Source organism: Oreochromis aureus, linkage group 3 (assembly GCF_013358895.1).
Source record: "Oreochromis aureus strain Israel breed Guangdong linkage group 3, ZZ_aureus, whole genome shotgun sequence".
NCBI lineage: Eukaryota > Metazoa > Chordata > Actinopteri > Cichliformes > Cichlidae > Oreochromis > Oreochromis aureus.
The window spans coordinates 63,684,289-63,754,745 of NC_052944.1; the positions used below are offsets into that span (position 1 = coordinate 63,684,289).

Consider the following 70,457-nt stretch of genomic DNA (forward strand, 5'->3'; position numbering starts at 1 on the left):
AATAATGATGGAGCAGTGATGTGAGTGCTGAGCTGTGACATGGAGAAGAGTCATGGACAGTTAGAGATGGTCATCTCACCTCTGAGCTTTGGTCTGCCTCTCATGTTCCCCACACAGAGTGGTTTTAGAGGGAGGGACTCCCTCCTCTCTGTCCTCACACTGATCCATGCTGCTGAATTCACATCCACATCAGCTCACACACACTTTCTACCTTCACCTGCAGAGGAAGCACAAATCATTCATGTGCACATCAACTGAAATCCTCCTTTCAATTATGTGTGCTGTCCAAATATCAGCTTCTCATTTTCTGCTTCATCTCAGTGTCAGCTGAATGCAGTCAGACAGCAGTGTGAGGCAGAGGAAGCTGCCATCAGCTGCTCTACTTCTACTATCAGTCCACTAGATGGAGCCATGGAGCACACACAATGCATTCACTGACACACTGATTCACTGTGACTGGAAGCTTCAGTCCATTAATATTTAGTCAGTTCAAGACGTGTAAACAACATTTTCAAACAATTCAGCTGATCCATGATTCAAAGAGGATCAGCAGAGTTAAAAGCTTCAGACTAATTATTCCTGCTAAGTTTGCAGAGAACTGCACACACACCAATTTACTGGTAATGAAAAGATTATTCTTATGAACAGCCAAGCAGAGCTGCTACTAAACTTTAAGATCCTTAGGTTAATCTAGAAGGCTACTGATACTTTTTTTTTTTATCAAATATCTTTTGGAAGCTCCAGAATGAAGGGTGTCAGAAGTGCGGGCGAATGCCCGGTATGCCTGATGGTGATTTTTCATTTTTATGTTTGTTTCTGTAATGGTATAAACAATAAAAAGTGGTGGATTGGCCAATTGGTGATGATTAACTCTGGGTTGGACCAATTACAATACATCCGTAATGAAGTGAAAAGGAAGCGATTTGTCCCGTACTTCAGCTACAATGAAAAAAAGACACAAAGCTGGAGTTATTCTGTCTTTACGCTGCACAGCTGCCTCTTCATCTCTCATTCTCTCTCCCTCCCTCTCCTTTTGCTACTTCAATCATGAAACTGATCAATGATCAGCTGATCAGCTGTTCTGTCTTGCTTGTTTATCGCCCACTTTGTGCCAGAAAGAGGAAACCAGCTGATGTTGCGCTAAACAACAGCAGCACGTTTAAGCTTGATCAGCTGTTGTTAGAATTTATTTAATATTGATTTCTAGTATCAGCTGATGTTTGCTGGTCATGATATCGGTTTGGATATGTGGTGAGAGGGAAACGAAGATGAAACCAGGAGATGTCCTTAAGTGGTCATGTGATATAAACTGTATAGAAATATGCCAAAGAGACAGTGTACATCACTGTCACAACAACGTTTGTTTTCATTCAAAGGCTTTATGGTTTTTCCTATAATACTTGGTGGGCCGGTCTCTAGTCAAAATACCCGGGCCATTTTTTGTCCCAGTCCAGCCCTGACTATAATCATGTAGATTTCTCTTCAAACACAAGTGATCACAAACAAAGTTTGTCCTAAAATAAGAGCTGAACATCTGGTTCAAACATTACTGAACTGAACAAACAGTAAAGTTCCTAAAGACAAACTATTAAAGAAGGAAGCAAAGCAAACTTACAGTTTCTTCACAGAGAGACGCCAACAAGAAGCTCCAAACCCCGATACAGAACAGCCTCGTCACAGGGATCGGTTTCCTGGAATTAGTCAGGGTTTCCAGAGAGACACGAAAGAGAGGGGAGGAGACAGGTTTTCACAATAAGAGTTTTGTCATATCTTTGTTTTTGATTTTCTCTAATTTGACAGACTTAAAGTAACTTGGTCTCAGAAATACAGAAAGATAGAATAACATTTGTAACAGCTGCAATTTTATATGTGCTTAGACACAAGCCAGTATCTATTATTTGGAAAGCACAACTATATAAACATAAAATATAAAATCATTATACAAATTATTATTATGTTTAAGATTGTAATATTAATAATATTTGAAATACTTTACTCATTAAAAGGAAAAAACACCCAGAAATAATAATAAAAGTAAATTTCTAACATGTGACTTCTATTGATCTCTATTTAAATTAAACGTGTGACTGGTATATTACGGTACCTAAATTGTTTGACCGCTTCAAACAGCTGTAAATGTAACAACTCCATTTGGTTCTACTGGGGAAGGACACCTGAAATACTATGTCATAGGTACCGTATGTACCATATATGTATATACCGTACCATATGTCAAAGGTAACCGCGTCCCCGTAACACATTCACATCAGTGAGAGAAGAACAGCTATCCCAACGATATAATCTCTCTCACATATCAGCAAACTACTTGAGTGTGAAATTCAACATTATAAAGAATGTGAGGGAATGTATAACTTGAGGGACAAATATTTTTACATTTAGAAAACTGACGATAACAAAACTTGAGGACACAGGAGTGAAAAAGTTGCTGTATTTTATTTTTCTACCGTGGCTGGCAGGACCTCCGGGCACCCTTACACAGTAACTGATACGCGATACATTGTGTAACATGACACCTCTTTCTGGGTGTAGTCCACATGACTTCCTGTTGGAGCAGAGCCAACAGTTTGTGACGCAGTATTTTTAACCAAAGGTCTACATGTTGAATCTGTGTCTAAGAGATATATATAATGAATAATCACGTTATAAAGTTTAATATAACCTGTGTACGCTCTCTGCCCGCAGTGTTATTAACAACTGGAGCTCAGAGTCTCTCTAGCAGCCGCATTCAGTGCATCAGTAACCAGCAGAGCAGCTGCTCCTCTCCGCCCCCTCCCAACACTGATGGAAGCAGGAAAAGCTGCCTTCATTCATTAAGAAGCGTCTCCACAGTAAAGAGGACCTGTGTTCAGCTGCTGACCATCAACTCGAGGATGACACTGAGCGGATGGGAGCAGATCGGACTTTGGTAAGTATTTGGTAAGAAACTAAAAACGGGGCATTTGTCAGCTCGTGCAGCTGTTTTAAAGCATCAGCTGCTCAAAAATGGTAACACAAATGGAAACGTGCTGTGAGACGATTGTGCGCTCACAGCCTAGTGTCTTCTTCAGCTAAAGACATTTTCAGTCAGTTTAACTTAGATTCCATGTTTTTGCACTTTTATAGGCGCGGTTATATTTCTCCATTACTGTAATCTACTGTGCGTATATGGTATACATACACATAATCATTATTATTTATTTGAATAGTTGTCTTTTCAAAGCTAGTTTCCACATGGTCTGCTGCGGACACTTCTCACCACATCTACACTTCAGAGAGCTGCAAGTTCAGAGAGTACCGGTGATAAAGTGGACAATGTGCTGCATTCAAGTGCACCTCTTAAATTCTCAAATCTCTTCTTAAATAGCTTAAAGATTTTCAAAAAATATGTTGGCTTTGTTTCACTCACGTTTATTAGTTACACAAAACACAAATTGCAGACCACATTTACTGTACTGAGATTAAAATTAAAATTGTACTGTTTGTACCATATCTACACGTTAAAAATATTATTTGGTATAAACTGTTCCATTTCCCCTTTGTAAGACAGAAATACGAAGGAACTTTTGCAACATCTGCATTTTGACTCAAATTTTGTCTGTGGTGTATGGATACAAGATAATTACTGTGAGCAGACTATTTCTGTATGGCACTATTGTACAATAACTTTACTATTGTAAAAGTAATTATATTTTTTAAGTATTTTAATACTCATGAGGAGGGGTAAATAAAATGATATTTATTGTTTTAACTGTTTCATCGTGTGACTTTTCTTTAAATCAAAAGTGTGACTGTATTTAACTGCTCTGCGCTCCAGAGTTGAAGTTGTGTAAAATATCTCCTCTGTTCGGGTAAACTCAAAATGGCTTCCTGTTGGAGCAGAGCCAACAGTTTGTGACGCAGTATTTTTAATCGTAAGTCTAGATGTTTAATCTGTATCCGAGCCATATATCCAGTAAATAATGACTATATAGATTCCGCTGTGTCTCCCTCTACACTCTCTGCCCTCAAAGTTAATAACACTCGGAACTCGGACGCTCTCCAGCGGCTCTCTGCTCGACCTCAGGCCGCATTTAGTGTGTCAGTGAGCGGGAGAGCAACGGCTCCTCTCCGCCTCCTCCACAGACTGATTGAGACAAGAAAAGCTGCCTGCAGTCAGTATAAAGTGGATCCATCGTAACAACGAGTCTGAGTTCAGCTGCTGACCAACAACTAACTCTGCTCCTTTCGTTGCCATATTCTACGTACATGTATGCGTGCACATATATACACCCAAAAGTGTACTCGCCCTTGGTTGTCCCTTTGTCACACTTTGAGCTGTGAGTTCGTGACCGCGAACTATGGAGCACATTTATGCTGGAACAAATCTACAAACAAATGATGTTAACGAGAGAGAAAGGAACCATTACAGACAGCTTCTGTTACCTTAACACGGAGCTTCCCACGAAGACAAACAGCAACCACAAAGTTCAGGAAACGAAAGTAAACGCTGAGCAGGAAGCCCTACCCACACTAGTTTGTCGTTAAAAAAAAGCCGCATTCATGCACCTGGCACAGTAACTTGATGAAAACAGGTACGGCCGATTCATGATCAAAAGTCATGATTCGTGTGTTTTCCTACATTCAGATATTCAGAAGCTATTACACATAGATCTCAGGTTACATATAATAAAGCAGCATAGTCTCAAAACGGCCACAAAGTTACATCAGCCTCAAACAGATGTTATGTTAAGTGGCGAACCGAACCGAAGTCCGGTACATAAACACGGAGTTTCGTTCTTTGTATCAGAAAACTTGTTTATTTTGCTCAGATATAATTGATAAAGAGACAGCAAACAAACAATCAAACAAAAACAATCGTTATTCAGGAACTCTTTCTCACAACACGAAGTTTAACGAGCACTTACAACAGTCACCGTCCTCAGCTGTCATTTTCAACCCTTTTTAAATCTCATGTGAACTTAGTGTGTGTGTGTGTGTGTGTGTGTGTGTGTGTGTGTGTTTGTTTCCTACGGCTAAACGTCGGGGGGGGGGAAACCCAACACTCGACTGTAAACATGTTTACTAATGATTTTTAATCATTTATTTGTTGGTTCGTGTAAAACGAGCTCTTTCTTACTCACCTGCCTTCCCAGGAATTACGCTCAAAACAACACCAAGAGACTCCATCTGTAACCAAAGTGAGAGAACAACCGGTTTCACATGAGATGTGCGGGGGAGGGGGAGGAAGAATCGCACGACAGTCATAAGATTTTCCCTTCCTGCATATAAAATGTATCATCATAAACGGGGATTTCACAATTTCTATCCGTCTGTTTATAATGTTCTTTTTAAAAAAAACATTTTAGTCTTTAACCGAATTGAAAGAAAACTGGCAAAACAGAGCGAGGGTTTGTGAAACAGTGAAATGTTTGAAGCATGTGTGTCTGAATTATAACAACCTGACATCCGTCTAAGCAGTGCCTGGCACATATTGATAATAGGGGTGGCTGTGGCTCAGGTGGTTGAGCAGATCAGCTACTGATCGGAAGGTTGGTGGTTCTATCCTAGGCTTCCCCAGTCTGCATGTCAAGTGTCCTTGGGCAAGATACTAACCCCAAATTGCCCTCCGATGCATTCATCGGAGTGTGAATGTGTGTGAATGTAGTTATAGTTTGCACTTGAGTTTAGAAGTGCTTGCATGAGTGGGTGTGAATGGGTGAATAAGGCATGTTGTATGCAGCGCTTTGAGTACTCCGGGAGAGTAGAAAAGCGCTATATAAGAATCAGTCCATTTACCATAATACAGATGACATCGATGACGCAGATGAGCCTTGCACAATCCTAACAGGGTTATTACCTATTAGTTTTAGAAAAGTCCCTTGTTGTTCAGCCCGTGTAGCTCTAGATGTCATATTCTAATGTTTGACTTATAGTCTCTAACATGAACCCACATGCCTTTGTCCTGTTTAGAAGACGGCCACTGCCACTGCACGCAGGCTAAGAAAACGAAAGGCGGGGGGGATGTGTTTTCCGTGTTTTATTTTAACTCCATAAATACCCCTTCAGTTTGTGTGTAACTGCTTAGAAGGAGGATGAAGTCAATTAATGGAACCTGTTCATCAGAAGCTATAGAAACTCCATGTTTATCAAATCATCCAGTCTTGAATGTAAAGCACCATCTAAGGCAATAATACATGGATCGACCACCTTTGTAAGAGCCATGTAAAGATGTATATTGCATATTTTGTGTTGTGAGAACTGGCTGCCTAAACCAAAGCGAATTATTATCATTATTGTTATTATTATTATTATTATTATTATTATTATTGACATTTCAGTTAGCTGGCTTTTTAACATTAACAAAAGAAACATTTCTCTGAAAATGATCAGGTACAAGGCCTGGATCAAACATGAGAGAAGAAGCAAATTGATATACCTTCAGAAAACCTTGAGATTTGGAAAGTGTTAGACTTTGTTCTTTCACTTTTGTATAAATATGCCATTCAGAATATATTGCTTCAAATTCTGTTGAAATACACTTATATTTTCATCATGTTTTATTAAATGCACAAGGAGAAAACAACCAGTACAAATACAACCAGTAAGTCTTGTTTTTGTAACATGTTACATATTGATTGATTGATTGATCGTACTTTATTCATCCCGAAGGAAATTGGGTTAAGGCTGCCAGCCGTGCCAGCGCCGTAATTTGAAAATAACTTCACCCTCATCTTTACCCATCTCTTCTCTTTTAAAGCCTTCTTTAAATTTTCCTCTGTGACTGGACACTTGAACTCTCTCATCTCTCTCCTGTTTCACTTGCATTAAATTTGCATTTTATTTCCCTGTTTAGATGTGTCTGACAATTTTCTGAATGTTCAAGTCTACTACAGACCTCATTTTGTGATGCATATGTCATCCAGATTAACATCAATACTAAACTTCATTTGACTTAAAGACACATGAAGCATTATTTTCCTGCTCACACAAAAACAATAAAGTATGAATAAAGAATGTGATTACCAGAAGTAATTTTTACTTACTTACAAGCTGATGTAAAAAATACCAAATTCGTAATCAACTACAATAAATACTTTTGTTAAAAGATTTACACAAACAAAAAAATGTTCCTTTAATCAGAACAAAACGAAACAGTCCAACATTTTGATCGACCCTGATCACTGTACAGGCTTTTTTGAATGTGTAGAAACAGATCTTTGTGCGTTTTATTTAATCTTTATCTGACTGAAACTTCTTATGTCTCATTACTTTGTATGTTTACCTTCAAACTGGTTGGACTGGTTCATATTTAATTCTGGTCACACTGTTTGCTTTAAAACATGCACAATGCAAACATTCATATCCAATGAGCTACTCTGTTTACAGTGTCCTAGATCCACTCCTACTTTCCACCTTCGTCTGTACAGTAAAGCCTGAAAACAGAGCTGAAGTGGGGTGGAGCAGCTGCCAGCGGTCATATAACAGCATCTGTCCTATTTCACAGTAACATGATGGCACTGAGAGGGTATGTATGGTAGATGGAGAGTGATGCTGACAGTAGAGCAGTGCAAACTCTGTGTTAAAGTAATAAAGAACCATGCACATGTGTGTGTGTGTGTGTGTGTGTGTGTGAGAGAGAGAAAGAGAGAGTGATATAACAGAATTAATGTGGCTGTAAAAACAGTGATGTCATTTCCAGTATCCAGTTCACCTAATCAAACATTAACATTTCTAAAATGAAACCAACAAGCAGCTCATTTAAAAACACATTTTTGTTTTTCTCTTTTAAATATTTATTATAAATGTGTATTACTCATTAATAAGACAACAGTATTTGTTTTTTGATCTGTCCATTGAATAACTGATAGAATATTTGATTGCTAAAATAATTGATAACTGCAGCACAAGTTATTATTATTAAATAACTGGTTAGGTAATAGTATTAATAATTAGGTAGTAGTTTAGGCAAGCTTAAACTACTGCTGGATTTAAAGTCCACTCAGGTGGTTCACTTTGTGATAAACGATTGATTATTAATAAAAGGTTTAGCAGACTGACCTCGTGTTGGAGCAAACACAGACCTCCTCCTCCTCAAACACAGCAAAGTGATGACTGATAGTGGTGGGCGGATCGATCCAAATATCGATAGTATCGATCCCAAGTCGGGATCGGTATCGGATCGATACTAGCCTGGCCAGATCGATTCTTTACTTTGAGTTCTGCTTGTTTGCTACGCTGTGTTTTCGGCAAAAACAAAACTGCCAGGTCCCTGGACTCACCGCTCCTGTGACAGCGGAGAGCAGGCACACTTTGCTTTCCCCCTCCCGCCCGCCCCCTTGCGCTGACACATCACGTGACTTAGACACTTCGGGGGTTGTTAAGTTGTTTACATATTAATAATATATATTGTTTTTGTTGTTGAGAATTTTAACTGTCATTTTTGTATTATAGTTTATCAACAGTATTTGTTTTAATTTGCATACTGGTTTGCCTGCACTTAAGATTTAAAAAAAAAAAAAAAAAAAAAAAGATCGCCACCACGGCAGACCCGATGGCATTTTCATGCTTCGCGCATCATTTATTCTTACAATAATCCCACGGTTGCTGTAATAGTACATTCAACGGCTGCAGCTCTCCCGCTGGCAGCCGTACACGTCACCACCACCAAACCTGCAGCGGCATCGCAGAACACGCCCTGCCACATATCCCCTTGCCCGCTTCACCCCACCCCGCGAGCAGGCGAGGGAATCGGCCCGGACCATCGGCGCCCCATGCCCCGGCCCAGCGACGGGGAAGTGTCCACTCTGGCGGTCGCCCGCGCCTCCAGTGGAAGCCTGATGGCCACTCATATGGCAAGCAGAGGCGGCGGAGCAGGAGTGGAAGTGAGCCGGGGCTCAGAGGCAGCTGGGCAGACGGCCGAAGTGGACAGCATGCCGCCCTCAGACAGGACCCCCGCGCACCTCGACCTCCATCTCCAGCTTGGCAGGTCCCGCTGGCGCGCCAGCCTCCGGCTCACCCCGAGCCGCGCGCTGTCCACCCTTACAGTGATCACTGATTGCTGTAACAGTAGCCTACATTAAACGGCTGCAGCCCTCCTGCTGCCAGCTGTACACATCAACACCAAAAACAACAACAGCACAAGCAGGGCACAGGTTTTAAGCCGGTGAGGCATCATTGTAGATGCAGTGAAGGTGAGTCCATCTCACCAGCAGCAGCATCGCAGACCACGGCCGCCACAATAATAAAGCATTTTTTATTTATTTATGAATTAATTATTTCTCCTAATTATGTCCCGGATTTTAAGTAATTAATAATACAAAAGGAAAAATCACAAAAAACACTTAAGGTCATGAAAATTAATTGCAATTTAGCAATTTAATGAGGCATCCACCTTATTTATTGAAAAGTATCGGTATCGGTATTGGTATCGGCGATACTGGCCCGTATTTACTTGGTATCGGATCGATACCAAAATATGCAGTATCGCACACCACTAATGACTGAACACGAAGACTGCTTGTACCGATCTGTGAAGCTCTCACCTTTGTCACGCAAACCACACACACTCCCACTCTTTTTCGTGGTGCCTTCACGGCCCCGCTGAAAACAGGTAAAAAGGCAAATTCATCTGCTTATGGCTCAGATCGCCCATCCTTTTCTATCCTGCCCTTTCCTCTCCTCTGGTGAATTTAATTGGCATAAATATAAACGACATTAGCAGACCAGAGGCACATATTTGAGCCACGAGGAAAGTTGAGGAATGAGCTTTCTTTTACACACGAGGGGTCCATGAAGGCACCACGAGGGGACGTTAGGTTTCGTTTCTGCATCTCAGCTGAGGGCGTCTCCAAAGATCACTGATCAGCCATCGATCTGTAAATGATAGATCTCAGTTCAGCGTTTCCACAGATCGACCACTCAGTGATCGATAAGTCAGCGCGTGATCGCTTCTTCATCTTCATCGGTGTGTACACTGAGGAAGAGGAGGACTGTTTCCTGTAACATGATGTTCGTTCGCATTAGCTTCAGAGCTGCTTTCCGACTTCCTAAAAACCACCGCAAATACTACAAATATTGGTACTACTACTAGGCGAGGTGGTAGAAGTAGTCTAAGTGTTATACAAAGCGTCAGTATTACTGGAGTCAAGATCATGGGTCGAGAACATGAGATCTCCTTGTTTGTTGATGATATTTTGATTTATTTGACAAACCCAAATATGACTTTCCCCAGGCTGTTATCACTTCTGGAGACGTTTAGTTCACTATCAGGTTATAAACTAAATATATCGAAGACTCAGATATTAACTTTTAATTATAAGCCAAATCAGGAAATTAAGTCTAAAGTTAACTTGAATTGGGAGTTGGAGCAAATTAGGTATCTTGGAGTAAATATCACTAAAGATCTCTCTAAAATATATCATGCAAATTTAAAACCCTTGTGTTTTAAAATAAATGAAGATATTAAAAGATGGAACTTAATACCAATCAATCTAAATTTCGAGTCACGTATTGATACAGTCAAAATGAATGTCTTGCCTAGGATGCTTTATCTGTTCCTAACACTCCCAGATGAAATAACTGATAGACAATTTCAGGAGTGGGGCAAAATAATTTCCAGGTTCATATGGCAGGGGAAAAGACCACGAATTAAGTACCAAACGATCCAGTTGGCTAAAGATAAAGGGGGGTTGGGGTTCCCATGTTTAAAAGATTACTATTTTAGTTTCATTCCCTTCACTGAGTTTTGTAGAAAAGAGACTGAACATTCAAAGATGTTAAATAAATAAACCTTCATGACACTGCTGCATCACACCTAACTATGTGTGTAATGCTGGTTCTGTTGGTTGTGATGATGGTGTTAATATCAAGTGAATGTGTCATCAACATGATGACACACAATAGGCTAGTGTAATGCAAGGTTATTTAAGGGCTAGTTTTATTGCAATGGGTGAGTTTACTGACTGACGCACAGAAGAAATAGTTCTTTATGGAGCCTAGATGGTGTGAATGACGAGACCAGAGACTGCAATATCTTGTTCAGGAAAAAACAAAAAATATATATTGAATAAATGTGGGGAAGGGGAGATGGAACAAAATAATTTATACAACACAACATAAATAAATGCCCACAATTAATTAATAAATTAATGCTGTGATTTTCTGTGCAAGAGTCTTTTTGTTAAGAGTCCTTTTGGTCCTTTGTTTACAAGTTTCTTTTTTAAAGTTCACTTTTAAGGAATTCATCCTTAGGGTCCAGCTTCGTGCAATGGGGAAATATGTCCGTAATACAAAGACTGCAAAGTGGGGAAAAGAGGGGGAAAAAAGAATGGTCCTACCGGCTCACCACTTCAGTATGAAGAAGATCAAGTCAAGGGGGAAAAAGAAACCTGACCGCTGAGGTGAAACGAGTTTATAGATGAATTGAGAGGAGAAAATGCTTTGTTTTCCAACGCCATTCTAAACGCCATAAGCTTACAGCCACACAGCAGGAGTCGAACCTGGAAGTATCCCTCCACAGCCTGTTTTCATACTCGTGGAAGGAGCAAATCGGGAGAGGGACCTCAAATCAGCTGACGTGGGTCATGTGACAGTGCGTAGTTGATATGGGTTACACTGGGACAAACACCACGTAACTGTAAAGCATGGCAGGGTAAAAATAATGAAGCAGGACCCAGCAGGAGGCCATGTTGATCAATGATATTCATGGATCGTATCTTCTTCTGCTGCACCCTCTACAAAGAACCAGCAGACACCCTTTCTTTTAAAGAGTGACACAAATAACATGAAAAATTCAGATTATTCAGATTAGTAACATTTGAGAGTGTGATGGCATCAGCCACACAGGGGTAAATCAGTCCATTTTTTTACTTTATTAGTTTGCTTTGCAGGTTTCTTCATTAACCTAACTCTTTAATCATTTGTTTAAACCTAACACTGGTATTATGAGGCGCGCGCATAGTAACATTGTGTGGTTTTTCTAAAATGTTTTGTTATATTAATTATGTTTCTCTCTCTTTGAGTTACCTGGGTTTGGGCGGTGGCTGTTTCCTGTCTGGGCAAAAGGCGTGGCTGAGGATTCTGAGAACAAAATGCCTGCTCAGCAGGACCAACCATAGGCTTACCAGGAGCAGGGGTGTTTTAGGTTTAGTTAGGTTATTCTGTGCTCAGTAAATATTAGTGTGTGTTTTTGTTTCCCCCCTATTGTGTGTAAATGGTTTGGCCAAATCATTATAAAAGCTACCCTCATGTGTCTTTGTAATTAGGTCAGTTTGTGAGTTAAGTTGTGTCTCACTTTGTTTTGTTTGAGTTTCTGGAAAATACTTTTTGTAGAGTTATATTTAGTTGACCTCTTTTATGGGCCTGCTACGTATGTTTTTGAATTTTGAAGTTCTTTGAGGTTTTTTCACCCCCAGAAAAAAGGAAAATGTATTGGGGAGGAAAGGTGGAAAAGAAGAAAGGAGTAACTGTTCAGAAGGAAGCTGATGCTGAGGAGGAAATTGGAGTTTCTGAAATGGTGGAGAGCACTGAGGTTGAAGAAAGGGAGCCATCTCTGTCGGATCTGATGTCAATATTTCAAGCTCATATGGGTCAACAGGAGGCTCGGGAAGCAAGGCAGGAAGAAGTAACTGCACGACAAGAACAAAAATTCAAAGCATTGCAACATCAGTTCCAGCTTTTACAGTTAGAGGTGCAGTCCTGGACATCACCAGTACCTGAGTTACTATTACCTACCACAGAGTCATCAGAGTCAAAGGAGCTACCTAACATTTCTAGTTCTCCTCAAGCTCAAGCTGAATCCAGTCAGTCATTATCAGGTCAGTTTTCATTGCATGAACCCAAACTGGAAAAGTTGACTGATAGTGATGATATTGAGCATTTTTTGACCACATTTGAACGCATTGCCTTAGCATATCGTTGGGAAAAAACAGACTGGGTTTTTCGTTTAATACCACTGCTAACGGGCAAGGCGAGAGGGGCATACGTTCATATGGATATTGATGCCTCTCTCAGCTATGACAAAATTAAAGCTGCAATTTTGTCCAAGTATGATGTTAACCCTGAGACCTACAGGCAGCGATTCCGTTCACTGGAAATCAGGCTTGATGAGAACCCTAAGGAGTTGTATGCTCGACTTAAAGATCTGTACGGGAAATGGATTCAGCCAAAAGGTAAAACGAACCAAGAAATTGGTGAAATAATCATCCTTGAACAATATTTGAGAATGTTGTCCCCTGAGCTACAGGTTTGGATTCGAGAGCACAATCCGTCTTCTGCAGCGAAGGCAGCTGAGCTGGCAGAAGTGTTTGTAGCTGCCAGGAGGAAAGGACAACCTTGGACCTGTAATGCAAATAAAATGCCAAAGGAAGGCCCCAAATCAGCCCAGATGTACCATCAGAGGCCAGTGTCAGCTGATAAAACTCCTGTGGGTGAGAACCAGTCTGCCTGCAGACCATTAAAAATTCAAAAAAGATCTTTTGTTACCTCTGTGGGTTAGAGGGCCACACAAAGCCAATGTGCCCAAAAACTTCAGCTAAGATGGTTCAAATGTGTTTCATGCCACGTCCACATGCTGAACGTGGGCTCCAGTGTGACCAGACTGTTAAAATGATACAAATTGAAGCTAATGGAACAACTTTAAGAGCTTTACTTGATTCTGGCAGTTCTCATACACTGATACACAGAGATTTTGTGCCCCCCAATATTGTCCGTGTTAGTGATACCATCCCCATTTGTTGTGTGCATGGAGATGAGAAGATGTACTCAACAGCTGACATGTACATTAAGGTGAATGGACAGACTTACCTTTTAAATGTTGGGGTGGTTGATAACCTGCCTTATTCAGCTATTCTGGGACGAGATTTTCCAGTGCTTTTTGATTTATTGGAGTCAGACCAGAATCATCAATGCAATGTGGCTGTTACTAGAGCCCAAGCTCAAAAATCTAGTGAAACCTCAGAAGTTTTCAGTGTCTTGCCATTTTTTTTAATGAGGAATGGGAAGCTGCACCTGGGAAGCCTCGGAAAAGTCGCAGACAGAGGAGACAGGAGAAGTTCCAGCATACTATAGTATGTATAGTTTAGCTTCCTGTTTTCAGCGAGCGGTAGACAAGGACCAAGTAGAGGAGGTAGGCATTAACAAAAGTGACTATGTCTTGCAAAATGGCATATTTTACCATCAGGTGGGCTCACTTCTGAAGATAGTGGTCCCCCAAGAAGTTAGAGAAACAGTGCTTAATTTGGGACACTCTATTCCCTGGGCTGGCCACCTGGGTAAGCACAAAACCACAGCTCGCATTAAACAACATTTTTTCTGGCCTGGCCTCCATAGAGATGTAGCCTACTTCTGTAAAAGCTGTCCTCAGTGCCAAATGACATCCTCCAAAGTTCCTTCCAAAGCTCCACTCCAACCACTGCCTATTATTGGTACCCCATTTGAGTGCCTCGGAATGGATATTGTTGGACCCGTTGAGAAGAGTAAGTCAGGGAATCGCTATATGCTTGTAATCACTGATTATGCAACTAAATATCCAGAGGTCTTCCCACTGAAATCCATCAAGGCAAAATCAGTAGCTTTCTGCCTTGTACAGCTCTTCGCAAGAGTAGGGTTCCCACAGGAAATATTGACTGATCAGGGGAGTAACTTTATGTCCAACTTACTAAAACAGGTGTACAAGCTGCTGGGCATTAGAAGCCTGAGGACCACTCCATACCATCCTCAGACTGATGGGCTAACAGAACGGTTCAAACAGACTCTGAAGCAGATGCTCCGGAAGGTAGTAGATAAGAATGGTGTTGATTGGGATCAGTGGCTTCCTTATCTTCTCTTTGCCTACAGGGAAGTACCACAAGCCTCCACTGGTTTCTCTCCGTTCGAACTTTTGTATGGGTATGAGGTACAAGGACCTCTAGCCCTGTTAAGAAACATCTGGGAGGGAGGCAAGGAAAAGATGGACTCTGTTAACATTGCTTCCTATGTTGTACAGATGAGGGAGCGACTGCAGAAAATGAGTGAGCTTGCTCAGTCAAATATGACCAAAATCCAGCAGAAGCAGAAGTTTTGGTATGACCGAGCAGCTCGTCAGAGGTTTTTTAGTCCTGGACAAAAGGTGTTGGTGCTCCTCCCCACTGACAACAACAAGCTATTGGCTAAGTGGCAAGGGCCCTTTGAGGTTCAGAAGAAATTGGGGTCCACTACTTACCAGGTGTTCATCCCTGGAAAGCCACGCTCCAGCAGGGTTCTGCACATAAATCTTTTGAAGGAATGGGCACACCGCCCTGAAAAGACAGCAGAAGTGATGCTCATAAGGGGTGTGCCAGAGGAAGAAGAGGTTGGTGAGCAATACTTACCTTCTGCTGATGTGGTAAATTTTACCTCAGTCATCTGCCAGATGATAAACAGCTTCAGGTGAGAGCTGCATGCAACTCTGAAGTGTTTAAAGTGACTCCTGGCTGAACAGATATTGTTGAGCATGACATTGTCATTAAAGAGGGTGTCTCAGTAAAGCGTTTGAGCTACAGGATTCCAGAACATCTGCTGACATCCCTGAAGAAGGAAATTGACCTCATGTTGTCCTTGGGGATCATCGAGCCATCAAAGAGTGAGTGGTGTAATCCGGTGGTCCTGGTGCCAAAGAAGGATGAAAGCATGCGGTTCTGTATAGACTTCAGGTACCTAAACTCAATATCACTGTTTGATTCATACCCCACACCATGCATTGATGATTTGCTGGGGAAGGCAAAGTACTTGACCACACTTGACCTGTGCAAGGGATATTGGCAGGTGCCACTCACGGAGCGATCAAAGAAGTTGACTGCCTTTCGAACACCTTGGGGTCTCTTCCAATTTACAGTGATGCCATTCGGGCTGCATGGGGCTCCAGCAACCTTTCAGAGATTAATGGACCAAGTACTATGTGGTTTCTCAGATTTTGCATCTGCATATCTTGATGATATTGTCATCTACAGCACCGCATGGGAGGAACACTTGGAACATCTGCATGCTATCTTCGACCGTCTTGGTGCTGCTGGGTTGACGGTGAACCCCTCTAAGTGTGTTTTTGCCTCTGCTGAGATTGCGTACCTGGGCCATGTGATCGGGAATGGGGTGATCAAGCCTCAGGTCAGTAAGATCCAAGCCATTGAGTCTTGTCCTCTCCCACAGACAAGGAAGCAACTAAGATCCTTTTTGGGGCGTGGCAGGCTTTTATCGGCGGTTCATACCACAATTCTCCACCAGGGCAGCTCCACTAACAGACTTGACAGGCACCAAGTGTCCTAATCAGATTAACTAGACAGAGGAGGCTATAGCAGCTTTCAAGGACATCAGTCATTCACTGAGTAGTGAACCAGTTTTGTACAGTCCAGACTTTAATGAGCCCTTTTTCCTTCAAACCGATGCATCTCATAGGGGTCTGGGAGCAGTGCTACTTCAAGGTTTGGAAGGAGAATGTCATCCTGTTGCTTATATCAGCCGAAAGCTGTTCCCAAGAGAGGTTCGGTATTCAACAGTGGAAAAGGAGGCTCTTGCCATCAAGTGGGCCCTTGATTCCTTCAGGTACTACCTTCTTGGAAGAGAATTCACCCTGGAGACGGATCACAGTGCACTTCAGTGGATGGAAAAGATGAAAGATAAGAACGGAAGGATGGTACCTTGCGCTGCAACCTTTTCGGTTTGTCATCAAGCACATTCCTGGGAAGAACAACGTTACCGCCGACTTCCTCTCTCGCTGTACCAGCGAGAGCTTTGAAGAGGGGTGGGGGGTGTGTGATGGCATCAGCCACACAGGGGTAAATCAGTCCATTTTTTTACTTTATTAGTTTGCTTTGCAGGTTTCTTCATTAACCTAATTCATTAATCATTTGGTTAAACCTAACACTGGTATTATGAGGCGCGCGCATAGTAACATTGTGTGGTTTTTCTAAAATGTTTTGTTATATTAATTATGTTTCTCTCTCTTTGAGTTACCTGGGTTTGGGCGGTGGCTGTTTCCTGTCTGGGCAAAAGGCGTGGCTGAGGATTCTGAGAACAAAATGCCGGCTCAGCAGGACCAACCATAGGCTAACCAGGAGCAGGGGTGTTTTAGGTTTAGTTAGGTTATACTGTGCTCAGTTAATATTAGTGTGTGTTTTTGTTTCCCTCCCTATTGTGTGTAAATGGTTTGGCCAAATCATTATAAAAGCTACCCTCATGTGTCTTTGTAATTAGGTCAGTTTGTGAGTTAAGTTGTGTCTCACTTTGTTTTGTTTGAGTTTCTGGAAAATACTTTTTGTAGAGTTATATTTAGTTGACCTCTTTTATGGGCCTGCTACGTATGTTTTTGAATTTTGGACTTTTTGAGGGTTAAAATAAAGAGAACCCGTTTTGAAGATACTTTTTTTTTTTTTTTGCCTGTGTCCTCTATGCTTTGGCTGCTTGGTCCCTCACAGAGAGACAACAAATAATTTTTCGATTATTTGAATTCCAGCTAAACACTCCCACAGTAACAGCTCGGCCAGCTTCTTTTAAAGCTGATTTTGTATATCTGCTCTGACAAATGAAGCTCATACATTTACATACATACATGTTCTTGTTTATTCTGTTTTGTCTTTTGTTTAGGTTTGCTATCTGTTAGTGTTTTTGTATCATGCCTGCCTGTGTTCCCTCTCTCTGTCCTTGGTGTCACTGTGTCTGCTCGTGAGTCTGCCTATCAAGTTCATCGTCCTGTCTGGTTCTCTGTGTCTGTTAGTTTCCTGTTTTATTCTGAAAGTTCATGTCTCATGTTAGTGTGTTCAGTTTTAACCTGTGGACATACAAACTCTGCCAATCCAATTGGAGCTGTATCTTAGAATACAAATAATAATTTATGCACCTATTCAGTCACTTTAATATAAAACTGTGTAATTTTAAAACTGTGTATATACGGCATATTCTGTGTATATTTATTATCTCACTCTTATTGCCAGTGTATGCCCTGTCCTTATCTTCAACGCTCTGTTGTATCTTAATTGCCTCTTGGGGATAAATAAAGTCTTTCTTCTGATTCTGAAATAATAATAATTAGAATACAACACATGCTGCATTCATCTCAGACTGAAAGCTCTAGTACTAAAAGTGAGGGTTTAAGCACTTCAGTTAGTAAGACTGGAGAAGAGCAACTATATCTTATTCAATAATCAATAATAATGCCTTCATCAAGCTCTGCAAAATTGCACAATTGGTCCATGATGAAAAATAGGCGTTCAATGACCAAGTAAAAAGCAGTTTTAACTGCTCATAAGGATGCGTTTAAAAGGCCACTCGAAGGCCACATAAAATATGGCGCTCTTGTTGGATTTTTGTCACATTTTCATGGCGCCTTGCTTTATTTAATAGTGATTTTAGTTTAGTTTAATAACTACCAATAACAATCATTATTTGGCCTTCCTCTGCGCCGTCACAGCTCATAAGTTCTATAAAACTTGTGCTGTTTAGCACTCAGTTTAGTTTCTGTTTCTCCAGCAATAAAGCTGTGTATTCTGAGTTCACGTCTGCCTCTGAGTCTCACATTTGGATCCTCCTCTCTATCCGCCTGCACACAGATCCCTGACAGAGATAAAGTTAAAGGAGAGATTAGATCTAAACAGGGGGCTCAAACTGAAAGTCGATCTGTGAAAATATGTTTTGTTTTGAAACATCATGAACTCTCAAGGATTTCTAAGAAATGGTTGAACTACATTCCAGACATGATGAGACAGGTTGATATATAGTCTGTATGTGTGTAGCAGTGCTGATGAATGCTGAGAGACGCTCCTCCTCTGATTCACCACTCTGTTTTTATTAAATATGATTGAAGAGCGTTTCTCACATAAATAGTAGAAGTCCATAAATAAACATCTCGCCTCTTCAAAAGAGAGCTAGAGATAACTGACAATCACCAATCCCCTGAATCTGAAACAGCTTCAGTTAAACTTCTTTGGTTTATTTGCTCTGACTGTGTTTCAGTTTCAGTTTTATTTGTCATATGCAAGTTAGCACAGGGTCAACATCGCAATGAAATGTGTTTGACGAGCAGCGGTCTCTCAGCAGCATGATACAGTAGGAAAAAAATATAATAAAATATAATATAATAAAATAAAATAAAAATAGAAAAATAGTAAAGAGCAAAATATTAGAGAGACATGGTAAAAGAGAAAAGATGACTAAATATATATGTATCTATAAATATAAATATATGTACACTAGTGATTAAATAAGAAAATCTTGAAAAGAAATATGACGGGAGGGCAGATGGGATATTGCACAGGAATGAGCAGCAGAAATTTACAGTATTGCACTTTTTAAATATAAATTACAATAACAATAAAGTGAAGTGACCAGTGCAGATTAATCAGAGTACTTGTGAAGCTGCAGGGTAGCTTCTGAGTCCTGTGTTGTGTGTGTTTAAGTGTTGTGGTTGAGGTGTCGTATGGCTTGGTGGTAAAAACTGTTTTTAAGTCTTGTAGTCCGAGCAGACAGACTCCTGTAACGTCTGCCAGATGGTAACAAGGAGAACAGCTGATGTGCTGGGTGGCTGTGGTCCTTGATGATGCTGTGTGCTTTACGGAGGCATCGCTGGTGATAAATGTTCTGAATGGCAGGAAGCCTCGTGCCAGTGATGTGCTCTGCTGCCTTCACCACCCTCTGTAGTGATTTACGGCTGCTGGCAGAGCAGCTTCCGTACCAAACTGTGATGCAGCTCGTCAGCAAGCTCTCAATTGCACACCTGTAGAAATTTGAGATGATGCTGGCGTTCATGCCAAACTTCCTCAGCCTCCTCAGGAAGTAAAGCCGCTGGCGAGCTTTCCTGATAGCAGTGTCTGTGTGAAGGGTCCAGGAGAAGTCCTCAGTGATGTTGACTCCAAGGAACTTGAAGCTGCTGACCCTTTCGACCTTGACACCGTTGATGTGGATGGGCTGGTGTTCTCTGACTGGTCGTTTCCGGTAGTCCACTATCATTTCTCTAGTTTTGCTGATGTTGAGAGTCAGGTTATTTTCCAGGCACCACTGCGTACAGTGCCATCACCTCCTCTCTATAGGCCGCCTCATCATTACCTGTGATGAGGCCTATGATGGTTGTGTCATCAGCAAACTTGATGATGATGTTGGACTCATGTTTAGCAACACAGTCGTGTGTGAACAGGGAATATAGGAGGGGGCTAAGCACACAACCCTGGGGCGTACCTGTGTTAAGGATGAGTGATGAGGAAGTGTGCTTACCAACTCTCACCACCTGGGGCCTGTTTGTGAGGAAGTTTAGAATCCATCTGCAGATCGGTGTTCCCAGCCCAAGGTCGACGAGCTTCGTGGCAAGTTTTGAGGGGATGATGGTGTTAAATGCCGAGCTGTAGTCGATGAAGAGCATTCTTGCATATGTATTCCCTTTCTCCAGGTGAGTGAGGGTGGTGTGTGTTGCCAGGGCGATGGCATCCTCTGTGGCTCTGTTTGTCCGATAGGCAAACTGAAGAGGGTCCAGTGTGTCAGGGAGGGAGGAGCAGATGTGACCTTTGACCAGCCGTCTACCAGGACGGTAGTCATTCAGACAGGAGACCACTGATTTTTTGGGAACGGGAATGATGGTGGATGCTTTGAGGGACGTGGGGACCACTGACTGCCTCAGGGAGAGGTTGAAGATGTTGGTGAACACCTCTGCCAGCTCGTCTGCACACACTCTGAGTAGCCGGCCTGGGATGCCGTCCGGTCCTGGAGCTTTGTGAGGATTGACCTTTTTAAAGGTCCATCTCACAGCTTCTGTTTTCAGAGTTAAAGTTGCAGCCTCACTGTCCTCCTGAGGGTAGAGGATCTGGGCCCTGTTTCAGAAAGCCGGTTTAGAAAACTCAGAGTTAAAAATGATACTCAGGGTTGAGTAACCCCGAACTGTCCAACTCGGAATATTCGGTTTCAGAAAGGCTGATAACAATTAGTTCAATCAACCCCGAGTTGCTTTAACCCCAAGTTAAGCGCGCGCATAAAGCCCTGATTAGTGGAGCACAGATTAAGCGAGTCACCATGGAGACGGAGGGAAAGAAGGCGCGGTCAATGTATTTTACAGCGCTTGAGGCCGAAATTCTGATGGCAGCATATGCCGACAACATGCAAATTTTGCGGAAAAAAAGTAACACAGCCTCAGCTGCAAAAGAAAGGGAGCATGCATGGCAAAACATAGCCGACAGAGTCAGAGTCAATGCATGAGTGTTAATTTAAACATTTATCTAGGGATTTCCACCCATTTAACACGTTATTTTATTACATTTCATTTTATTTTTTATTTTATACATTTTATTTTGTGATGTGATGTGAGCGCAGGTGCAACCCACCAGGCCCCAAACGTTCCTGGCAGCAAGTAAAAATGAAATATAAAAATATAGTCCAAACAGGTAAGGTGTAATTGTATTATGAGCCATAGTGCTTGGTCTGTTTGTCCTATGTAAATCAATTGCAGTTAGAGGCTACATTAATTTTCTTTCTGTAAGCACTTATTGAAATTATCTGAGCACATTACAAGTACATATTTGCTTACTCTGTATGCTCAAATGTGGCCCGTTATAGCCAACAGAAAAAAAGCGGAGGCCCGAAAAACAGGTGGGGGTCCTCCACCACCACCACTCACAGAGGCTGAGCAGTTGGCCCTTAGCCAAAACAGTGGGCGCCCTGTGGCTGAAGGCATCTCTGCGGGGACATCCTCTGAGTCAATAACCCCGCAAGACACAAGTGCCTACATAAGAGGTAAATTCAAAATAATACATGATGTGCATACATCCTTTCTTCACAGTCACCTTTGCAGTGCTACTCATTCATTCGATAAACTCTTTACCATAATGAATTATTTTGTAGTGAAGTTATTTTCCTACTGATTTTGCCTTCCCTCAGTCTTGGTTGTCTTTGAGAGCATAATGACAATGAAGTGTAAGGTGATTGGTATATGTTTGTTAATTGCCATTTGGTCCCTTGCAAGTTATAAGTGACCTGTATAAACCTCATATTCTATCAGTTGATGGTGATGGTGTACTGCATCTGGTGCAGCCTCCTGTTGAGCCAGACCAACATGCAGTTGTGAGTACTCTTAATACTCCACAGATTATATGAGTTTACAGTAGAACAGCAATGTTGTTAATTTCTCTACTACAGGAAAATAATGAAGAAACATTGACAGCTGTTACAGAGGAGGAAGCAACAGAGACACTTTATGAGGTTTACATCTTACAATGGAAAATATAACAATTGAATAAATTGTGGTACTATAATAAAACCATGGACTTTCTATGTCTCTAACAGAGTGATGATGGAAATGCAGAGGAAGAGGGTCCAGCCACTTCTCCAACAAACCTTTCCTCAGTAAGATGTTCAGCACTGATTTACAACCAACCTAAGTAGGCATGTACTATGAATGTCAATGCTATTTTCTGTGTTTCAATAGCTCCCTGTAAAGCAGCTGTATAAGAAATATTTGATCAAGAAAATAGAAAAATGCGACTTGGAAATGGAACACTTCAAGCAGCAGATCCAAAAGACCAAGATTGAGATTTTACTGCTGGAACATCAGTTAAGGGTGGGTGAAGTGGTCAGAGATGGACGAATTATTTCAGTGTTTGAACAACATAATAATATACTTATTAATACTTTGTGTACAGGAAATACAGGCGACCAATAAAGCCAGTTGAACAAAAAATCTGTTTATTCGTCTTTCAACATGTTGAGGTGATGGGTCAAAGGAAATGATTGTGACATATGGTGTCTCTGACTGCTCTTCCATCTTGTATGTCCGTGGGAGGGTCAGGATGTTCATGGTTTGGATCACTGCTGATGTTTGGTTCAGAAGGACAGTGTTCTCCTCTAATTGTGGCAATGTTGTGAAGAATCACACATGCCACAATAATGTCACATGCCCTTTCTGGGGTGACCCTGAGTCTTTGAAGGCACTGGAACCGGGCCTTAAGCATTCCGATAGTCATTTCAACTCTGGCTCTTGTCCTGCAATGAGCCAGATTATATCGCTGCTGTGGGCCCGGTTCAGGGTCAGGGTAAGGGGTAAGCAAATAGGGTAAACATGGATACCCCCTATCACCAAGCAAGTAGCCAGTGAACTCTCCTAAGACAGAAGGATACACTTCAGTTCAAATGTCCCTGTAGCAATTGGTCTTTATATATTTTAAAGTATTTTCAACTCACCATGTCCAAATTTTGTGCTCAGTGTACATTCACGAAAAATTCGTGAGTCATGAACAGAGCCTGGCCACTTGGCTTCCACATTTGTGATAATGTTGGCAGCATCACATATGATCTTCACAGTGCAGAGAACATAAATTAGCATCCATTACCATAATGAAATAATGTGTTAGTTTGAAATGCTACAGGGAACTATGTACCTGTACATTAATGCTGTGGAAAGACTTCCTGTTCACATAGTCTCCTTCATTTACTGAAGGAGCAATGATTGGAATGTGAGTGCCATCTATACAGCCAATCACGCCTGGGAACCCTGAAAATAAATGTAGAATTTAAGTAGTAGTTCAAGTATCACCACATCATGAATTAGGTTTTGTTCATCCTGATACCTGCAATTTTGTGGAATCCCTCTTTGATAAATCTTGTGGGTCTATGACCGGGGAACACCACAAACGAGTACAGAAGACGTTTCAGTGCAACTGTCACAATCCTGACTGCCCGACAGACGGTAGCCTTGGAAACGTGCTCAGCGTCACCAATATTATACAGAAAGCTCCCGTTTGCAAAAAAACGAAGTGCAATACAAATAATATGTACAGAACTGAGAGAATGTCCGCGATGTGTCACATGAGCAATATAAGGCCTGAGGATGTTATTCAAATAAATTATAGATTGTGCTGAAAAACGGTAACGTTCACACAGAAAATCATCAGGAAATGATAAAATGTCCAAACGCGCTCTAATCACTCTCTCCCGGTGGAGAGCTCTGCGGAGAATTTGGGCTTCAACATCTACTGGCTCTTCAAGGAAGGGGCACGCCATGTCTGACACTTCCTACAGTCAGGTTTCCGACAAAGAGGCAGAGAAGGTCAGGGTTAGTTGAAGTAAACCTGCTAGGGGGCAGGTTAGCTTCACGGAGTGTGTCGTCATAGTAACTCACTCAGAATTAATCTAAACTTGCTTTGTGAAACCGAAAACCCAGAGTTTTCGTTAACTCAGGGTATACTTACTCAGAGTTTGCACTAAACCGGCTTTCTGAAACAGGGCCCAGCTCTCTGTTGTCTGCATCAAAACGAGCATAGAAGTTGTTAAGCTCGTCTGCGAGAGATGCAGTGGGCTGAACACTGACTGTGTTGACCTTCTTGTGCAGAGGCATCACACAAAAGAGAGAGTACACAGATATAAGATGAGAGATAACAGCAGAGGAGAAACTTTGTTTGCACATTTGAAATTCATATCAGGCCACAGTACAGGGCCTGTTTTAATCAGACATCTGTGGTGCTGATCCACTGCCTGCTGAGCCTGCTGAATGGCGGGAACAAACAGTTTTAAGTTTGAATAACAAAAAATGCAATTAAATGCTGAATGATGAGACAGTAGCATTACAGGAGCTCCACCTAGTTGTGAAACACTAGCATTTCAACTGCTGTTATGGAGAGGGGGGGGGGTTAAAAATATTTAATTTTTCTTTACATGACTGGATTAATGTGTGATATTTACAGAGAAGATTTGTCAGACGACTCAAAGGAAATTCAAACTATGAAAAAGAATGAAACAAAAGAACAAAAGAAAATCAACCAGGCATGACCGACTTAAAGACAGCATTTCAAGCCCTGTGAGTTCAGACACTGATGACCTGACACAAAAGGAGCTGCAGGTCATGTCTTTATACTGAGTCACCTTTCCTGCACCAGGAAATAACAATCAATCATGAATTAAATACGAAATGACTCACAGCAGGAATTCAGTTCAATTTAGTTTTTTCATACAGCACCAAATCACAAGTGTGCTATATAAGTTCCTTTATATTGTAAGGTAAAGACTCCATAATAACACAGAGAAAACCCCAACAATCATATGACTCCCTATAAGCAAGCACTTGGCGACGGTGGGAAGGAAAAACTCCTTTTTAACAGGAAAAACCTTCCGCAGAACCAGCCTCAGGGAGGGCCGGTCATCTGCCATGACCGGCTGGACGTGAGGTGATGAAAGAAAATCTGTGCATGAGGTGATCAGTGTGTCATATAAAGACAACAGAAATAAGGTAACAAAGAAAATAATATTTAAGAGAACCTGGTCTGTAAGTAAAATCAAGACATACTTAAAAAAAATCAGACAAAGTTCCCCTCTTTCCTACACTTGGCACCTTCCTCCAGAAAACTGACCATAAATAAATATATATAGTTACTTAAAAAATAGTTACATATAGTTAGCTTTGTTGAGATGGCTTGTTTGTGGGTTAGTGTTACATTAACTTCAGTTATTATGTACAAATTAAATAATTAACTTAGAAAATATAAAGCTTTGTTCACTGTGTAAAAGTACTTCATAGATAAAAGTAAGGGCACAGATTTAAAGCAGAAAACAAATCACACCTTTAGGACTCAACAACACTGTGGTGCATATTAAACAGTCAGCCCAGTCTCATAGGAAATATGAAACAGTCACAAAACCAGTGTTTGTGTTCAGTGACACAGCTTTTTGTAAAACTCTTTGGCGAGAATAAAGACTTAAAACTCAACTGGCATCTTCTTCCAACACTGAACCAGCAGCTTGGCTAAAAGTACACCTTTTTATTTAATATTAAAAACTGAAACTATTGATGAAATGATTTGTTCCACCACCAGCCCTTCCAACCTAAGGATATGGACTCTTTAAAATATTAATTAGTGTTCTGGGAAATGAATCATGATTAGATGTTGTGACAGTTTCAATATGTGCTGTGAGACTGCATCGGATTGTTTGAGGTAACGTGTACATGTATAAGAGTTCAGATCCTTTCACCAGTCATGTCAAACAGCTTATAACCCTGAGTTGAGGAAAGAGAAATCCCACACCTCGCACATTTTAATCCATGGATCTGATTTAAATTTTTTGAACAGCATGGGAACAAACAGGAAACAGTTCCTGGTTTTTGTTCTTTGTCTGGTTCATCGCCTGTTTATCAATGTTTTACGGTAACGATACGAAGTAACATTTATTTCTGTACATCATCAGATAATGTCTTGACCCATGCCGAGTGAAAAACATCAAGCCTGGAATAGCAGTGTTGCAAACTTGCTGCAGTTCAACAGGAGGCTGGTATGAATGATGACTATGTTGTTGTTGTTGTTGTTTTCTGTAGATCAAAACAACAACAACAACAAGAAGCACAGTAGAAAGTGGCAGACCAACGATGAATCCAACAGATCCATCCTCCTTCTTTTCACCCTCCTTCCCTCCATCCTCTGTGTGTCCTCCTGTCTGACCTGCAGGTGAGAAACAGGTGTGAGGTGTCAGCTGTCAGGTAGGTGATGAGTGAAGAACAGAACAGAATCCATTTCCTCTTCAAACTGCTGTCAGACATTATCTACTGCACTCTGATGTTTCTCTCTGGAAGTAGTCCAGCTGTTTCCTGAGGAAGAGGATGAAGTAGTTCATTCTCAAGTGTCAGAGTGACATCAGGGATCCTTGTGGATTGTTCGAGGCAGTTGTTTGCTTTCAGCTCAGTTCTGTTATTGTATTCAGCAGCAGGAGATTCAGAGTTTAGAAATCTCTTAGACATTTCGATCTGTGGTTCAGCGGGAGGAGGATGTGAGTCCTGAGTCTGTGGTTTATCTTTTCTGAAGATCCAACAACCAACAAAGGCACCACCAACAACAACAAGAAGAAGGAAAACAGCAACTGGAAGACCAGCTTTCAGTCCAACAGATCCATCCTCCTTCACTCCATCCTTCTTCTCTCCAGCCTCCTTCCCTCCATCCTCTGTGTCCCCTCCTGTGTGACCTGCAGGTGAGAAACAGGTGTGAGGTGTCAGCTGTCAGGTAGGTGATGAGTGAAGAACAGAACAGAATCCATTTCCTCTTCAAACTGCTGTCAGACATTATCTACTGCACTCTGATCACATCACTCAGACCAGCTGCTTTCTACAAAGTCTGGAATATTATTGGATGTATTTTAATTTCTATTATTTTTAAAACATAGTTTAAGTTGAGGCTGATGTCCAGCACAAAGAAAGATTCCCAGCTTTTTGCTCACAGTGAGGCTCATTAAAGCCTTATACAGTACTCTATATTAGCAGATATACCTGCAGTAAAAATATCAGTAAGTGGAAAAAGATGGACGGTTGGACCCTTAGGTCTGACTTAACCCACCAATTCTGCTTTAACCAGAGACAAACAGGTAAAGAGGACATGCTTGAGGTTTCAGACTCACCTGTGGGAACAACCTTCAGGCTGGTTTCACTGATGATCTCAGGGGTCACTCTCTTGTCGCGTCCTGAGCCACTCTGATATGAGATGTGGCACTCATATATCCCAGTGTCGTTAACGGTGGTGTTGTGCAGAATGATGGACATATTTCCACCTTTCATTTGTGGATCTCCCAGCTCCACTCGACCTTGGAACGAGGGATGCTGGTAGGCTTTGTAAGGACGATCTTCCCGGTAGAAAAATACATAATCTTCCGTTTGCATGCCCCTCTTGTTCCACGCTAACACGGTGATAATCCCTTCAGTGAGACCCTGGCAGTCAAGAGTAGCATCAGCTCCAGCCTCCACTTGAACTTCATCTTGGCCTGAAGGAAGGAGGAAAACACAACACAGAGGAAGCATGAAGAATGTTACTACTGTGCGAGGCTCTTCTTTAAAAAAAATACTTGTATACAACTAAAAATCCACTTTCTTGGACATTAATGATTTTGCGTGATCAAGTATTAACCTGTGGACATACAAACTCTGCCACTCCAATTGGAGCTGTATCTTAGAATAAAAATAATAATTTATGCACCTATTCAGTCACTTTAATATAAAACTGTAATTTTAAAACTGTGTATATACGGCATATTCTGTGTGTATTTATTAACTCACTCTTATTGCCAGTGTATGCCCTGTCCTTATCTTCAACGTCATACTGCTCTGTTGTATCTTAATTGCCTCTTGGGGATAAATAAAGTCAACTTCTGATTCTGAAATAATAATAATTAGAATACAACACCGGCTGCATACATCTCAGACTGAAGGCTCTAGCACTAAAAGTGAGGGTTTAAGCACTTTGGTCAGTAAGACTGGAGAAGAGCAACTATATCTTATTCAATAATCAATAATAATGCCTTCATCAAGCTCTGCAAAATTGCACAATTGGTCCATGACGAAAAATAGGCGTTCAATGACCAAGTAAAAAGCAGTTTTAACCGCTCATAAGGATGCGTTTAAAAGGCCACTCGAACACATAAAATATGGCGCTCTTGTTGGATTTTTGTCACATTTTCATGGCGCCTTCCTTTATTTAATAGTAAATGGTAAATGGCCTGCATTTGTATAGCGCTTTTCTAGTCCATAGGACCCCAAAGCGCTTTACACTACATTCAGTCATTCACCCATTCACACACTGGCGATAGCAAGCTACATTGTAGCCACAGCTGCCCTGGGGCGCACTGACAGAGGCGAGGCTGCCGGACACAGGCGCCACCAGGCCCTCTGACCACCACCAGTAGGCAAACAGGGGTTAGTATCTTGCCCAAGGATATTTGGCATGCAGCCAGGATGCAGCCTGGGATCGAACCACCGACCTTCTGATTAGTGGCTGACCTGCTCTGCCACCTGAGCTACAGCCATAGTGATTTTAGTTTAGTTTAATAACTACCAATAACAATCATTATTTGGCCTTCCTCTGCGCCGTCACAGCTCATAAGTTCTATAAAACTTGTGCTGTTTAGCAGGTACTGAACCAGCTCAGGGCCACTCCACCACCCCAGGCTCACCAAGAGGAAAGAAACTACCTCTGTTTACATTTCATGTCTAGTCAAATGATCTCATTACGATTTACTATAATAAGATAAAATCATAACAGAATGGATTTATTTTAGACAAATGCGTGTAAGTCCAAAAATTCAATTTTCAAGCAGTTTTCAGTTGTTCACACTTTGTTGTCAAAGGAGTTTGCAAAGAAAAGCGTCTGGACTTCTTTAATTTGCTTGAAGATGCTTCACCTCTCATCCGAGAAGCTTCTTTAGTTCTAAGGTCAAATGGCCGAGAGTCCCAGATTTAAACCCAGTGGGAGTTTCCCCCCAAGGAGGGACAAAGGACCCCCTAATAATCCTCTAATCACATGAGTCAAGGTGTGCTATTAAATAAAGCAAGGCGCCAAGAAGACAGCTCCTTGGAAGACAGGACCAACTTCACACCCGATCAGATCTGCACACTGTTAGACCTCTGCCTCACCACAACATACTTCAATTACAACGAGGGTTTCTACAGACAAAAACATGGCTGCGCCATGGGCCATGGGCTCCCCCGTGTCACCTATTGTTTGGCTACAATAGGTGACACGGGGGAGCCCATGGCACACCTTTACATGGAGGAAGTGGAAAGGAAGGCTCTTGGCTCTTTCAAAGGAAGAGTACCCAGCCACTGGTACAGATATGTGGACGACACCTGGGTCAAAATCAAAACACAAGAAGTGGAATCCTTCACTGCGTACATTAACGCCGTGGATAAAAACATCAAGTTCACCAGGGAAGACACAAAGGATAACTGTTTGCCTTTCCTGGACTGCGCTGTGCACATTGAAGAGAACAGCAATCTCAACATTGAAGTTTACTGGAAGCCCACACACACGGACCAGTACCTCCTCTTTGACTCACATCACCCTCTGGAACATAAACTTGGAGTAATTAGGACCCTACACCACCGAGCAGAACATGTTCCCTCTAAGCCTGAAGGGAAAAAGAAGGAACACACACATGTAAAGAAAGCTCTTAAAACATGCGGTTATCCTAATTGGGCGTTCTTAAAGTCAACAAAGAGGCACAGAAAAGAAGATCAGACACCAGCGAGGGAGGATAAGAAGGACAGACGCAACAACATTGTCATCCCTTATGTAGCCGGTGTATCAGAGAAACTCAGGAGAGTTTTCTCCAAGCACGACATCCCAGTGTACTTCAGACCCAGCAACACACTCAGACAGAAACTGGTTCACCCGAAAGACAAAACTCCTAAACACAAACTGAACAATGTGGTGTATGCTGTACAGTGCAGCGAGGAATGCCCAGACCTCTACATCGGAGAAACCAAACAGCCACTTCACAAGCGCGTGGCACAACATAGAAGAGCCACCTCCACGGGACAAGACTCAGCAGTCCATCTGCATCTAAAGGACAAAGGTCACTCTTTCGAGGATGCCAACGTTCACATTTTGGACAGAGAGGACAGATGGTTTGAAAGAGGAGTGAAAGAAGCCATTTACGTCCACTGTGAGCGACCATCATTGAACAGAGGCGGTGGCTTACGACACCAACTGTCTGCCATCTATAATCCAGTTTTGAGTTCCCTCCCCAGACGCCTTAACGCCCACTCACATCCTGGGCCATCTGACCTCAGGAAATCACATGACAAGGTGGGGCCAGGTTTCACAATGAGCTCACCCTAAACCCTGGCTGATTGGGACCCACACCCAGTTTCACACCTTGGCTCATGTGATTAGAGGATCACCAGGGGGTCCTTTGTCCCTCTTTGGGGGGAAACTCCCACTAGGTTTAAATCTGGGACTCTCGGCCATTTGACCTTAGAACTGAAGAAGCTTCTCGGATGAGAGGTGAAACGTCTTCAAGCAACTTAAAGAAGTCCAGACGCTTTTCTTTGCAAGCTCCTTTGACTACGATGACCTGGATGACTGAGAACCTTCACCAGTGTTGGGAAGGTTACTTTTAAAATGTATTCCACTACAGAATACTGAATACATGCCCCAAAATGTATTCTGTAACGTATTCCGTTACGTTACTCAATGAGAGTAACGTATTCTGAATACTTTGGAATACTTAATATATTATCATGCTGTTTACAACTACATGAATGTACTATTGCTGTGATTTATTACTGTTACTGAAGGTCCGAAACGTAGTAAAGGGACCTCGGGCTAATACGTCGGGTTCCGTGTCGGGCTGGTAGCCGAAAACTAGCTTTACTTTGTTGTCTGGGTCAACTTTGCTTGTGGGAGACAGAGAGAGGCGTTGAAAGGCTGCTCCAACGGAACTTATTGTTTCCGGAGGAAAACACGAACACAGTGTACAGTTGAGTCTTAATAGCTTACTTACAAATGGGCTCCTCAGGCACTCTTCTTGGCTGCAGTGGTTATTATTATATTTACATGCTTCCAGCTCCCGTTTTTGCTCCGTGACAGCTCGGACTTCCTTTCTCTCCCTCCCTCGCTCACAGACACATCACGGGTATGGCAGTCCATTCTCCCTGCAGCACGGACTACACTGCCCATCAGGCTACATGCTTTAGAGCTATGCCTGTAGCATTCTGTCTATTAGCTTAGCACAACAACAACAACAAAAAAGCGCTCTCTCACCCAGGAAACATGCAGAGAGAGAGCGCGTCACCCTGTAACCATGGCAACCGTAACGCTGCCGCCTGGAACAACAGAACATAGCTGTCAAACAAACCCAAACAGTCCTGACCTGCGACAATATGAAACAGGGAAGTACCGCCGTGTATTCCATTTATTTCACCAAAGTAACTGTATTCTGAATACCACCTTTTTAAACGGTAACTGTAACGGAATACAGTTACTCATATTTTGTATTCTGAATACGTAACGGCGGTACATGTATTCCGTTACTCCCCAACACTGACCTTCACAGACATATTCACACTTTGTTGTTTCACTATATTTTATTTGCTGCACATTACTGTTCCACTTTATTTACAACCAAAATACCTGAGCAGCTGGAGTTTTTACAGTAAATACATTTTATGATGCTTGCTTCTCTGTGTGGCCATTAGGGGCAGTTGCTCACTTTGCCAGTTCTCTCTCTATATATAAATAAATATATATAAATTAAAAGATTTTTGTGCAAGCTTGTAAATCTGTTGTCCGTGTTCATGACCTTTATCACTTTGGATTATAATCTAACAAGAGTAAAGATTAGAAATGTAGGGCCCACTGATTTGTTTATAAACACTGGTTGCTGGGGCAACATACATTTAAAACCGGTTAAGTAAAGTGGCGAACCGAAGTCCGGTACATAAACATGGAGTTTCGTTCTTTGTATCAGAAAACTTGTTTATTTTGCTCAGATATAATTGATAAAGAGACAGCAAAACAAACAAACAAACAAAAACAATCGTTATTCAGGAACTCTTTCTCACAACACGAAGTTTAACGAGCACTTACAACAGTCACCGTCCTCAGCTGTCATTTTCAACCCTTTTTAAATCTCATGTGAACAGTGTGTGTGTGTGTGTGTGTGTGTGTTTGTGTTTGTTTCCCACGGCTAAACGTCGGAAAAAAACCAACACTCGACTGTAAACATGTTTACTAATGATTTTTAATCATTTATTTGTTGGTTCGTGTAAAACGAGCTCTTTCTTACTCACCTGCCTTCCCAGGAATTACGCTCAAAAGCATAACAACACCAAGAGACTCCATCTGTAACGAAAGTGAGAGAACAACCGGTTTCACGTGAGATGTGTAGGGGAGGGGGAGGAAGAATCACATGACAGTCATAAGATTTTCCCTTCCTGCATATAAAATGTATCACCATAAACGGGGATTTCAAATTCAAATTCAAATTCAAATTCAAATTTTTATTTGTCACATACACAGTCATACACAGTACGATATGCAGTGAAATGCTTACACAACTGCTCGTGACCTAAAGAAAAAAAAGAAAAGGCTATGAATAAGATAGGAAATAAATATGAAAATTAAAAAGGATAAATTTAACTCGGAAGGAATAAAATAAAATATATATATGAATTTGTTGAAAATAAAATAACTGTACAACACAAATTAGAATGAAGGGTAAATTTAGCTGGGAAAGAATAAGATAAATATATATGAATTAAAGTTGAAAATAAAGTAGCTGTACAACAAAATACACAATACACAGTATACAAATATATAAGAATGTATGAAGAAATATAAATATATATACAATAACAGCAGCATTTTACAAGTATTAAATGGAAATGGAGAAATATAATGTCCAGTGTTGTGCAAACCACATTGTAGGTGTCTTGTGCAGTGCAAATATGCTTAAAGTGATTAAGTGTAAACAAAGTCCAGACTGTCCAGTGTGTGTGTGTAAGAACCATATGTGTGGGTCCATTCTATGTGGTAGTGTGATGATTGAGAGACCGTATCGCCTGCGGAAGAAGCTCCTCCTCAGTCTCTCTGTGTTGGTCTTCAGGAGCGGAATCGCTTTCCTGACCTCAACAGAGAGAACAGTCCGTTGTTGGGATGGCTGAGGTCCTTCACGATCTTCCTGGCCTTGGTCCAGCACCGCCTGCTGTAGATTGAGTGCAGGTCAGGGAGCTCGGAGCGGATGGTGCGCTCAGCTGATCGCACAACCCTCTGTAGAGCTCGTCTGTCCTGCATGGTGCTGTTCCCGAACCAGGTTAAGATGTTTCCGTCAGGATGCTCTCTATGGTGCGTGTAAAAGTTCCTGAGCACCTTGGAGGGCAGTCGGAAGTCTCTCAAGCGTCTGAGGTGGTAGAGACGCTGTCGGGCCTTTTTCACTATGGTGTTGATGTGACAGGACCATGACAGGTCCTGCGTGATGTGAACTCCGAGGTATTTGAAGCTGTCCACTCTCTCCACTGGGCACTCGTTGATGACGGGGGTCTGGTAGTTCCTCTCCTGCTTAGTACTGAAGTCCACTATCAACTCCTTTGTTTTACTGACGTTTAGAAGGAGGTTGTTTCTCTGGCACCAGGTCTCCAGATTCCTAACCTCCTTCAAGTAGGCCGTCTCGTTGTTGTCAGAGATCAGGCCCACCACGACGGTGTCGTCAGCAAACTTGATGATGGTGGTGGAGCTGGTAGTGGCCACACAGTCATATGTGTACAAAGAGTACAGCAGAGGGCTCAGAACACACCCCTGGGGGGCTCCAGTGCTGAGAGTGGTGGAGGCTGAGACATGTCCGCCCATCCTTACTGCCTGTGGTCTGCCAGTTAGGAAGTTGGAGATCCACTGACACATAGATGAGCTGAGTCCCAGGTGCTCCAGTTTGGTGGTGAGTGTGGAGGGAATTATGGTATTAAATGCAGAGCTGTAGTCGATGAAGAGCATTTTAACATAATTCCCCCTTCTAGAGTCCAGGTGAGTGAGTGATGTGTGGAGATGGCATCGTCTGTGGAACGATTTGGACGGTAAGCGAACTGTAGTGGGTCCAGCGTGTCTGGTAGTGAAGAAATGATGAAGTCTCTGACCAGGCGTTCAAAGCACTTCATCACTACTGAGGTGAGGGCTACAGGGCGATAGTCATTGAGAGAAGCAGGGTGGGGTTTCTTCGGGACAGGAACAATGATGGACTCTTTGAAGCATGTGGGGATCACCGACTGAGATAAAGAGATGTTGAATATCTCAGTGAACACAGGTGCTAGCTGGTATGCGCAGTCCCTGAGGATACGACCTGGGATGCCGTCTGGTCCTGCTGCTTTCCTGGTGTTCACTCTCTTGAAGGCTCTCCTCACGTCATGCTCAGAGATGACGAGCACGTTTCCGGTGTTGGCAGTATCTTCCTGTCTGCAGTCGTTAGCGCCGCTAGCGCTAGCATCGTTGTAGTCCTTAGCTGCAGCCTCGGCGAGCATAGAAAGTGTTCAGCTCGCCTGCCAGAGTCCCGTCCGCGTTCACAAACCGGTTGTTGGTGCTTTATAGTCCGTTATTGTCCTTAATCCCGCCACAGGCTCCTAGAGTCACTCTGTTGGAGTTGTGACTCTAGTTTCCTCCCGTAGCGCTGCTTCGCCTCTTTCACCACCTTCCGCACGTCATAAGATGCGGCTTTGTACGGGTCCATGTCCCCGTCGCGAGTCCCGTGTTGTAGGCAGCGGTGCGGGATCTCAGAGCGTCGCGGATGGTTTTATCCACCCACGGCTTCTGGTTGGGAAACGTTGTGATAGTCTTTGTCTCCACGGTATCATCCGCTAGTTTCCCGATGAATCCCACCACCGCTTCCGTAAACACGTTGGCGTCATCATCGGAGCTGTTTCTGAACATGTCCCAGTCTGCGTCGTCGAGTGCGTCCTGTAACGCTGACCACCGATTGGTCCGTCCCAGCGCGACGACCTTCCTCTGAACCGAACTTCCTGTTTCAGCCTTTGTTTGTATTTTGGCATGAGGAAGATGGCGGCATGATCGGATTTGCCAAACGGAGGCGGATTGTGCCTTGTAGCCGTCCTTGACCGTGGTGTAGCAGTGGTCCAGTGTCCTTTCACCTCTGGTGGGGCAGGTGATATGTTGGTGAAAGTTCGGCGCTGCGCGTTGAGGTTGGCACTATTGAAGTCCCCGTCACAATAAGCGCGGCGTCCCGGTGTTGTGTCTGATGCCGGTGAGAGCCTCATGCAGCTCGCATAAGGCAGTGTCCGTGTCCGCTTGTGGTGGTATATAAACGGCACTTATAATGACCGATGTAAACTCGAGGTAGATAAAAGGGGCGACACATGATGGACAGTAGTTCCAGATTTGGTGTGCAGGAGCGTGTGAGAGGAACAACGTCAGCACTGTTGCACCAATTGTTGTTCACCATTAAACACACGCCGCCTCCCTTGACTTCCCGAGTCCCGTGTCCTGTCCATGCGGTGAACCGAGAAGAACTCGGCCGGCTGGATGGCGTGGTCCGGCACCGCTGGGTTCAGCCATGTCTCGGTGAAGCAGAGGAGATTGCAGTCCCGAATGTCTCTCTGGAACTTTATCCTGGCCCTGAGGTCATCAAGCTTGTTCTCCAGTGACTGGACGTTGGCGAGCAGGATGCTAGGAAGAGGTGTGCGGTGTGCACGAGCTCTCAGCCTGTTCCTGACGCCGGCTCGTTTCCCTCGAGGCCGCCGCTTCGCGTCGCGTCCTTTGTTCTCCCTCAAGATCTCACTCGGCCAGCTCGGATCCGGAGTTAAAAACTTCGAATTGTGAGTACATTGTATACCAATAGAAACAAGAGTGTCACTGTTATACCTAATGTACCCAATGGTGATGAATTTGACGATGTAAGAACGCTGAAAACTAACTTAAAAAACAAAAACGAAGAAAAGGTGGTCGGAGCAGTCGTGACGGCAGCCGACCTCACCGGCGCCACAATTTCTATCCATCTGTTTATAATGTTCTTTTTAAAAAAACCATTATAGTCTTTAACCGAATTGAAAGAAAACTGGCAAAACAGAGCGAGGGTTTGTGAAACAGTGAAATGTTTGAAGCATGTGTGTCTGAATTATAACAACCTGACATCCGTCTAAGCAGTGCCTGGCACATATTGATAATGCAGATGACATCGATGACGCAGATGAGCCTTGCACAATCCTAACAGGGTTATTAGCTATTAGTTTTAGAAAAGTCCCTTGTTGTTCAGCCCGTGTAGCTCTAGATGTCATATTCTAATGTTTGACTTATAGTCTCTAACATGAACCCACATGCCTTTGTCCTGTTTAGAAGACTGCCTCTTTGCGTGCAGTGTCAGTGGCAAAGAAAACGAAAGGGGGGGGAGGGGGGAACTCGACTTGTTTGTGTGTAACTGGTTAGAAGGAGGATGAAGTCAATTAATGGAACCTGTTTATCAGAAGCTGTAGAAACTCCATGTTTATCAAATCATCCAGTCTTGAATGTAAAGCACCATCTAAGGCAACAATACATGGAATGACCACCTTTGTAAGAGCCATGTAAAGATGTATATTGCATATTTTGTGTTGTGAGAACTGGCTGCCTAAACCAAAGCGAATTATTATTATTATTATTATTATTATTATCATTATTGACATTTCAGTTAGCTGGCTTTTTAACATTAACAAAAGAAACATTTCTCTGAAAATGATCAGGTACAAGGCCTGGATCAAAAATGAGAGAAGAAGCAAATTGATATACCTTCAGAAAACCTTGAGATTTGGAAAGTGTTAGACTTTGTTCTTTCACTTTTGTATAAATATGCCATTCAGAATATATTGCTTCAAATTCTGTTGAAATACACTTATATTTTCATCATGTTTTATTAAATGCACAAGGAGAAAACAACCAGTACAAATACAACCAGTAAGTCTTGTTTTTGTAACATGTTACATATTGATTGATTGATTGATTGTACTTTATTCATCCCGAAGGAAATTGGGTTAAGGCTGCCAGCCGTGCCAGCGCCGTAATTTGAAAATAACTTCACCCTCATCTTTACACATCTCTTCTCTTTTAAAGCCTTCTTTGATTTTCCTCTGTGACTGGACACTTGAACTCTCTCATCTCTTTCCTGTTTCACTTGCATTAAATTTGCATTTTATTTCCCTGTTTAGATGTGTCTGACAATTTTTTGAATGTTCAAGTCTACTACAGACCTCATTTTGTGATGCATATGTCATCCAGATTAACATCAATACTAAACTTCGTTTGACTTAAAGACACATGAAGAATTATTTTCCTGCTCACACAAAAACAATAAAGTATGAATAAAGAATGTGATTACCAGAAGTAATTTTTACTTACTTACAAGCTGATGTAAAAAATACCAAATTCGTAATCAACTACAATAAATACTTTTGTTAAAAGATTTACACAAACAAAAAAAATGTTCCTTTAATCAGAACAAAACGAAACAGTCCAACATTTTGATCGACCCTGATCACTGTACAGGCTTTTTTGAATGTGTAGAAACAGATCTTTGTGAGTTTTATTTAATCTTTATCTGACTGAAACTTCTTATGTCTCATTACTTTGTATGTTTACCTTCAAACTGGTTGGACTGGTTCATATTTAATTCTGGTCACACTGTTTGCTTTAAAACATGCACAATGCAAACATTCATATCCAATGAGCTACTCTGTTTACAGTGTCCTAGATCCACTCCCACTTTCCACCTTCGTCTGTAAAGTAAGGACTGAAAACAGAGCTGAAGTGGGGTGGAGCAGCTGCCAGCGGTCATATAACAGCATCTGTCCTATTTCACAGTAACATGATGGCACTGAGAGGGTATGTATGGTAGATGGAGAGTGATGCTGACAGTAGAGCAGTGCAAACTCTGTGTTAAAAGTAATAAAGAACCATGCACATGTGTGTGTGTGTTTGTGTGTGTGTGTGTGTGGGGGGGGAGAGCATATAACAGACCATATAATTAATGTGGCTGTAAAAACAGTGATGTCATTTCCCGGATCCAGTTTACCTAATCAAACATTAACATTTCTAAAATGAAACCAACGAGCAGCTCATTTAAAAACACATTTTTGTTTTTCTCTTTTAAATATTTATTATAAATGTGTATTACTCATTAAGAATACAAAAGTATTTGTTTTTTTATTTATCCATTGAATAACTGATAGAATATTTGATCGCTAAAATAATTGATAACTGCAGCACAGGTTATAATTATTACATAACTGGTTAGGTAATAGTATTAATAGTTAGGTAGTAGTTTAAGCAAGCTAAACTACTACTGGATTTAAAGTCCACTCAGGTGGTTCACTTTGTGATAAACGATCGATTATTAATAAAAGGTTTAGCAGACTAACCTCGTGTTGGAGCAAACACAGACCTCCTCCTCCTCAAACACAGTAAACTGATGACTGAACACGAAGACTGCGTGTACCGATCTGTGAAGCTCTCGCCTTTCTCGCGCTAACCACACACACTCCCACTCTTTTTCGTGGTGCCTTCACGGCCCCGCTTAAAAACAGGTAAAAGGCGAATTCATCTGCTTATGGCTCAGATCGCCCATCCTTTTCTATCCTGCCCTTTCCTCTCCTCTGGTGAATTTAATTGGCATAAATATAAACGACATTAGTAGACCGGAGGCACATATTTAAGCCCTGAGGAAAGTTGAGGAACGAGCTTTCTTTTTCACACGAGGGGTCCATGAAGGCACCACGAGGGGACGTTAGGTTTCGTTTCTGCATCTCAGCTGAGGGCGTCTCCAAAGATCACTGATCAACCATCGATCTGTAAATGATAGATCTGAGTTCAGCGTTTCTCACTGATCGACCACTCAGTGATCGATAATTCGGCGCGTGATCGCTTCTTCATCTTCATCGGTGTGTACACTGAGGAAGAGGAGGACTGTTTCCTGTAACATGATGTTAGTTCGCATTAGCTTCAGAGCTGCTTTCCGACTTCCTAAAAACCACCGCAAATACTACAAATATTGGTACTACTACTAGGCGAGGTGGTAGAAGTAGTCTAAGTGTTATACAAAGCGTCAGTATTACTGGAGTAAAGATCATGGGTCGAGAACATGAGATCTCCTTGTTTGTTGATGATATTTTGATTTACTTGACAAACCCAAATATTACTTTCCCCAAGCTGTTATCACTTCTGGAGACGTTTAGTTCACTATCAGGTTATAAACTAAATATATCGAAGACTCAGATATTAACTTTTAATTATAAGCCAAATCAGGAAATTAAGTCTAAAGTTAACTTGAATTGGGAGTTGGAGCAAATTAAGTATCTTGGAGTAAATATCACTAAAGATCTCTCTAAAATATATCATGCAAATTTAAAACCCTTGTGTTTTAAAATAAATGAAGATATTAAAAGATGGAACTTAATACCAATCAATCTAAATTTCGAGTCACGTATTGATACAGTCAAAATGAATGTCTTGCCTAGGATGCTTTATCTGTTCCTAACACTCCCAGTTGAAATAACTGATAGACAATTTCAGGAGTGGGGCAAAATAATTTCCAGGTTCATATGGCAGGGGAAAAGACCACGAATTAAGTACCAAACGATCCAGTTGGCTAAAGATAAAGGGGGGTTGGGGTTCCCATGTTTGAAAGATTACTATGTTGCAGCTCAACTGAGGTTTTAGCGTGTTGGTGCAATGTAGACTACCAAGCAAGATGGAAAGAAATAGAAACAGCTGCCACAAGAGATTTTCCAATTCAGACAAGCTTGGGGGATATTATGATCAACAGTATCGAACGCTGCACTGAGGTCTAGCAGGACAAGCACAGAGATGAGTCCACTGTCAGAGGCCATAAGAAGATCATTTGTAACCTTCACTAAAGCTGTTTCTGTGCTGTGATGAGCTCTGAAACCTGACTGAAACTCTTCAAATAAGCCATTCCTCTGCGGATGATCTGTTAGCTGTTTGACAACTACTCTTTCAAGGATTTTTGATATGAAAGGAAGGTTGGAGATTGGCCTATAATTAGCTAAGACAGCTGGGTCTAGAGATGCTTTTTGAGTAAAGGTTTAACTACAGCCAGCTTGAAGGCCTGTGGTACATAGCCGATTATTAGAGATAGATTGATCATATTTAAGATTGAAGAATTAATTAATGGCAGGACTTCTTTGAGCAGTTTTGTAGGAATGGGGTCTAAAAGACACGTTGATGGTTTGGAGGAAGTAATTATTGAAGTTAACTCAGAAAGATCAATTGGAGAAAAAGAGTCTAACTTAACATCAATGGTACTAAAAGTAGCTGTAGATAATATTACATCTGTGGGATGATTATTGGTAATTTTTCTCTAATGTTAAAAATTTTATTTGTGAAGAAGTTCATGAAGTCATTACTAGTTAACGTTAAAGGGGTTGTTGGCTCAAAAGAGCTCTGACTTTTTGTCAACGTGGCTACAGTGCTGAAGAGAAGCTCAAACTCTGTGCTTCAGGAAGAGATAGAGAGAGAAAATCATATTCCACATTTAGTTTCATTCCCTTCACTGAGTTTTGTAGAAAAGAGACTGAACATTCAAAGATGTTAAATAAATAAACCTTCATGACACTGCTGCATCACACCTAACTATGTGTGTAATGCTGGTTCTGTTGGTTGTGATGATGGTGTTAATATCAAGTGAATGTGTCATCAACATGATGACACACAATAGGCTGATGTAACGCAAGGTTATTTAAGGGCTAGTTTTATTGCAATGGGTGAGTTTACTGACTGACGCACAGAAGAAATAGTTCTTTATGGAGCCTAGATGGTGTGAATGACGAGACCAGAGACTGCAATATCTTGTTCAGGAAAAACCAAAAATATATATTGAATAAATGGGGGGAAGGGGAGATGGAACAAAATAATTTATACAACACAACATAAATAAATGCCCACAATTAATTAAGAAATTAATGCTGTGATTTTCTGTGCAAGAGTCCTTTTGGTCCTTTGTTTACAAGTTTCTTTTTTAAAGTTCACTTTTAAGGAATTCCTCCTTAGGGTCCAGCTACATGTAAGGGGGAAATATGTCTGTAATCCAAAGACTGCAAAGTGGGGAAAAGAGGGGGAAAAGTGAATGGTCCTACCGGCTTACCAGTTCAATATGAAGAAGATCAAGTCAAGGGGGGAATAGAAACCTGACCGCTGAGGTGAAACGAGTTTATAGATGAATTGAGAGGAGAAAACGCTTTGTTTTCCAACGCCATAAGCTTACAGCCACAGCAGGAGTCGAACCTGGAAGTATCCCTCCACAGCCTGTTTTCATACTCGTGGAAGGAGCAAATCGGGAGAGGGACCTCAAATCAGCTGACGTGGGTCATGTGACAGTGCGTAGTTGATATGGGTTACACTGGGACAAACACCACGTAACTGTAAAGCATGCCAGGGTAAAAATAATGAAACAGGACCCAGCAGGAGGCCATGTTGATCAATGATATTCATGAATCTTATCTTCTTCTGCTGCACCCTCTACAAAGAACCAGCAGACACCCTTTCTTTTAAAGAGTGACACAAATAACATGAAAAATTCAGATTATTCAGATTAGTAACATTTGAGAGACAACAAATAATTTTTCGATTATTTGAATTCCAGCTAAACACTCCCACAGTAACAGCTCGGCCAGCTTCAGCTGTTCTGCAAATTAAACCAGGAGCATGTTTAAAGCTGATTTTGTATATCTGCTCTGACAAATAAAGCTCATACATTGACATACATGCATACAGAGGAGAGATTAAGTTAAAGGAGAGATTAGATCTAAACAGAGGACTCAAACTGAAAGTCGATCTGTGCCAATATGTTTTGTTTTGAAACATCATGAACTCTCAGAGGCTTCTAAGAAGGGACTGAAATGCATTCCAGTCATGATGAGAAAGGATGACACGGTGTGTGTGTGTGTGCGTAGTAGTGCTGATGAATGCTGAGAGACGCTCTTCCTCTGATTCACCACTCTGTTTTTATTAAATATGATTGAAGAGCGTTTCTCACATAAATAGTAGAAGTCCATAAATAAACATCTCTCCTATTCAAAAGAGAGCTACAATCACCAATCCCCTGAATCTGAAACAGCTTCAGTTAAACTTCTTTGGTTTATTTGCTCTGACTGTGCAGAGCCATCACACAAAAGAGAGAGTACACAGATAAGATGAGAGGTAACAGCAGAGGAGAAACTTTGTTTGCACATTTGAAATTCAAATCAGGCCACAGTACAGGGTCTGTTTTAGTCAGACATCTGTGGTGCTGATCCACTGCCTGCTGAGTCCACTCTCCTCTTACACTTAGTCGCCGAGTCGTTTTTTTTAATGGCAACAGAAGATCTCTCTTCTATTGCTTACTTCCCTGCCCTGCTGAATGGCAGGAACAGTTTTAAGTTTGAGTAACAAAAATGCAATTAATATGCAATTAATATGCTGAATGATGAGACAGTAGCATTACAAGAGCTCCAACTAGTTGTGAAACACTAGCATTTCAACTGCACAAGACACTTAAATATGTGGATTGCACAACCCTGGACATTATATTTCTTCATTTCCATTTAGTACTTGTACAGCTGCTGTTATTGTTCTATATTTCTTCATATATTTTTATATATTTTCTATATTGTGTATTGTGTATTTTGTTGTACAGTTATTTTATTTTTAACTTTGATTTTTATATTTTATTTTATTCCTTCCTAGTTAAATTTACCCTTCATTTTAATTTACATATTTATTTCCTATGCTATTCAAAGTCTTTTTTTAAGGTCACGAGCAGTTATCTAAGCATTTCACTGCATATCGTACTGTGTATGACTGTGTATGTGACAAATAAAATTTGAATTTGAATTTATTTGAAATCTACTGAAGATCTTTAAACGGCCTACAAGGCCTGGATCAAAAATGAGAGAAGAAGGAAATTGATATACCTTCAGAAAACCTTGAGATTTGGAAAGTGTTAGACTTTTTTCTTTCACTTTCTGACCACAGGACTAAAGTGGAGAAAAGCTGATTGGCAAGCAGCAACAACACTAGGTCAGCTCACTTCCTCTCAGCTTCTCAGCAAAACCACCGTCAGCTACAGAAAGAAGCTTCTTTTTCCTCCCAGTGTTTTAAATAACTCTCAATCATTTGTCTTTTTTTTTCACTGTTGACATATTCTCTAATCAAAATAGTTGCTTTAAGTTTTGCCTCAGATCTCAAACTCTTTCTTCAGAGTTTGTCTATGATTAGTGACCATGTAGGATCAACTGATTTTGTTCCAATTATTATTTTAGTTTGAGCATTTTAAAACGTTATTTCTCTGCTTTGTTGCCATCAAACAGAACACCCCTCTTTTTTTTTCAAGGCAACGTGTCATCCTGTCACAGAGGAAGAGGAGGAGGGTTTGACTTCAAATGACTGTACACTGTGGTGGCCTGATTTTACCAAGAGGCGTGATGGAGAAAACACCTCTGCTAACGCTGCTATGTAAGTACATTACAATGATTATCTAGCGGTAAAAAAGCCTAAAGATCCTCTCTGATATGTCTCCATCAAAAACATACAGCATTCAAATCTGAATATTTCATAAGAGTGGTGAAAAATAGACATTTGTAAGCTCTTTGGTAAAAATTATAGAGTGAAAATATACTTACAGTAGTTAAAATGCAGTATTCATCATGTAGAACCACATCAATTATGTTAATGAGTCACACTTAATGATTCATTAATGTGTATATTACTTTAATGTTGCAGCTGTAGATGATTCGAATTATTTAAATATTGTTTTATCAATATTACAGTTATGTAAAAAAACTAAGTACACCCCACCATTCATTAGCTACTGAAGGTGGCTCTCAAACCCCTCTTTACTTCAGAGCTAATCATTTTCTGCATGACCTCATCAGTCTCTAACGCCATTATGGAGGAATATCGGCCCACTCTTCTTTACAGTGTCTTTTCACTTCTTTGACTTCTTCGCGTTTTGTAGGCATTCATTCATTTCACTCAGTGACTGCAAGGTGTCCTGTGGGTGCAAAACAAATCTAATTCATCTGCCCTCCACTATTGTGTTGACAGAGGTATGAGGTGCAGACAGCAAATCCAGGGTTAATGCTAAAGTTACTTGGATAAAACAAAATTCTGCTTCATACTACAGGCCTTTGGTCTTCAGCGTCTTTGTGAAGAGCAGTTCGTAAACTTCTACCACCTGAGGAACAAATGCCTCATCATCCTCGCCTCAAAGCAAATAGCAGAGATGAGCAAGAACAAAATTAAACTATCAAACTAAAAGTTCTACAAATGTAATCATAATTAAAAGAATAAAGAATATAAATAAAACTGTGAAATCATCAGTCTGAACTTCTTGATGCATTCTCAATCATCCAGGAAAGTAAATCTCCAAAAGTTGATTCTGTTCATCTGGACGTAGTGTTTTCAGGGGGACAAACTTTTTGTAACTCATCCAAGTGACTTCTTCAGTCTCAGCTGACTGCAGGTTTCCCCAATCTTATAAACAGTACATTTGCATAATGACTGAAACCAGCCCACTGCGGGAAAAATGGGCTGGGAGGTCAGTTCCTTAATCATAATTATGCAAATTCTTATGATCATTGATCAACAACCACTGATCAAAGCACTGATTGAAATAACCTATCATCTCTACTTTGGCCCTGTTTGTCCACATGATGTTATTCCAGAGGTTTTGTGTTTGTTCAGGTGCAGCTTTGTAAACCCAAGCTGTACTACCATGTTGTTTTTAGAGAAGAGACTTTGTTTTGGCAACTCTTCCAAACAAACCACACTCATTCTGCCTTTTTTTTAAATTGTGCTGTCATGATCTTTAGTATCTAACATGCTAACTGAGGCCTGTAGAGTCTGACATGTAGCTCCTGCAGTTTCTCTGAGCGCTGCAGGGTCTGACCTTGGTGTAAATTTGCTGAGACGTTCACTCCTGGAAAGATTGTGGCACAGTGTTAAAACACACTTAAATGCTCCGGACCAACAAACTGCCAAAACATCAGTTTGTCTTTCAAATGCATTTGATTAGCAGCACCTGGCTGTTACCTTAGCTGTGTCCACACTGGAAATGATTCACAGTAACGTGGTGATCATAGCCTGCAGAAAGTTCAAAGTTTCAAATCAATGGTACAGAGTATAAAGGGAACATTTGCATCCAAAAAAAATAAAATAAATAATGGAGCAGAAGTACAAAGCATTAATTAAACCCACCTGACAATGTTGTGGACAGCAAAGTTTTCTTTGTTGTCTTACATAAATTTAAACTACCCTGAAGATTTCTCATTTCTCTTTAGTTCTGATGCCACTGCTGAATCACACAACAAACCAAGGTCAGTAATTTGGGAGTAAGAGCTTCACTTAAATAAAACTTTGTCAAAGACTATTAGATTTTCATTCATTTTAAAAATGCTGCTTTCTTTAATTGGTTGCAGCTAAACTACTAACAAAAGACACACAAGTAATTACTCATCACCCAAATTTTGCTTCTTTTCACTGTCCTCCAGTGGATTTCAGAATTCATTTTAATTATATACAAATATGAATATGATCAGACCTGGTAAAGTGTCTGACCTACAGAGACAATATTCCAGCAGTTGGTCTCAATCATGTGATCAGAGCCTTTTAATTGCATCAAAACCTTAGTTTAAATCCAGAGCATTTTAATCCAGAGCATTGTCACTTTTTATGACACTTTGAAACAAAGTTATTACTAAAATAATTAAATTTACACAATATTTTCTCCTCACAGCTCGTCTGACTGTGAGTCCCAGCAGCTCTCAGTTCTTTAAGGGAGACTTTGTGTCTCTGAGCTGTGAGGAGGACGACAGCTCTGCTGGATGGACTCTGAGGAGAAACACAAGCAAAGAAATTAGTGCTGAATGTGGAATGGACTGGGGAAAATCTGCTGGTTCTTCCTGTATCATCAACCACATCATTCTACTGGACAGTGGAGTTTACTGGTGTGAGTCCAGAGAGGGTCCCATCAGTAACATGGTTAACCTGACAGTCACTGGTAAGCTGAGTGTGTGGAGTTAGTGTTGATGAAGCTGTGTGTAAATGGATGAAATGCTGTAGTTTGTCTCTGTGTTGAGGTGGATCAGTGATCCTGCAGAGTCCTGTCCTCCCTGTGATGGAGGGAGATGACGTCACTCTGCTCTGTAAAACAAAGACCACTCCCTCCAACCTCCCAGCTGCTTTCTATAAAGATGGCTCCCTCATCAGGAAGCAGCCTATGGGTCACATGACCATCCAGCATGTTTCCAGGTCTGATGAAGGCCTCTACAAGTGTGACATCAGCGGTCATGGAGAGTCTCCATCCAGCTGGATCACTGTCACAGGTGAGGAGCTTCACTCTGATTAAACCTCTTATTTCATCCACATATTAACCTGAACATGTGAGATTCTCTCTGCAGGTAAACCTACAACCACAACTTCACCCACCATCTCTATAACTCCACCCCCTACCACTGCGCTGCCCCCTGACTCCACCTCCTCCCATTCTGTGATGAGACCGGTCTGTCACCTGGTGGTGTTCACGCCATACTTCATCTCCACTTTCCTCATGGTGTCTTTATATCGACGCAGAGCCAAAGGTAATGCCACCAAAATGGATTGTTTATCATTTTTTTTTTTTGCTTTTGCCTTGTTAAAATCTGTCTGATCACCACATTTGACAGGAAATGACCTTCTCATCTCCAAGGTAACAACACCATCAGCCAGTGAAGAGCAGAGATTGGCTGAGGACTCTGATGACATTGTGGTGGTGACTGCTGAGCACCAGTTCTGAGCTGCACAGAGTTCCTGCTCCGTGGTTATCTCATCACATTGTGTGAAGTCATAAACTCTGCTTTGTTACTCTGAACCTGTGAAGTTTGCTTTGTTCTGTCGGTTCACAGTGTGTCACCAGTTACCGTAACATGCATGTTTTTAGACCATGAGAGGAAACCCACAAAGGCACAACTCTGCTGCCCTCTGTGCACATTTTTCTACAGACATCAAACTCATCACAGCCTGCAGACTTTCAGGTGCAGTGGAAACTTCTAGTGTGGCTTTACTTCAGCCATCTGTGGTGTGGTTGCTCTCAGCTTTGCCTGCAGCACCACCCATGACTGTGAACTTCAAAATTGCAATTCAGATTAACTTCCCATCTTCCCATCCCCTCTTAAAGAAGACAGTCCAGACAGAAAGACATTTGTATATTTTTGCCTCTCTAACCTGTTATTTTGAGACTCTGTTTTGTGTCACACAGGCTTGTTGTTCATCTTTTTGCCCTCATGCATCCAAATCTGAGAAAAAGCAGTTTTAGTAATTAAGGTTTTGGATCATCTAAGTTCTCACTCTCTTGGATAAGTTATTTATTTCATAAGATCATTTATTTGATGATTGAGCAGCTGTACATGTTCTGGCTTCTTCTCACTTGTAAAATCAGGTCATATACCACAAACAATTTGTTGTTTTTGTCACTGACTTTACAAGGACAAATATTTTTCTAAGTTAAAGCACTTTTGATATTCAGAAGAGTTTTCATATCATGAAGAGAATTATAGATACTTATGTCTGTGTCTTGTTAAATAATAAAATGATTGTGACTGAAACTTTGGATCTGACATTAACTGAATCTGATCACTGAAAGTTCTGAAAGTTGACTCACTGACCTTTGAACTCAGAGCTTTGTGGAGTGCAAACGGTTTCATATGAGCTGTATTCATGTTCAAAAAGGTTCATGTTACTGTCAGAACCTGATCAGACACAAAGAGTGACTGGTGTGTGTGATGTGACTGAGTGACTCTGCAAAGCACTTTGCATGACAGCACAACGCAGCAGGTGGCAAAACTGGAGGTTCAGCTTCATCAGTGATGCTTTCACCCTGACCTCTGACCTTTAATTAGAGAAAACTGTCAATATGACCTGAAAAAGATCAAACACAGAGTCACAGCTCAGTAAATATCAAAGAAAAGAAACGATGAGTGAACATTAAAAGGACTTAAAAGGATCTTCTGTATCTACTCATTATATAAATACTGATAACAAAGAACAAAATAACAACATTTAGACCATTTAAGGCTTAATGTACATCAGCGTACAAGCTGCGAACAGTCTGTTTAGTTCAGCCTTCAGAGGAAGTACTTTGTTTTCTGTGCTCACTGTGAGATTAGGTCTTCGCTGTTTTAAAGTCAACACATAACCTCTATGTATCAGGCACAAACTGTTTTTAAAAATATGCCCCAAAGCACATCACTTTAAATCTGGAATATATAAATCTTGTGTTCAGGGACAGGATTAGAGGTTGTGACTGTTTCATGAAGTGCAGTGAGACTGTGTCAGACTACTTCAGGGACTTGAGGACTCTTGCACAGTGTTCCTGTGCAAGACTTCACCCTTCAGAAAACATGAGTCAATAGTGAATGACTCCATTTCCTCTTCAAACCCCAGTCTCTGTTGAGTGTGAGGGTCGGTTGGCTGATCATTCAGCGTGATGTTTCCATCTGACACATTTCAAACACGCTGCAGTTCAACAACAAACCGATATAAACTCCGACTGTGTTGTCCATAGATTAAAAAAACACAGCGGCAGCAGCAGAAAGTAAAGTAACATTTTATTCATACAGCACCTCTCTAGACAAAAGATCACAAAGTGCTTCACACAGAGAATAACAAGGTGTAAAACAAAAACAGAAACAGACGAAAAGTTCCCTAAATGTAATTCTAAAAAGATAAGTTTTAGTTGTTTTTAAAAGAGGCTGCTGAGTCCACAGATCTTACACTCAGTGGGAGAGAGTTCCACAGTCTGGGAGCCACAGTGCTAAAGCTCTGTCTCCCATAGTTCTCAGCCTTGTATGCTGTATAACAAGTAGCCCTGATCATATGACCAGCTGGGGACATATGGCTGTAGAAGTTCAGTGATGCTTGTATCACTGGTGCTTGTCCACGAAGAGCTCTAGAGGTCAGAACCAGAATCTTAAAATGGGGAGCCAATGCAGCTGCATTAGCAACGGTGTCACATGTGAGTACTTCGAGGATTCATACAGAAGCCTTGCTGCAGCATTTTGAACCTGCAGACGTTCCAGGGAGTTTTGTTTTTTTTTTTTTTTTTTGCTTAGACATGTAAACAGTGAATTAGAGTAGTTCAAATGTGATTAAAGGGGAAAATATTAATTTAGTGTTCAGGGACATTAAATTAATATAAGTTTTCTGTAGATCACAAAACCAGCAGCAGCAACCAAAACCAAAGCAGAAAGTGATTAACTTTCAGTCCAACAGATCCATCCTTCTTGCCTCCTGGCTCCTTCCCTCCATCCTCCTTCCCTCCATCCTTCTTCCCTCCATCCTCCTTCCCTCCATCCTCTGTGTGTCCTCCTGTCTGACCTGCAGGTGAGAAACAGGTGTGAGGTGTCAGCTGTCAGGTAGGTGATGAGTGAAGAACAGAACAGAATCCATTTCCTCTTCAAACTGCTGTCAGACATTATCTACTGCACTCTGATCACATCACTCAGACCAGCTGCTTTCTACAAAGTCTCATCAACAACATCTTTAGAAACAAACATCAACAACCAGGAAGCAGCTTCACACACACACTCAACTCTACTCACTCACCTGGAGGATCAACATGAAGGTAGATGATGCTGATGGGGTCAACACTGTGATTTTCTCTCTTCCTTTGAGTTTTTGTTGTAAAGACATGGCATTGGTATGTTCCAGTGTCATTAATTGTCACATTGTTCAGAATCAGAGACACGTCTCCATCCTTCATCTGTCTGTCCTGCAGATCCACCCGGTTCTTAAAAGATGGATGCTGGTTTTCCAGATCGGGCATCTTATTCCGATACACAAAAACATATTCTTCCTTGAGGTCAGTTCTGCTCCACTCTATGATCATGATGATGTTGTTATCTGGAGCTTGACATGTCAGAGTGACATCCTGTCCAGACTTAGCTGTGATATTTTTCTGGTCTGAAAGAGGAAACAACACAGAGCCCAGAGGTCAAAGGTCAAAGTAAAACAGTTCACTTCTCCAGAGGACACTGGAGCTAGACACACTGGGTAAACCACCACACAGTGGACACCAGAAATGTTGTTTAACATCTTAGGTTTACTTCTGCCCTTTACAACCTTAATTTATGAACTCTACAATCAACAATTGTCCATTGATTATACAGTTAGGTTTGTTATGGCGAGTAGAGCCATGGCATACTTATGACCCCGATTTCAGGAAGAGCTTCTAATCAAAGTTCAGAGTTGTCTTATGTGCCAAAAATTTGGCTCCTATGCTTGTGATCGAGTTTTACATTTATTAAACCGCTGAAAAATTTGTTTGCTTGTGTTTAAGATTTCATCCTAAAGAGAATATTTTGATTTTATCTTGTCATCCATTTGTGCCATTAACTCAACTGAACTGGTTTCATGTCTTATGAAATTTTAAAGAATTTTACATATTTATCATTTGTATTATTGCTAGTTATATTTTCAAATAGCTCTCAAAGGCCCTGAATTCTTGACTGAGTGTAGTACAACATACAGGACGTCTACCAGTCCGTGCCTGGCCCCTCTCAGTGTTCCTTCACTCTGCTATAGATGACCCCCCTAAACACAACACCAATCACAAGCACTATAAACTACAGCATCTCTAATATGAAATTTAACTCATGTTACTAAGTAGGAACAGAATCAACTAAATCCAAAGAATTATTGACACGTCCTACCTGCAGATGTAAACTCCAGGAGGAAGACAAACAGCAGTCCTACATTCCAGAGTAATACAGCTGTTACAGGAGGCATTCCCACATGAGCAATCTGACAATCCAGCTGTTTGCTATGTTGCTATGTTCCAAATAACTGTGTTTATTAATTCTATATTCAGGTTTATAAAGAAACATGTTTTCTGAGCTAATGAATGACTGAATGGGGGGGAAACCAGTGGCTGTCGTTTTATCACAGAAGGAGGTGTGAACAAAGAATAACAAGACAAAGGGGCAGTACACAAATATTTTTTTAATCACTCCAAACTTTATGGCAATCTTAAGCAGCCCTCTAGTGGAGACGGACCAAAGTGGCCGTCAGCACATGAAGAAACAAGTACATATTTCGTTTGTTATGATCCTCACAGACTTTTCCCCCGTCTTTCTTTCCTTTCTTTAATGAAACTAATAAAACTGACTGGCCACTTTATTGGGTACAGGTTGCTAATATATGATAGCATCACACTGTTGCTGCAGATTTGTAGCCTGCACATCCATGACATAAATCTCCCGTTCTAAAAACACCCAGAGCTCCTCTTTTGGACTGAGATGTAGTGTTTGCAGAGGCCAGGTGAGTACAGTGAACATCCATCGGAAGATGGGTACACTGTGGTCATAAAGGGATGCACATGGTCAGCAAGAATACTCAGTTAGGCTGTGGTTGAGGAAACTGAACCACTAATAAGCAATTAAGCTGCAGTCCAGTCAGATAAAGATGTTTCTGCTGTGTTTAGTGTGTGTGTGAGTCTGTGTGTGTGTGTGTTAAGCTTGATAGATGTTTGTGTATTTCTCCTTACTTTCCAGTAAAGTAATATATTTAAGAAATAGCAAAAATAAATAAATAAAAACCAAATGCAGGACCCAAGAGATGCATCTGGCCCTTCAGTTGATTCATTTACACTTCAGTGTTTATTAAAGAACCCTTTTCTCTCATTTCACTTTGACTACAGAGAAACTACTGCAGTGGTTAAGTCCCCACCTCCTTTACAGGCATCCCGGTTCTGGGACATATTATTTGGATTAACGTAACCATGAGTAAAGGAGAATTAGTTCCACTATAATAAATTCAGAATGAATGAATAAATGGATGTGATAAGAATAGGAAAGCATGTGTGTGCATGGAAGCATGTGCGTGCATGGAAATGGATGTGGGAAATATGAGAGCCAGAGATAAAGGAACATGTCTGGACAAATCCATAACAAAGATATAAAAAGGATGTGTCAGAAGAGTACACCGTCCTTACACTAGTTTCCTGCAGATGAGTCGAGGAGAAAGATTGTGGCAGGTCAACCTTTAATGCTAAAGCAAAGACTTCAGAAATGTGTGTCTCCCACACTGATGACAAGAACCAATCACAGTGTTGGTCTTTGTCTCAGCAGGAGAAGTTTTATCTGTTTCTGACAGGAAGTCTGTGGTTAAAGCAGCCTGATTACTGATGCAGTCACTCGTCAATAATCAAACCACCTGCAGATCACTTCCTCTCAGCTGAACCACAGTCAGGTACAGAATAATGCAAGCTGTTTCCAAAAACCTGAAACATCATCATCGCTGTTTAAGATAAAAAAAAAAAAAATAAAATCCAACATCATTGATAGTTACTGTTGAGATTATTTCAGATTAGATTAGAGAAGTTTGTCCTCATATCTCAAAAGTCATTGAAGGCATCTCAGGTACTGATGTTTTCATGTATTTACTTCTGTCTGTGGTTTCCTGACTGACTTCAGTCCCACACCCACAGTGTGTGTTTAATGGTACCAGTGTTCCCCTTAAGGTTGGATGTAGATTTCTTTTCTCTCCATCCTGCTGTTTAGGTTTAGCATTTTAAAACTTTATTCTTTGCTTTATTCCAGTAAAACAGAGAAACCTGTGCGTTAGCTGAAAACCACAACTCTGGCATCCTGTCACAGAGGAGGGTTTGACTGTGAACGGTCAAAGTTTTCATATCACCGAGAGTAGGATGAAGAACACATCTGTGCTGTGGCTGCTCTGTAAGTACACTGTAATGATTATGTATGAAAATTTGCTGATTCTCCACCACAAACATCCAGGTTGGTGTAGAATCAGAGGGGGATTAGATCAGTTTTCATCTGGGGGAACGAGAAGAAGAAAGAGGGTCAAGAGGAACTCAACAATCTCCAAAACAACAACTAACTAAAATAAAAGATATGGAGTACAAATGCTTAATATACATCCAAATTTCCTTATAAGTGTGCTTGTTCTGCATCAGTGTGTAACTCACCACTGGTTACCTGTTGTCTCTGGTAAATATCAAACTCAAATGAACCTGAGTGTCATTTTTCTTTAGTTCTAATCTCGCTACTGAGCTGCTCAACAAACCAAGGTCAGTAACCTTCTTCTGTCACAGTTTAAACCTGACATAAACGACACATAAAGTCCTTTTTATGCTTTGCAGTAGCATGATGTGATGATCATCACAGTAATTTATCACTGGGGTATGGTAATGTTTGACCTTATTATAGCTTCAGTTGCACTAAATCATCCAGTATTTGATGTTAACCACCATTATCTGACACTTATTGAGTGATTGTTATTGACAACAAGATAATAATTTAGTTTGTGTACTTGATGTATATCCTCCTCACAGCTCGTCTGACTGTGAGTCCCAGCAGCTCTCAGTTCTTTAAAGGAGCCTTTGTGTCTCTGAGCTGTGAGGAGGACGACAGCTCTGCTGGATGGACTCTGAGGAGAAACACAAGCACAGAAGGAATGACTCAGTGTGGAGATGGAAAATCAGAGCGCTCTTCCTGTAACATCAGCTTCATAATAGCACGGGACAGTGGAGTTTACTGGTGTGAGTCCAGAGAGGGTCCCATCAGTAACATGGTTAACCTGACAGTCACTGGTAAGCTGAGTGTGTGGAGTTAGTGTTGATGAAGCTGTGTGTAAATGGATGAAATGCTGTAGTTTGTCTCTGTGTTGAGGTGGATCAGTGATCCTGCAGAGTCCTGTCCTCCCTGTGATGGAGGGAGATGACGTCACTCTGCTCTGTAAAACAAAGACCACTCCCTCCAACCTCCCAGCTGCTTTGTATAAAGATGGCTCCCTCATCAGGAAGCAGCCTACAGGTCACATGACCATCCAGCATGTTTCCAGGTCTGATGAAGGCCTCTACAAGTGTGACATCAGCGGTCATGGAGAGTCTCCATCCAGCTGGATCACTGTCACAGGTGAGGAGCTTCACTCTGATTAAACCTCTTTTTTCATCCACATATTCACCTGAACATGTGAGATTCTCTCTGCAGGTAAACCTACAACCACAACATCACCCACCATCTCTGTAACTCCACCCCCTACCTCTGCACTGCCCCCTGACTCCACCTCCTTCCATCCTGTGATCAGACTGGTCTGTCACCTGGTGGTGTTCACGCCATACTTCATCTCCACTTTCCTCATGGTGTCTTTCTATCGACGCAGAGCCAAAGGTAATGCCACCAAAATGGATTGTTTATCAATGTTGATTGCTTTTGCCTTGTTAAAATCTGTCTGCTCACCACATGTGACAGGAAATGACCTTCTCATCTCCAAGATATCAACACCATCAGCCAGTGCAGAGCAGAGATTGGCTGAGGACTCTGATGACATTGTGGTGGTGACTGCTGAGCACCAGTTCTGAGCTGCACAGAGTTCCTGCTCCATCAGTGGTTATCTCATCACATTGTGTGAAGTTATGAACTCTGCTTTGTTACTCTGAACCTGTGAAGTTTGCTTTGTTCTGTCGGTTCACAGTGTGCCACCAGTTACCGTAACATGCATGTTTTTAGACCATGAGTGGAAACCCACAAAGGCACAACTCTGCTGCCCTCTGTGCACATTTTTCTACAGACATCAAACTCATCACAGCCTGCAGACTTACAGGTGCAGTGGAAACTTCTAGTGTGGCTTTACTTCAGCCATCTGTGGTGTGGTTGCTCTCAGCTTTGCCTGCAGCACCACCCATGACTGTGAACTTCAAAATTGCAATTCAGATTAACTTCCTATCTTTCCATCCCCTCTTAAAGTAGACAGCCCAGACAGAAAGACATTTGTATCTTTTTGCCTCTCTAACCTGTTATTTTGAGACTCTGTTTTGTGTCACACAGGCTTGTTGTTTATGTTTTTGCCCTCATGCATCCAAATCTGAGAAAAATCAGTTTTAGTAATTGAGGTTTTGGATCATCTAAGTTCTCACTCTCTTGGATAAGTTGTTATTTATTTCATAAGAGCATTTATTTGATGATTGAGCAGCTGTACATGTTCTGGCTTCTTCTCACTTGTAAAATCAGGTCATATACCACAAACAATTTGTTGTTTTTGTCACTGACTTTACAAGGACACATATTTTTCTAAGTGAATGCATTTTTGATATTCAGAAGTGTTTTTATATCATGAAGAGAATGATAGATACTTATGTCTGTGTCTTGTTAAATAATAAAATGATTGTGACTGAAACTTTGGATCTGACATTAACTGAATCTGATCATTGAAAGTTCTGAAAGTTGACTCACTTACCTTTGAACTCAGAGCTTTGTGGAGTGCAAACGGTTTCATATGAGCTGTATTCATGTTCAAAAAGGTCCTGTTGAGATCATCGTGTTCATGTTACTGTCAGAACCTGATCAGACACAAAGACTGATTGGTGTGTGATGTGACTGAGTGACTCTGCAAAGCACTTTGCATGACAGCACAACGCCAGCAGGTGGCAGCAGAGGAGGTTCAGCCTCATCAGTGATGCTTTCACCCTGACCTCTGACCTTTAAAAACAAAAACAGAAACAGACGAAAAGTTCCCTAAATATAATTCTAAAAAGATAAGTTTTAGTTGTTTTTAAACGAGGCTGCTGAGTCCACAGATCTTACACTCAGTGGGAGAGAGTTCCACAGTCTGGGAGCCACAGTGGCTAAAGCTCTGTCTCCCATAGTTCTCAGCCTTGTATGCTGTATAACAAGTAGCCCTGATCACATGACCAGCTGGGGACATTTGGCTGTAGAAGTTCAGTGATGCTTGTATCACTGGTGCTTGTCCACGAAGAGCTCTAGAGGTCAGAACCAGAATCTTAAAATGGGGAGTCACTGCAGCTGTATTAGCAACGGTGTTACATGTGAGTACTTCGAGGATTTGTACAGAAGCCTTGCTGCAGCATTTTGAACAACCTGCAGACGTTCCAGGGAGTTTTTTTTTTTTTTTTTTTTTGTGCTTAGACATGTAAACAGTGAATTAGAGTAGTTCAAACGTGATGAAAGGTGAAAATATTAATTTAGTGTTCAGGGACACTAAATTAATATAAGTTTTCTGTAGATCACAAAACCAGCAGCAGCAACCAAAACCAAAGCAGAAAGTGATCAACAATCAGTCCAACAGATCTATCCTCTGTGTCTCCTCCTGTCTGACCTGCAGGTGAGAAACAGGTGTGAGGTGTCAGCTGTCAGGTAGGTGATGAGTGAAGAACAGAACAGAATCCATTTCCTCTTCAAACTGCTGTCAGACATTATCTACTGCACTCTGATCACATCACTCAGACCAGCTGCTTTCTACAAAGTCTCATCAACAACATCTTTAGAAACAAACATCAACAACCAGGAAGCAGCTTCACCTCTGATCACACACACACTCAACTCTACTCACTCACCTGGAGGATCAACATGAAGGTAGATGATGCTGATGGGGACAACACTGTGATTTTCTCTCTTCCTTTGAGTTTTTGTTGTAAAGACATGGCATTGGTATGTTCCATTATCATTAGTCGTCATATTGTTCAGAATCAAAGAAACGTCTCCATCCTTCATCTGTCTGTCCTGCAGATCCACTCGGTTTTTAAAAGATGGATGCTGGTTTTCCAGATTGGGCATCTTATTCCGATACACAAAAACATATTCTTCCTTGAGGTCAGGTTCTGCTCCACTGCGTGTGCAACATGTATATGCATGGAAATGGATGTGGGAAATATGAGAACCAGAGATAAAGGAACATGTCTGGACAAATCCATAACAAAGATATAAAAAGGATGTGTCAGAAGAGTACACCGTCCTTACACTAGTTTCCTACAGATGAGTCGAGGAGAAAGATTGTGGCAGGTCAACCTTTAATGCTAAAGCAAAGACTTTAGAAATGTGTGTCTCCCACACTGATGACAAGAACCAATCACAGTGTTGGTCTTTGTCTCAGCAGGAAGTCTGTGGTTAAAGCAGCCTGATTACTGATGCAGTCACTCGTCAATAATCAAACCACCTGCAGATCACTTCCTCTCAGCTGAACCACAGTCATGTACAGAATAATGCAAGCTGTTTCCAAAAACCTGAAACATCATCATCGCTGTTTAAGATTAAAAAAAATAAAATAAAATCCAACATCATTGATAGTTACTGTTGAGATTATTTCAGATTAGATTAGAGAAGTTTGTCCTCATATCTCAAAAGTCATTGAAGGCATCTCAGGTACTGATGTTTTCATGTATTTAAGATAAGAAAAGATAAGATGGCCTTTATTAGTCCCACAGGTGGGAAATTTGTTTTGTTACAGCAAAAGTGCAAAGTTATGTAGCAGAAATTAGAAAACACTGGAATGCAATAAAATAAAATAAAATAGAATAAAATAAAATACTATGTACAATAGAATAAAATAGAATAGAATAATATATACAATAGAATAAAATAGAAATACAAATACTATATACAACTGAGTAGGAAAATACAAAAAAACAAGTTCGTCAGAAGAAGAATTGCACATATAGCAGTCTTATTGCACATGTGTGGGTTTGTGTGTTTGATCAGCTGCAAAAGTCTTTGTTGTAGAGTCTGACAGCAGTGGGGAGGAAAGACCTGCGAAATCTCTCCGTCCCACACTGTGGGTGCCGCAGCCTGCCACTGAAGGAGCTGCTCAGTGCTGTCAGAGTCTCCTGCATGGGGTGGGAGATGTTGTCCATCAGGGATGACAGCTTAGCCACCATTCTCCTGTCACTCACCACCTCCACTGGGTCCAGAGGGCATCCTAGAACAGAGCTGGCCCTTCGGATCAGCCTGTTCAGTCTCTTCCTGTCCCCAGCAGATATGCTGCCTCCCCAGCAGACCACACCATAAAAGATGGCAGAGGCCACCACAGAGTCATAGAAGGTCTTCAGGAGTGGGCCCTCCACTCCAAACGACCTGAGTCTCCGCAGCAGGTACAGCCTGCTCTGCCCTTTCCTGTAGAGGGCGTCTGAGCTATGAGTCCAGTCCAGTTTGTTGTTCAGATGAACACCAAGGTACCTGTAGCTGTCCACAGCCTTGATGTCCATACCTTGGATGTTCAGTGGTTGCAGTGGAGGATGTTTGTGCCTGCGGAAGTCTACCACCAGCTCCTTGGTTTTACTAGTGTTGATCTGGAGGTAGTTCAGCTGGCACCAGTCCACAAAGTCTTGAGTCAGTCCTCTGTACTCCTTGTCGTCCCCATCAGTGATGAGGCCGACTATTGCAGAGTCATCAGAGAACTTCTGCAGGAAGCACTGGGTGGAGTTGTGGGAGAAGTCTGCAGTGTAGATGGTGAAGAGGAACGGAGCCAGAACCGTTCCTGTGGGGCCCCGTGCTGCAGACGACCCTGTCCGACACACAGCCCTGAGTCCTCACATACTGTGGTCGGTCGGTGAGGTAGTCCAAAATCCAGGTAGTGAGGTGATGGTCCACTCCAGAGTTCTCCAGCTTGTCCTTCAGAACCGAGGGAAGAATAGTGTTAAAGGCACTTCTGTCTGTGGTTTCCTGACTGACTTCAGTCCCACACCCACAGTGTGTGTTTAATGGTACCTGTGTTTCCCTTTAGGTTGGATGTAGATTTCTTTTCTCTCCATCCTGCTGTTTAGGTTTAGCATTTTAAAACTTTATTCTTTGCTTTATTCCAGTAAAACAGAGAAACCTGTGCGTTAGCTGAAAACCACAACTCTGGCATCCTGTCACAGAGGAGGGTTTGACTGTGAACGGTCAAAGTTTTCATATCACCGAGAGTAGGATGAAGAACACATCTGTGCTGTGGCTGCTCTGTAAGTACACTGTAATGATTATGTATGAAAATTTGCTGATTCTCCACCACAAACATCCAGGTTGGTGTAGAATCAGAGGGGGATTAGATCAGTTTTCATCTGGGGGAACGAGAAGAAGAAAGAGGGTCAAGAGGAACGCAACAATCTTTAAAACAACAACTAACTAAAGTAAAAGATGGAATCAAAATGCTTAATATACATCCACATTTCCTTATAAGTGTGCTTGTTCTGCATCAGTGTGTAACTCACCACTGGTTACCTGTTGTCTCTGGTAAATATCAAACTCAAATGAACCTGAGTGTCATTTCTCTTTAGTTCTAATCTCGCTACTGAGCTGCTCAACAAACCAAGGTCAGTAACCTTCTTCTGTCACAGTTTAAACCTGACATAAACGACACATAAAGTATTTTTTTATGCTTTGCAGTAGCATGATGTGATAATCATTACAGTAATTTATCACTGGGTGTGGTAATGTTTGACCTTATTATAGCTTCAGTTGCACTAAATCATCCAGTATTTGATGTTAACCACCATTATCTGACACTTATTGAGTGATTGTTATTGAAAACAAGATAATTTAGTTTGTTTACTTGATGTATATCCTCCTCACAGCTCGTCTGACTGTGAGTCCCAGCAGCTCTCAGCTGTTTGAAGGGCAGTCTGTGTCTCTGAGCTGTGAGGAGGACAACAGCTCTGCTGGATGGACTCTGAGGAGAAACACAAGCAGAGACACCGGAGCTGAGTGTGACAAGTGGGGAAAGCCAGCTGGTTCTTCCTGTAACATCAGCGGTGTCCTCTCATGGGACAGTGGAGTTTACTGGTGTGAGTCCAGAGAGGGTCCCATCAGTAACATGGTTAACCTGACAGTCACTGGTAAGCTGAGTGTGTGGAGTTAGTGTTGATGAAGCTGTGTGTAAATGGATGAAATGCTGTAGTTTGTCTCTGTGTTGAGGTGGATCAGTGATCCTGCAGAGTCCTGTCCTCCCTGTGATGGAGGGAGATGACGTCACTCTGCTCTGTAAAACAAAGACCACTCCTCTCAACCTCCCAGCTGCTTTCTATAAAGATGGCTCCCTCATCAGGAAGCAGCCTACAGGTCACATGACCATCCAGCATGTTTCCAGGTCTGATGAAGGCCTCTACAAGTGTGACATCAGCAGTCATGGAGAGTCTCCATCCAGCTGGATCACTGTCACAGGTGAGGAGCTTCACTCTGATTTCACCTCTTTTTTCATCCACATATTAACCTGAACATGTGAGATTCTCTCTGCAGGTAAACCTACAACCGCAGGCTCTCTCTTCACCTCTACAACCCCACCCCCAGCTTCAGCCAATCCAGCCGACCTTGTGTTGAGAGTTTTCTTCTACCTAGTCGTTTTCACTCCATACTTCATCTCCACTCTCCTCGTGGTGTCTTTGTATCAACACAGAGCCAAAGGTAACAGTCTAAATTACCTTGATTACATACTGTGGTCAATTCAACGTAAAAAAGTCTAATTGCGTGCTTTTTCTTTTCGTGCCCTATCCTTGTGGAACAACCTCCCTCAAAATATTAGGCAGGCATCTGTTCACATCTTACATGTCTTAAGTCTTTGTCTTTTAGTTTTTAAATTCTTACTGTTTTTAACTTGTAGTGTGTTTTTACTTGTACTGCTATTTATCCCTTTTATTTATTCATCTTTTTAGTTTCAAATAGCTGTTCAGCACTTAAAAGCGCTTTATAAATAAAGTTATTATTATTATTATTATTATTATTATTATTAATTACCTCATCTAACAGGAAATGATGAGCTCATCTCTAAGGTAACAGCCCCACCTACTCAGGCTGGGCAGAGATCAGCTAAGAACTTGGATGACATCGTGGCGGTCACCACTGAGCATCACTTCTGAGCTTCAGATACTCAGCTCACGACATCAGATCACTGTGATTGAATTATATGGGAAATCATTGCTTTAAGGTGGAACTAAAATGTAAGATGTGCACACTCTTTATTTTAGTGCAATTTAAGATGTATTATGTATTTACAATATAAAATGTAGTGTGTTGCAGAAGTCAAAGAAACTGCTATCTTTGTGAACTGTTGGGTTATGTTTATAGAAGTTTCTGGTATCCTCTTGAAACTTGGGATCACAACAAAATGTGTAACGTTTAACCAGATTTCTTGAAAACCTGATGAATCTGCATCATTATCTGGCAAAGATAACATATAAACAAGTGTGACAGCCAAAGAAAGACTTAAACTCCTGCCCTCCCACTTTCAGGCCACCTTATCAGACTTCACACAAGAAGAATCAAGGCTTACTGAAAAATGTGATTTAAATGTTTAATATATTATTACTACATTATAATATTATTACTATTGTTATTATTTATATCTATTGAAAGAGTTGTTAACCAGAGACTTGACTAACAGTGTCTAAATTCAGAAACAGGTAAACAGCACACCTTAAAAACAAAATCAAACAAAACATTTATTTTATGTATTTACAGCAAACGTATTTAAAAGAAAGTATTAACTGGATAGAATTTTGAGTGGTAGATTCTCCCTGCCACATGATGCATTTGTTTCCACCCATTGGGGACACTTGTTAGCACTCATCCTCCAGCTTCATTGTGCTAACGTGTTTATAATACCAGGCAGGACACAATTATTTCCCAACTTCTACAACACTTCAAACATTGGCTGCTCTTTAGTTTTGTTCAATGGAGCATTTCTAACTTTCAGTGATGGCACATTGTTCACGTTTGTAAAACCAAAGAAGAATTTGTATCCACAAATGACTAATGATGTACTTAAGTGGGGGGATACTTTGCTTTGTTCCTTTGTCTTATGTACATTAGAACAACAAGAATAACAATGACAATAAAAAGTAACACAGCACACACAGACACATCATCTATATTTGAAGGAGACCTGTCCTCATCCCCTCTGTCCTTGTCTCTCCACATCTGTTTGTCCTCTTCATCCATGACACCTGCAGAGCAGACACAATGTGAGGACCGATGTAACAGTTGTGTCGTTATTAATTTAGTATTGTAACACTTTGAAACATATCAACAGCTCATTTAGAGGCTTTGGGGCACATGAGAAGAAAAAAATCAACCAAGCTGAATTTTTTTGTATTTGTTGATATCCTTTTCCGAATGTGCCTCAGCTCAGCAGGAAGTTAGTGAGTTAGAAGTGAGTTTGAAAGCACAAGAATCAGAGATGAGATCATCTGGTGATGCTCTACTCATCCTAATAACCTTTTGTGTTATTTAAGGTTATGTAGGACAGCAGGTGCAGGTTTCACTGGGGATTTTGTAGCACTGTGGTACAATTAGGCTGAGTGGCTGTTAGATAAATTCCACCTCTATCAACAATCCTAACAAGCAGACTCACCTGATGCTGTGATGTTGAGCTTGAATAAGCACTTAAGCTCATCAGTGCTTTTGCTGAATAAAATCCAACACTGGTATGTTCCTGCATCACTGACGCTGAGGTTCTTTAGAGTTACAGAAACGTCTCCATCCTTCATGGACGGCTCTCTCAGCTCCACTCGGCCTTTAAAGGACTCGTGCTGGTAGTTTTCATATGCGCGCCCATTTCGGAAGAAGAACACGTACTCGTTGGACTCAAACTCAGGTCGGCGCCACTCCAACACAGCAATCTCTGAATCTGCTGGATGATGACACTGAAGAATGGCATCTTTTCCAGGCTCCACATTAACCTCTGTAGGATCTGAAGAAACACTGACTGTTTAGTGTGAACGCCAGGAGAAACTAAGGGAAACAGACAAGATGTATACAAGGCAAAAATCCAGAGTTTCTGCCAGTTTTGAGGCACTTTGTTTCTGCATACTTTTTCAAATTATTTTTAAAGAATTTTTAAAATTTTTTTTCAACTTTTAAAATGTACAAAGCAACACTACCTTTATTTCTTATTGAACACCACTGACACATCTACCTGGGTTTTATTAGGCGTGGCCAAAGTTTCAGATTATGAGCAATGTTTTTGCTTTCACACTTTCATTCTAGCAGTTTCTTGTCACGGTCCTGGGTCGGTGACCCAGTGTTTTGAGTTTCTTGTGTCTGAGTTTTGTATTATGATCTTAGTTCCCTTTGTTCCCCCAGTTTATTCTTTAGTCCAGTGTCTTAGTTTGGCTTTCTTGTATTGTCTTTAGTTCTCTGAGTATTTAATAGCTGCCCTCTGTGTCTCTTTGTTGTTGTTCTGTGTTTCTTAGTTGCTCTGTCTCCCCTAGTCTAGTTTGCGTCTGTGCTACTTCCTGTTTTACTTTGAAGGTCCATGTCTCTTGTGAGTGTATTCTACTTTGCTCCCTCGTCTCATCAGTTCTGATTTCTCCCAGCTGTGCTCCCCTTCTGTGTCTCATTCCCCTCGTTACTTCCCAGTGTATTTTAGCCCTGCGTTTCCCTGTGTCAGTGTCGCGTTCTCCCTCATGCTGTGTGTGATTCTCCCCGTGTCTCCTGGTATGCATTATGATTAGTTTTCCCAGTTTAGTTTTGTATTGTTTGTGATCTGTTTTCCAGCAATAAAGCTGTGCTTTTGAGTTCAAGTTCTGTCCCCGTGAGTTTGCGTTTGGGTCCAATCCCTGCCTGCCACACAGCGAAACATGACATTTCTGGTTTCATCTGCTTCAGACTCTCGAGGTCACCTGACTGTATTTTCCACTCAAAATGAGCCCTGCTGCCTGCACCAATCAGAGATGTTATTGGATGATGACGATGATAAACTTGTGATTAAAAAAACAACACAAAAAAACAAAAATGTGAGAATAAAATGCAAATCTGCTGCAAACTTAAGGTGGACACTAAAGTGTGGTAATCGTCACCTCTGCCTACAGCCCACCTGACTGTAACACTGACAAAGTCAAGACTTTCAAACTCTTGATTTTGTTGTACGTGTTTACAGTGACAGTAAAGGTGAATGAGTTTAAGAGCACAGTCACAGGGACACGAGGCCGCTGCATTAATAGCAGAGTAAAATCTCACCTGTACACACGAACAAGAGAAGGCAGGCAAACAGCAGAATCCAGAAGAGCATCGCAGATGTTCCTGAACACATCTCTCATCGCTCTACAGATCCCAGATCAGGTTGTTAACAGAGAAGCTGAACAAGCTATGAGCCTATAACACCCACAACACCCACTTCAAGTGGGTGTTTCCTTCAAGGAGATTTATGAGTGGCGGACAGTCACATGACTTACAGGGATTTTTTTTTTTTTTTTAAATAAGATTTCCAAGCTCACATCAAGCCCTCGTGCCAAAACTAAGTTTGAACTTATTTGCCAATTAAAGTCTTTTGTTGAAAGGATTCCTGAACTGACCGTTCATCACTGTCCATCGTTCATCACAGAAACATAAAAAAGAAGAAATCTGTCAAACTGAAACCGCTGAAGGAGAGCATGAAACCATGACTGTATCATGTGACGTGGTCTCATTCACCACAGAGTAAAGCAAGTATAGATATAGAAATGATCAAAGTACTTTAGGTATACAGTGCTCATTCATTAAAATATTGCTATATCATTACTATTTAAATATTTAGCAACTTTAAATATTTAAATAGTGTAGATATAGAAATATTTTAATGAATGAGCACATTGTAGTTATTATGCTTTGTGGGATTTTTATAGTGCTATTTTTAGTGCTTTTCCCCCCACATGTAATTGTCAATAACAGCTCTGAGGTTTCCTGTTTCTGATGAAAGTTTCCCTGCAGTGTTAATAAGACAAGTAAGGAAAGAAATAAGTTTTACATAAGTGTCTGTACAGACAGTAAATATATTTTTTATTGTTCTGTTCACCTGTGTACTCTATTTGTAGTTTGATTAGGTTAATAATTTAGTAGTTTTGTAGCTGTAAACATCCTGACATGTTGGTTTTATGTTTTCCATGACTGACGGCTTTGTGGTTAATCATGTGCATCTTCCTCTTCTGTCCTCAAGTCACTCGACAGCTCTGACAAACAGAAGCTGTCAAACTGTCACTGTGAGCCATATTTTAGACCGAGCTTCAGTTCAAAACAATTATAAATATTATTTGACTACAGTATGGATGCAATGCAATGTTTTAATGATGTCAGTAAGTTTCATGTTATTTATAGTTTACTTCTAAGTGTGGTGCTATGCTGTTAACGCTACAGGAGTGAGCTTTTTTACAGGGTCAGTAACCTTTGATCTCACTTTTAGTTTTTCTTTTGTGTTCATGGTTTTCAGACAGAAGTCTGATGGAAAATGTAGATCACTGTGGTCAGAGAGAGAGAGTTAGGGGACTCCACAAAGAGTAAAAATAGCTTGACCTCAGCCACAGACTGGAAGCAGCAGGAACTTCTTTCAGTGGTTTCAGAACAAACTGTGTAAGTGTGCCATTTCAGGAAAGTTAAGGACCTGGGCCTCCTACTTACATCTGCATTATCACACCTGGTGGATATATTTAACCTCTTTCACAGAACAACCTGTTAATTTCCTGTAATATTAGTGCCGCAGAAGAGTAGTACAGTTATATACAGTTTTGGTCAAGTTACTTGAAAAAAGTAAGTAGTAACTAATTATTGATTACTTCCCCCCAAAAGTAATCCTGTTACTTTACTGATTGCTTATTGCTTATTTTCAGTAATTAATTACTTAGTTACTTAGTTACTTTTTAAAAACCCAATTTACAACCTGAATAGGTAATAAAGCAATAGATCTTTCTGCCCAATTCTACTTTTTCTGCAAAATCAATAATATTAAATGTAATCAAATGGAAAAGTTCTTTTAAATTTATTTTATTAATTTTAATCTTTTAACTTTATGCATCAAGCAAAAATTAAATTATATGCAACATTCTCTGACTGGAAGAAATTTGTTTAACATTTAAACCTATTTCCTGCACATTTCAGCACATAAAATAAAATATTTTTTGTGTTTACACTCACTCTTTCAAATAGATGCAAGTAAAACACAGCAGAAAATAAATAAAATCAAAGACTCAGCGGTCCTGTTGCTCTATTTTCACCTGTATAGCAGGCGGAGGTTTACCCTGGTGCAGGCGTGCCGCAGCGGTCAGTTGAAGAATCCGCGAGTTTGTCTGTGAATTTCCCATTACATCGTAGCGCACTCGGTGTTTGCTCGGAAGTTCAAGGTTTTTTTATTTTTTGCTGTAAAAAGAAGTTTTCTTCCCACGCAGTGAACAGCGGACCCTAATGTTTTTGTCACTTTTTACGGAATCAAACTCAAAGTAAGGTCAGTACTTCCACGCTTTAAACGCTGCACGCTCATACTCTCTCCCGCACTCAATATATTATCCATTGTTGATCTGCACACAGCTGTTGCCACGAACGTCGCACTTGCTTACGTCATTGTCATGAGACACTCTCGCAAAAAAACTCACGGTTTTTGTAACACAGCAACGCAGCGTGCTTACGGGAGAGTAACGGTAATCTAATTACCGTTTTTGCAATAGTAATCCCTTACTTTACTCGTTACTAGAAAAAAGTAATCGTATTACAGTAACGCGTTACTGTCCATCTCTGGTTATATATATAAAAAGAAGAGCGATTCCTGGGTGTGTGTTGAACTAACCTTGGTACCTCATGGTGACTCACACTCACACTCCCTCCATTGCTGAAGCAGTTGCAAGAACCTGCAGCGGCAAAGTGATTGGTGAGTGTCATGGTGGGAACCCCCGAACCAGATGGTGGACACCAGAGGTGAAGGCAGCCGTCACGCTAAAGAAGAAGAAGAAGAAGAAGAGTCTTATTGGGTTTGGTTAGCCTGTGGGTCTTTGGAGGCAACTGATGGGTACCAGCAGGCAAAAACTCACGGTGTATAGTGGGAGTGGGTTGGGTTAATTTAATTATTTAAAGTGGACATAAAAATGAGCATATCCAAATATTAACACATTTCACATGAAACACCAATAGAAGTAAGTATGTAAACACTGTAAAGAGGAATAATATTTACTGGTGTTACATGGATTAGTATTATATCCATTCATACTTTGTAGGTAAAGTCACCAGCTTGCAACCTTCTGTCTGCTGTGCCGACCATGGTCTCGTGCTGCCATCTACTGACACTTAAGTGCAACAACAGGCTCATGTTCACATCTCTGGTGGTCCTAACCGGGTCCAACATGCTCAGTGACATCACACAGGATCAGGTGTGCTCAGCTCTTTTTTTTTAAAAAAACCCTCACACCTGTTTTCACCAACAGAGAGTGTCACCAAAATCCAACCTCAAATATGTGTTCACATTTTTGATTTAATTAAAGTAATATACACTCACTGGCCACTTTATTAGGTACACCTTCCTAGTATTGGGTTGGACCCTTTTTTTTTTTTTTTTTTACCTTCGTACTGCTTTAATTCTTCGTGGCAGAGATTCAACAAGGTGCTGGAAACATTTCTCTGCAATTTTTGGTCCATCACTTGCTTCCACAATGGCCCAAAGGTGCTCTATTAGATTACGATCTGGTGACTGTGGAGTGTGGGCTATTCAGTGAACTCATTATCATGTTAAAGAAACCAGTTTGAAATACTTATTGTGTTAACCTGCTGGAAGTGGCCATCAGAAGGTACACAGCAGTCATAAAGAGACGGACATGGTTGGCAATAACTGTACAAAAGGCCCCGTAGTTACGGTTTTATTCTGTTCAGTTGGTAGTTTCACCTGTAGTTTCTTAGAGTGGCCAGTAGAGGTCACCCCACCGCTTTGTATGAGAGAGACTGTGGGCAGGGAGAAACGTGGGCAAGGCACCTGAGCGTTTCTGCTCCAGGTTAGCAACAGAGAATTGGTCATTCCGTGAGAAGTGTGCGTTAATGAGCAACGTAAGTTTGTGATGTGTGAGGATGTGATGATAAGATGTGTTTGGGACTGTAACTGAGGTTAGGGGGAAATGTTTCTGTTTGTGCCACTAGCGGGTGCTAAGCTAAGCTAAGCTAACTCTCCTGCCGTGTGGTTGGGTATAACTGTGTACTGGGTTAGCTCTCTCAGTGGGTCTATACGTGAGTCGTGGGTAATATATGGCCTATGGTATTAAAGGGGATGTTAGTTTATTTCCCACCAGTGTTTATGTTGATGTACTCTGGAGTTATTGATGTGAACACTTTAGTAATGTAGTATTTTCTTTCTGTTCCTTTCAGAGACCACACACACACACATACCCACGCACCTAAACCTGTATGCAATACCTGCTCCTCTGACAGTCCTTGGTACCTTCAACTGTGTGAAGTCAATGTAAGAGTCTGCACTATCCTCGGTGTCTTCATTGTCTCCCTTCTGAACATTCATCCGGGCCTTGAGCAGTGTTCTGGCCGACACTCCGGGGAGTGGTAGCTGCAAATCTGAGCTAGCCCCTTACAGTCCTCCCAGTCCAAGCTATCTACCCAACAATAACACTCAGGTCGGCTGTGATGTTTAAATGATACTCATTGTGTTTGTCAAGAAAATCCTCCACACGTCACACCACAGGCTGAACTGTTGGTGGAAAGCAGGATGGATTCATGCTTTCATTTTGATCCTACTATCTAAATGTTGCAGCAGAAATTAAAATAAAAGAGCGTGTGGAGACGATTCAGCACCTACAACTCAGAAGAAGATGTCAATGGAAAAGAAGGCCAGGTCAAGTGGAAACAGTTGAGTGTAACGAGTGTTTGTTTGAGGTCAAATGCAGTCTGGAGGAGAGGGGAGAAACAAAAGCAAATATGTGCAAAACATTCATGTAAATCTTGAAACCAGCACATTTCATCAGACTCTCGTTAGCTTTTAATGACTGACTTGGCAGCAACACACACACACAGACACACACACACACACACAATGACATCTAGTTTGAGGAAAACTTCTGTTTTCACATGCAGGACATTTAATCAGTTCAAATCCATTATTTACATTATGACAGTGCATGTGTAAGATGACAACCTCAAAGCTGACAGTCAGAAAAAAAAGAGAAAGAAAAAAGAAAAGACAATAAACAGACAGAGCTGAAGTAGGAAAGCACAATCGATCGATAACTGCTGCACCTGTAAAGAAAAAACACATACAAGAAAAATCAAACAACACCTGGAAGAGAAAGAAAATATGAAAACGCACAACTACACCAATCATCACAATACACCAATGTGTGTGTGGTAAATCACAGTATTGATGGAAACATTTGCTGAATGCAGAAAGAGAAAAGACATGAAAAACAACATTAGGGAGATAAAACAGACATTTCAAAGTGACCTAAAAACAACATCATCAACCAGAGAAAGAAAAAAACAGTAAAAGCAACATGAAAGGGCACGCTTTGCAAAGTCATATGTGGAGGGAAACCGTAACCTCAGACATGCTGAATGCATACGATGTAAGTACAATTCCTCCAGTTTCATATGCAAAAAAGAATTATTGAGCTACCAGGCTTTATAAATATTTACGGTAAAAACGGAGCGTTCCCGCTCCAATAGGCCTTAAGGGACCAGCAGTAACTTTTTATGTAGACATGTCAGTTACATCAGTGGAAAAGGAAAGTGAAAAGGACATATCAGAAAGAGGTGTTTGTGTCGACACAGATCACCTGACCTGATGACAGATCAGGACAGATCAGGAACAGGACCTTGCTCCTCTCTAGGATCTCCTTGTAAACTGGTTGTTGACGCTGAAGTCTGCTCCTCTCAGCTCCCCGTCGAGGCTCTTTGCCTCTTTCTGTTCAAGATGTTCAATTTTGACTCACAATTTGTCACTTTGGTCCAGACGCGTCCCTCCCAGAAAATGGGCACGATGGAAGCTGATGTTTTTTATGGTGTTCTCCAGATATTTAGGTGAGCCTGAATAGACCGTCTCACCCTTCATGTTATGTGCCTGGAGCTCAATATAAGCTTATCTGATTTTCTTCCAAGAGCCGGGTCATCCCCTCTGTGAATGTTTCCACCTGCTGCCGGCTGATTGAAATGTTTGTCATGAATGTCGTGCCACCACGTGTGATACTGCCAAGCTTCTTGTCGATGTCTCACATGAATACAGCAGCATTTTTTTCACCCTTTAGAAGTGCAAAATATTCCAGTTGCCTTCTTCTTTTTTCTGTACACCAAAATCCCAACAGCAGCAACAATGAGAAGCAGGCTGGAAACTGATAGCCAACTAAAGGGCCAACAGATCCATCCTTCTTGTCTGCATCCTTCCTGGCTCCTTGTCTTTGAACTGCAGGAGAGAAACAGGTGTGAAGTGTGTCAGGTGTGTGATGAGTGAAGAACAGAACAGCAACCAGCTTCACTGTAAGGCTGTTTCCTGATTCTCACTGAAAACCTCATCAATACTCAAATAAATAAATCTACTGTGGCCTGAACTGGTTTAATGATCTTCTGTATGTAGTCTGCCGCACACAGAGTTTCAGAGTGACCACAAAGTGACTGAAAAGCTCTGACGATGCTTACTCTGTCAGCTTATCTCTTTTGTTCTCGCTGTGATTACTTTCAGGGTAACACTCATGTTAAAGCACTCAGGTTAACACAGTGGTGGCCAGCCAGCTGGGGCCGTGGGTTC

The 70,457-nt window shown here is 41.3% G+C and overlaps 4 protein-coding genes and 5 long non-coding RNA genes across 10 annotated transcripts in view; 5 read left to right on the forward strand and 4 right to left on the reverse strand.

Annotated features, from left to right (window-relative positions):
• Nucleotides 1–172: 172 nt before the first annotated feature.
• On the reverse strand, nt 173–4,605 carry LOC116315634. Its single transcript, XR_004199113.2, has 3 exons — nt 4,423–4,605; nt 1,616–1,691; nt 173–217 (listed from the first exon to the last, which is right to left on the reverse strand). It is a non-coding gene; the product is annotated as an uncharacterized LOC116315634 (long non-coding RNA).
• On the forward strand, nt 2,566–3,748 carry LOC120436557. The gene is made up of 2 exons (XR_005610545.1): nt 2,566–2,926; nt 3,207–3,748. It is a non-coding gene; the product is annotated as an uncharacterized LOC120436557 (long non-coding RNA).
• A 16,692-nt stretch (nt 4,606–21,297) lies between the features above and the next one.
• Nucleotides 21,298–22,642, forward strand: LOC120436428. The gene is made up of 5 exons (XM_039607438.1): nt 21,298–21,699; nt 21,965–22,026; nt 22,102–22,164; nt 22,249–22,308; nt 22,391–22,642. The coding sequence occupies exons 1-5, from the start codon at nt 21,507–21,509 to the stop codon at nt 22,622–22,624; spliced, it is 612 nt and encodes a 203-aa protein (XP_039463372.1). The 5' UTR covers nt 21,298–21,506; the 3' UTR covers nt 22,625–22,642.
• LOC120436452 (putative nuclease HARBI1) lies at nt 22,627–24,285 on the reverse strand. The gene is made up of 4 exons (XM_039607472.1): nt 24,150–24,285; nt 23,340–23,452; nt 23,143–23,254; nt 22,627–23,062 (listed from the first exon to the last, which is right to left on the reverse strand). The coding sequence occupies exons 1-4, from the start codon at nt 24,217–24,219 to the stop codon at nt 22,680–22,682; spliced, it is 678 nt and encodes a 225-aa protein (XP_039463406.1). The 5' UTR covers nt 24,220–24,285; the 3' UTR covers nt 22,627–22,679.
• A 297-nt stretch (nt 24,286–24,582) lies between these two features.
• Nucleotides 24,583–38,730, reverse strand: LOC116309488. The gene is made up of 4 exons (XM_039607396.1): nt 38,594–38,730; nt 32,498–32,549; nt 27,334–27,693; nt 24,583–26,904 (listed from the first exon to the last, which is right to left on the reverse strand). Exons 2-4 carry the CDS (start codon nt 32,547–32,549, stop codon nt 26,489–26,491), a joined length of 828 nt encoding a protein of 275 aa, XP_039463330.1. The 5' UTR covers nt 38,594–38,730; the 3' UTR covers nt 24,583–26,488.
• Nucleotides 38,731–46,493: 7,763 nt separating this feature from the next.
• On the forward strand, nt 46,494–47,798 carry LOC120436460. Its single transcript, XR_005610444.1, has 3 exons — nt 46,494–46,552; nt 46,628–46,807; nt 46,892–47,798. It is a non-coding gene; the product is annotated as an uncharacterized LOC120436460 (long non-coding RNA).
• Nucleotides 47,799–61,331: 13,533 nt separating this feature from the next.
• LOC120436434 (butyrophilin-like protein 3) lies at nt 61,332–66,652 on the reverse strand. 2 transcript variants are annotated; one of them, XM_039607445.1, is made up of 3 exons: nt 66,519–66,652; nt 62,340–62,678; nt 61,332–61,932 (listed from the first exon to the last, which is right to left on the reverse strand). In XM_039607445.1, exons 1-3 carry the CDS (start codon nt 66,529–66,531, stop codon nt 61,751–61,753), a joined length of 534 nt encoding a protein of 177 aa, XP_039463379.1. In that variant the 5' UTR covers nt 66,532–66,652; the 3' UTR covers nt 61,332–61,750. The 2 variants fall into 2 exon arrangements, with proteins under 2 accessions (XP_039463379.1, XP_039463378.1); XM_039607444.1 differs by lacking the exon at nt 66,519–66,652 and adding an exon at nt 63,947–64,103.
• Nucleotides 66,653–66,851: 199 nt separating this feature from the next.
• LOC120436478 lies at nt 66,852–68,551 on the forward strand. Its single transcript, XR_005610474.1, has 3 exons — nt 66,852–67,095; nt 68,078–68,337; nt 68,478–68,551. It is a non-coding gene; the product is annotated as an uncharacterized LOC120436478 (long non-coding RNA).
• A 1,840-nt stretch (nt 68,552–70,391) lies between these two features.
• Nucleotides 70,392–70,457, forward strand: part of LOC120436461 — a 6,485-nt gene continuing 6,419 nt past the window's right edge. The window contains exon 1 of the long non-coding RNA XR_005610445.1: nt 70,392–70,457. This exon is cut by the window's right edge and continues 49 nt beyond it. This is a non-coding gene — a long non-coding RNA (uncharacterized LOC120436461).

Coding starts and splice junctions, on each gene's coding strand:
- LOC120436428 (XM_039607438.1), top strand. CDS start 21,507: ATGTGGCCCGTTATAGCCAACAGAAAAAAAGCGGAGGCCCGAAAAACA. Junction 21,700..21,964: donor CACAAGTGCCTACATAAGAG/GTAAATTCAAAA, acceptor ATATTCTATCAG/TTGATGGTGATGGTGTACTG. Junction 22,027..22,101: donor AGCCAGACCAACATGCAGTT/GTGAGTACTCTT, acceptor TCTCTACTACAG/GAAAATAATGAAGAAACATT.
- LOC120436452 (XM_039607472.1), bottom strand. CDS start 24,219: ATGCTCGTTTTGATGCAGACAACAGAGAGCTGGGCCCTGTTTCAGAAA. Junction 23,453..24,149: donor CGGTTTAGTGCAAACTCTGA/GTAAGTATACCC, acceptor ATTTATTTTCAG/GGTTCCCAGGCGTGATTGGC. Junction 23,063..23,142: donor GAGCACAAAATTTGGACATG/GTGAGTTGAAAA, acceptor CTTCTGTCTTAG/GAGAGTTCACTGGCTACTTG.
- LOC116309488 (XM_039607396.1), bottom strand. CDS start 32,549: ATGGAGTCTCTTGGTGTTGTTATGCTTTTGAGCGTAATTCCTGGGAAG. Junction 27,694..32,497: donor CGTAATTCCTGGGAAGGCAG/GTGAGTAAGAAA, acceptor TCCTTCCTTCAG/GCCAAGATGAAGTTCAAGTG. Junction 26,905..27,333: donor CCTGAAGGTTGTTCCCACAG/GTGAGTCTGAAA, acceptor TCTCACCTGCAG/GTCACACAGGAGGGGACACA.
- LOC120436434 (XM_039607444.1), bottom strand. CDS start 64,019: ATGTGTTCAGGAACATCTGCGATGCTCTTCTGGATTCTGCTGTTTGCC. Junction 62,679..63,946: donor TCTCTTGTTCGTGTGTACAG/GTGAGATTTTAC, acceptor GTGTTTCTTCAG/ATCCTACAGAGGTTAATGTG. Junction 61,933..62,339: donor GCTCAACATCACAGCATCAG/GTGAGTCTGCTT, acceptor TCTGCTCTGCAG/GTGTCATGGATGAAGAGGAC.